The sequence below is a fragment of the Manihot esculenta genome, chromosome 12, assembly GCF_001659605.2.
Source record: "Manihot esculenta cultivar AM560-2 chromosome 12, M.esculenta_v8, whole genome shotgun sequence".
Classification (NCBI taxonomy): Eukaryota; Viridiplantae; Streptophyta; class Magnoliopsida; order Malpighiales; family Euphorbiaceae; genus Manihot; species Manihot esculenta.
Genome location: NC_035172.2, coordinates 32,196,246 through 32,268,105, shown reverse-complemented (window position 1 = coordinate 32,268,105; position 71,860 = coordinate 32,196,246). Strand labels below are relative to the sequence as shown.

Here is a 71,860-nt window from a genome sequence, read left to right as displayed (position 1 = left end):
ATATTCTTCCATTTCTACTCTGGAATAGGTAGTGGGTTAAGCATACCAGCAGGCTTCTGATGTTCCAGCTTCACTCTCTGACATACTTCGCAGGCTGACACAAACTGTGCCACTTCTCTCTTCATAGCTGGCCACCAATACACTCTCTTCAGATCTTGATACATCTTGGTGGCTCCAGGGTGAACACTGTACTTGGCATTATGAGCTTCCCTCATAATGTCTCCCTTTAAACTGATGTCATCTGGTACACATAGTCTATTCCCATAGCGGAGGATCCCCTTGCTGTCGAATCTGAACTCTTCATTCTTGCCTGACTGAACCGTCCTGGCAATCTTTACTAACTCTAGGTCCTCATGTTGTTTTTGGGCCACCTGCTCCAGGAACACAGGTGTCACTCTCATCTGGGCTATCAAAGCACCTGTACCAGACAACTCTAGCTGTAGACCTTCCTTAATGAGCTTGTAAAACTCTTTCACCACCGGTCTCCTCTCAGCCGTGATGTGGGATAAACTGCCTAGTGATTTCCGGCTTAGGGCGTCTGCCACCACATTCACCTTACCCGGATGATACTGAATCTTGCAATCATAATCACTCAGCAGCTCCACCCATCTTCTCTGTCTCAAGTTCAAATCTCTTTGACTCAGGATGTACTGCAGGCTTTTATGATCGGTGAAGATCTCACATTTTACCCCATAAAGGTAATGCCTCCACATCTTGAGTGCAAAGATTACGGCTGCCATTTCCAGGTCTGTGTAGGGTAATTCAACTCATGCTTCTTCAGCTGCCTAGAAGCATAAGCAATCACCCTTTCATTATGCATTAGCACACAACCCAATCCCACTCGGGATGCATCACAGAACACTGTGAAATTCTCCTGACTATTAGGCAAAGATAACATCGGTGCTGACGTTAACCTCGTCTTAAGCTCTTCAAAACTCTCTTCGCACTGATCGGTCCACACAAACTTCTAATTCTTCCTGGTTAATCTGGTCAAAGGAGCTGCAATTTTAGAGAAGTCCTGAACGAACCTCCTGTAGTAACCTGCCAAACCCAAGAAACTCCTGATCTCTGCCACTAAAGTGGGTCTAGGCCAGTTAGCCACAGCTTCTACCTTCTTGGGGTCCACTTCAATCCCATTTTCTGACACAACGTGCCCCAAGAATGATATGCTCCTCAGCCAGAACTCACATTTGGAGAACTTGGCATACAAGCCGTGTTCCCTCAAAGTCTGCAAAACTAACCTCAGATGATGGGCATGCTCCTCTGCATTCCTGGAATACACTAAGATATCATCTATGAAGACAATAACAAAGTGATCCAGGTACTGACTGAAAACTCTGTTCATGATATCCATGAATGCTGCAGGGGCATTGGTTAACCCGAACGGCATCACAAGGAACTCATAATGCCCATATCTGGTCCTGAAAGCTGTCTTCGGTACATCCTCTTCCCTTATCCTCAGCTGATGGTACCCTGATCTCAGATCTATCTTGGAGAAACAACCTACTCCTGCTAGCTGGTCGAATAGATCGTCGATCCTTGGCAACGGGTACTTATTCTTGGTAGTGACCTTGTTCAACTGCCTGTAGTCGATACAAAGTCTGAGGGATCCATCCTTCTTTCTCACAAACAATACTGGAGCACCCCAAGGTGAGATACTCGGTCGGATGAAGCCCTTGTCTACCAGCTCTTGTAACTGCTCCTTAAGCTCCTTCAATTCTGCTGGTGCCATCCTGTAGGGAGGGATAGAGATTGGTCTGGTTCCAGGCATCAATTCTATCTCGAACTCTATCTCCCTAGCAGGTGGTAAACCTGGCAGCTCGTCTGGGAATACATCTAAAAACTCTCTGACCACTGGCACCGAGGCGGGCTCTCTGACATGACTATCCAGCTCTCTCACATGAGCTAGAAAACCCTGACAACCCCTCCTGAGGAGCCTACGAGCCTGTAGGGCTGATATCAAACCTCTAGGTGTACCCCTCTTGTCTCCTCTGAAGACAACCTCTGACCCATCCTGACATTTGAACCTGACTACCTTGTTTGTGCAATCCAAGGTAGCACCATGGGTAGATAGCCAATCCATCCCTAGAATGACGTCAAAATCTATCAAATCTAGAACCACAAGGTCGGCGGACAGGCATCTTCCCTCCATAAAAACTGGACTACACTGGCAGACTGACTCTGCCACTAACGGGTCACACTTAGGTCCACTGACCCATAGGGGACACTCTAACCCAGAGACCATCAATCCCAACCTCTCGACGGCCCTCGGAGCAATGAAAGAATGAGATGTACCAGGGTCCAATAATGCATACACATCGGAACAACCAATGATGAGATTACCTGACACCACGGTGTTGGATGTGTTTGCCTCCTGCTGAGTCATGGTGAAGATCCGTGCCGGAGCTGATGGACCCTCACCCCTGAAACCCGCTGAAGAAGAGGCTACCCCTTTCCCTCTGCCTCTGCCACTAGCCTGAGTCACGGTTGGAGCTACTGGCTGTGCCACACTACCTGAAGCTGTCTGCTGAGACTGTGCCACAAAAGCTGCCCTAGGACACTCCCGTGCCATGTGTCCCTCCTGCCCACATCTGAAGCAGGCTGTCGTCCCAACAAGACATACTTCTTTGTGCGGCTTCCCACACTTCTTGCATACTGCATTATCTGCACCAGAGCTTGAGCCACTCCCTAATCCCAGACCTGACTTGATCTTGCTCCAGAACTTGTTCTTCTTAAACTTGGCTTTACCCCATCTCTTACTGTCTGAATTCAGAGAAGAAGGGTCTAACTTTCCCCCACCTGGGGTCTTGGAACCAGAAGGCTGAGCCACTGACTGCTTGACTTTCCCCTCGATTATTGCACTAGCCTCCATCCTCCGAGCCATATCCACTATGGCATGGAAACTCTCCCTCTCTGCTGACTGAATCAAGGAGGAATACCTGGAATGGAGCTTCATGATATACCTCCTTGACTTTTTCTGATCTGTATCCAGATTCTGCCCAGCAAATGGCAACAGCTCCAAGAATCTGTCTGTATACTCATCCACACTCATCTCATCCGTTTGCCTCAGCTACTCGAACTCAATCATCTTCAATTCTCTTGAACTGTTAGGGAAAGCCCATCCTGCAAACTAATTTGCAAACTCCTCCCATGATAGGCTGTCCAACCTCGGGTTCACATAGTTCTTAAACCACTCTCGGGCCTTCTTGCATTTTAGTGTGAACCCAGCCATCTGAATGGCTCTACTATCATCAGCTCCTATCTCATTTGTAATTGTATTGACCCTCTCAAGGTACACAAACGGGTCATCACCGGTTTCAAACTGGGGAGCACCCAGCTTCATGTAATCGGTCATCTTGACCTTGCCCCCCCCCAGATGAGCTAGGTTTAGGCATTTGGGTTTTTGGGACAGTAGGTGCTGCTGGTGGTGGAGGAGGTGCAGCATCCCCTGGGGTAGGGTTTGTTGTACCTGGATGGTAGGGTGGGGGTGGGTACATAGGGTACTGTGGGTACGATGGGTAGAAAGGTGGGTATGGCATCTGAAAGTGATAAGGGTTAAAACTGGGGTAATCCGATGTACCTCCCACCGAATACATGGGATTATGTGAAAAGGGTGGGTAGTAAGGTGGCTGAACAAACTCCGAGGCCTGAGTGCCTCCTTGGGACTCTCCCATTCCCTCTTCTGACATACTTACTCCGAGACTGCCATCCCTCCTCTGATCCACATTCATCTGATCCCCCACATCCTCTAACATATCCCCTTGCACTGTTCCCCTCACTGATCTGCTTCTACCCAGATCCAAAGACCTTCTAGGGTCTCTTACTGCTCTTTCTCTGCTGGACCTGCTTGACATTGCCCTAAGCAATGCAGGAGGACGGGCATCAATGCCCTCGTCCTGGGGTGGTACTCCAGTCAATCGTGCAGATCGACGGGTTCCTCTCATCCTGTTTTCTGAAAAACAGTACACGTCACATAGAACATTAGCATCAAATGGTTCATGTGCAAACACATGAACCCGCATCACATACATCACATATCATAGCATAACATTAATGCACATGCATATAATCATGGCATTTCACATCATCATTCAAGACAGGACTCTTTATCCTATCCTAGTGGACATGATCATCCTGTTGTGCTTGACCTTCTATGACACCTATGAGCCCGACACACTATAGGTCCGATCATATGAACCTAGGGCTCTGATACCACTCTGTAACGACCCGGAAACTGGACCGCTATCGGCGCTAGGATCCAGATCGACATAAGGTCGCCGGGACCCATAGCAAGCCAAACATACATCCTGAATACCTGTCAAATCCCATACATGATCACACATATACATAAACATGAGAACTTTTTCTTTTCTTTTACCAAGCTCAACCTGTGCATGCATATAAACATAAACATCATAAAACATAGATCATGTATATACATGGGATTATCCAAATATACTATGGTCAAGCACAATTCAAATCCTCAATATCAATATAACATAACATAACTGATCATAACCTTACATCATTTTACAATTTATCATGTCCACATCTAACTATTACAAATCACAAGACTTTACTCTTCTTGACTCCCTGAACTAGCCCGTACCTGCAAACCTGGGGGATATAGGGAAAGGGGTGAGCCACTAGAGCCCAGTGAGCAGAATAATAAAACATTTAAAACTTATGCCATCATGTAATGCATCATATCACAGACAAATCACATCAAGGGTGAACCTGTCACCAAATAGTCCCAGCATCATATCCGTGCCAGGCCATAGAATGGGGTCCTGGTCTTCCTGTCATATCATAACATTACTTACCATTGCCCCAGGGCCTCATCTGGGCACCTGGTCTTCGCGTTCCATACCGTGCCAGGCCGTAGAATGGGGTCCTGGTCTTTCATACCGTGCCAGGCCATAGAATGGGGTTCTGGTCTTTCCTCAGGGACTAATTGGATCATACAGCATTCACCCACATCCATAATAAAGAATGCAGTGCAACATATTCATGGATTCTAATGCAACAACCTATTATATCACATGGCATTCGTGATGCATGATTCATGCTAAAACTTGCATTAATTTAAAATATAAGGTTTATTCTACTCACCTCAGGCTAACTCTGACAATGACCTGAAACAGCTGACTCACTGCTGGGGTCCTCGGTTCCTTGGGTCCGAACCTACACAGGTGGACTCAAATAAGGGACCAAACATACTAGAACATGACTCTAAAAATATCCCCCAAAAACCCCCTAAAACACCTCAAAACAATCAAAGAATTCATGCAAAGGAGGGCTGAACAGGGCACTTTCGGCGGCAGGTTCGGCAGCCGAAAGTCCCTCCAGAGCCGAAAGTCATGCACCTTCGGCGGCACTTTCGGCGGCCGAAGGTTCTCTCCAGAGGCGAAACTCGTGCATGTTCGGCGGCACCTTCGGCGGCCGAAAGTCCCCTCCAGAGACGAAAGTCCACTTTCGGAGGCAGGCTTCGGCAGCCGAAAGCTTGCCTCCACAGGCAGGTTCGGCGACCAAAAATCCCTTCGGCTGCCGAACCTGAGTTTCTCCCAAAGTGGCAGAAACTCGGCTCTTATGCACATTTGCCTCCCAAAATCTTCAATCATGCATACAACTCAACCAAAACATGCATAAACACATACATAAGCTCCTAGAGGCTTCAAACTATCCTAAACCCCAACTACAACACATCAAGAGCAACTCAGCAACCTACATTGTCCATAAACACAACTCAAAACCTAACAAAGCTCAACTAACCTAAGCATGCATTTCTACCCCATGAATCAACTTGAAACTTGTTTAAAACATATACTGAGCTCAAGATCGGCTCTTACCTCTTAAAGATCGAGAGGAAAAACGATCCTAGCTCAGAGATGGGAGAGGTCGAGTTCCTTGAACCTCCAAGCTCCAAAACTTGCTATTTACTTAAAAATCTTCAAAACAAAGGTGAAAACTCATAAAAATCATGGAAGATTTGAAGGAAGAACTCAAGATCGGCATGAGGGTGGCGGAGACTCACCTTGGCCGAAAAAGGGAAGAAAAACTCACCCGTTCGGACATGGGGACCCCTTTATAGGTGGTTGGCCGGCCACTTTCGGGGGCCTAACGTGCCTCCGCATGCATGCCATGTTCGGCGGCCGAACCTGGACTTCTCTCACTTTTGCCTTCGGGGGCCTAAAGCACTCCCGAAGCGCATGCATGTTCGGCGGCCGAACCCGAGTTTTCCTCCAAAGCTAATTTCATGCAAAAACTCATTTTCTTTCTTGTTTAAAAACATAAAATGCATTAAAACATTTTATAAAAACATGGTTTTACCCTTCTAGAAGTCTCTGACTCCCGAGATTCCACCGGACGGTAGGAATTCCGATACCGGAGTCTAGCCGGGTATTACAAACATCTCATATGTCAAGTCTAGTTCAACATGTCTCATCATTAAAACATTTACATCAATATCATGTACATCAGGGATTTACAATAAACACTAGGGCCAAGCACAATACTAATCCTCATTACAATACTTTACATTACATCATTTTACATTTCATTACATTACATGTCCACTAACACTCTATTACATGACATAATCATGGCCATTACCCTTGCTGACTCCCTGAGCTACCTCTGGTCCTGCAAACCTGGGGGTTAGGGGAAGGGGTGAGCTACTAAAGCCCAGTGAGCAGAACAGTAAAACAGTTTATAAAGGTATGCCATCATGAAATGCATCACAATACAAGTAAATCACCTTAAGATGATATTGTTACCAATAGCCCTTTACATATTCAATAAATGCCCGGCCCTCGACGGAGCTCCTCAGGACTTCCTCTTAAACATAACATAACATGTCCAACTGTGCCAGGGGCGATACGGCCACACCTGGTCTTTCCATCTCATATCATATCATATCACATCGAGGGCTAATGGATCATCCAATAACCATCCACATCAACAATGAATAATGCAATGCGTCATATTCGTGGATTCTAATGCAACAACCTATAAACATGGCAATCATGATGCATGAACATGCTTAAAAGTTTATTTGCTTTAAAATAAAAGAGTTGTGTCCTACTCACCTCTGGCTGACGCTTTACTGACTCTATAGCAGCTAGCTCACTGCTGACCTCCTCGGTCTCTCAGGTCCGATCCTACACAGGTGGATTCAAATGAGGGACCAAACATACTCTAACATAACTCTAAACATCTCCCCAAAAATTCCCTAAAATATCACAAAACATTCATAGAAAACATGCAAAGGAAGGCTAGACAGGGCACTTTCGAGGGCAGGGTTCAGTGGCCGAAAGTCCTTCTAGAGCCGAAAGTCACCCACTTTCAGGGGCAGGTTCAGCGGTCGAAACTCCCCTCGAGAGTCGAAAGTCCAAACTTTTGGGGGCGAGTTTAGGCAGCCTAAACTGCCTTCCCTGGCAGGTTCAGCGGCTAAACATGGCTGCGACAACTGAATCTGGGTTCTCCAGAATGGCAGAACCCGATTCCGCCTCATGCATTCAACCACCCAAAACCTCACAACATACACCAACTCACACAAAAGCATGGATAAACATATTTTCAAGCATTTAGGAGCTTAAAACTAGCCTATACCCCAACAAACATCACATTAAGCATACATTTAATATAAAGGGTATATAAACTCTAACATTTTAGATCTACTCTAAACATGCATTAAAACCCTTAACCCCTTCTTAAAACTTACTTAAAACATGAAAGAAGAGGAGGATCTATACTTACCTCTTGAAGATCGAGAGGAGATGTGATCCCAAACTTGGAGATGTGGAGAAATGAACTCCTGAGGTCTCCAAGCTTCTAAAACCTTGATCTTAGCTTAAAATCTTCAAAACACTGTAAAAACTCATAAAAACTCTGGGAGATTTGAAGGAAAACATAAAATCAACCATGGAGGGTCAAGAACTCACCTTAGTCTGAAAAAGGAGAGAGAAAACTCGCCCCTTTTCGGACATGGGGCCTTTTATAGGTGGCTGCCAGACCACCTTCGGAGGCCAAAGGTGCTTCCACAACTCCACCATGTTCGGCGGCCGAACTTGGGGTTCGGCGGCAGCAAAAGGGAACCATCTTCGGCGGTCGAACCTGGCATTTCCCTTCAAAACTTTCTTTTCTTTCAAAACTCAATTTTCTTTCTTGATCAAACCATAAAAACATGTAAAACATTTTAGAAAACTTTTATTTTACCCTTCTAGAAGGCTTCCGACATCCGAGGAAATTCCGGATTCCAATGGAGATTCCACCGGAAGGTAGGAATTTCGATGCCGAGGTCTAGTCGGGTATTACACTTGTAGTATTAGAAGAAGAGGAGGCTCAGAAGAAAAAGAGAGCTTCAGGTAACTTGAACTTCTTAACCTTTGAGTCAGGCCCAATGGAAGAGTTATTCTCTATAGAATTATTATAATCTAGCCTAAAAGGATTATTACATATTTCTTGAAAGAAGCTCCCAAAAAATAGATCATCGGTACTCTAAAAAGACGATGAAGCATATATCGGTACAACTTTATGGTGCGAAGAAGAATTTTGCATTAAATTCCAAGCAGCCGTTTGAAAATGGTTAACCAAAAAAGAAAACTTATCAAAGAAGTGACCAACTCTGATGTGATTTCTTCTGAATTCATCTAAGTACTGTTGGAAAAAAGAGGTGGTTTGATTCATTGTGAAGGGTTGTGGTAAAAAGAGGTTTGTGGTTCAGAGGATGGCATAGGTCTCGATGCATTTGTTGGGTCATTACCTGTGGACAAAGATCTTGAGGACCTTTGTGTATTACTCATGAAGGAAGGAGCCGTTATAGATTGTGGATTTGGTGGTTCACTAACAACGGTGGGATTTTCGGCATCTGTATTGCATGTGGAAGAAAAAAGGAACTCAAATTGTATGAAGTTCATTTTATTTATGTAGGTAAGAGAAGGAGGTAAGCATTGATGTGGTTGAGTGATCAGTCCAAATTTAGACCATTTTATCATGATGTTATTGATGTTAATTTACACTTTTTCTGCCTAATTTTGTGATTTTGATCTTATTTTGTAGAAAATGGTGTAAAGAGTTAATTTGGAGAAAATGCCCTTAAAACTGCCTAAAATGAAACAAAGGAGAGTAAGCATGCCAAGTTACAACTGAAGAGGAGATAAACAAGGAAAGTCATTTGAAATTCAAATTTCAAATCCCCAAAAGCATTCAAAATTCAAGATTCAGCTTATTAAGAAAATTGCTAAATAAAGAAAGTGGCAAATAAGGAAAGTGCAGTCAGCAAAGCAATTTGAAATTCAAATTTTCAAGAATCCGTTTCCTTATTGAAGAAGCCAAATCTCAAGAAGATGCACATTCAAATTTGAAATTCAAATTCAGCTTGTCAAGGAAGCCAAAGAAGACATACTTGCCCCCAAGTCTTGCACATTCAAAATTCAAAATTCAAAAAGAAGGCTCCACCTCACAAAGAAACTAGGGCCACACTCTCTTCCTCTCTTCAAAGTGCCGCACGCCTATATAAGCCTCTCCTTCACCATTCGGTCGCCTCTCTCTTCTCTCCCTTCTCTTTAGATTCGGCCACAAGCCGCACCACTCATCTCCATCGCCGGCCACCTCTTCTCCTTCTTCCTTTCTTTATTTTTTGATTTTGTTTCAGCCATGAGTGGCTGAAACCTTTATTTCTAGTTGAAGATTAGGTGATAATTTGGTTGTTTTATGGATTGGGAGATCTGAACATAAGTTGTTTATCTTTTGTTATTCAATATTCATGCAATCTCATGCTTAATTCCATTGTTGCTTTGTTATTTTAATCAATATGGCCAATTGAATATTGATTGCAAGATAATAATTTGTTAGTTTGGATAATTTTAAGTCCGTAATTGCTTGGATTGTTCAAACATAAGTAACTCTTGGTGTGAAAACTAAGGAAATAGCATGATCTAGCGATATCTCCATGTGTTTGGGTAGCTAGAATTAGATCTCTCTATTTCTTAATGCAATTGATAGTTGTTAGATGTCTGAGGTCCAAGGACGTTCCTTGGTAACTTGTTGATTAGTGATTGGTTAGAGGACGTTCCCTAATTAATTTATGCTTAAGGAGAGACATGGTGGTGAGAAGCGTCTTCCATCTCCATAACTAATTTATTGAATCAAACAAAGGAACCTAAGTATCAATGATTAATCCTGTAACGACCCAGAAACCGGACCGCTACCGGCGCTAGGATCCAGATCGGCTTAAGGCCGCCGAGACCCGTAGCAAGCCTGCTATACACTCTGTGTACCTGATAAATCCCATACATGATCAAACATTTCCATAAAACTTTTGTAACAGCCCGAAAACCGGTACCCTTCTGTAACGGCTCCAAACTGTTCTGCACTAGGATCCAGATCGGCTTAAGGCCGCCTAGACCCGTAGTAAGCCTGACATCTCTTCTATACATCTGGTCTAATCCCCTACATGATCAACGGTTTATAAAACTTTTACCTTTAAATTCCCCAGGGTAACCCCGAGGGACTGTGACTAAAAACTTTTCTTTCATTTTTTCCAAGCTTAACCCATGCATGCTCTTACTTATTAAGCTTGGCCATCAAAACCTCTGTAATACATTTCATACATCATAAAAACATTGCTTCCAAAACTCATGATCATGTACAACTTCTAGGATTAGCCAACCATAGACAAAACATAACTCTATACATTAGGCATAGCACATCTCTAAACCATATTGCATATACTCTTCATAGCTTTACTTTATCTCTTTACATTCATACATCTCATGTCCATACATTCTCATATCCACAACTATACTATACATGCATACAAACATAACATATCCTCACTTACATTAACCTTACATAACCATCTATACCATTACATCTCAAACATAACTCTTCATTACTTTAGTCTCTACCATCTTTAACTTCTCATAGCTCCTTCCTATCATCCATCACTATAACTGGCCCTGCAAAATTGGGAATAGGGGAGAGGGATGAGCTTCTAAAGCCCAGTGAGCGGAAACCATGAAAACAGTTCATAAAAACATATGCTCTCATGCTATGCATCACATCACAACAATACACATCAAGGAAGAAGTTGTCACCTATAGCCCTCCACATATTTGACTCATGTATCACTTAACTTTTCTCCTGAAAACGTTTTGTCAGGGCGATTAGGCCTCCTGACTAATTCCTGAAAACATTTTGTCAGGGCGATTAGGCCGCCTGACTGATTCCTGAAAACATTTTGTCAGGGCGATTAGGCCTCCTAACTGGCTTCTAAAAACGTTTTGTCAGGGCGATTAGGCCTCCTGACTATACTGACTCAATAACAGGGGCGGTTAGGCCTCCCTGTTCATACTCATCATACTTGACTCTTTACTTCTTTTCATATCATGTCATAACATACCATTTTGAGGGCTAAAGGATCACTCAACATTCATCCACATACTCAACAACTTATGCAATGCAACACCTTCGTGAATTCTAATGCAAGCAACCTAGTATCTCATGGCATTCATGATGCGTGTCTCATGCTCATATTATACTCGTTAAACAACATGTTTAAAAAGATGCATAGTGAGTTCCACTCACCTAGAACCTCTGCTTTACTAACTTGGGCCAACTTTGTACTGTAGCTAAACACCTCTTCTCTGCTCAAATCCTACACAAAAGGACTCTTATGAGGTGTTAAACATCTCTAGCATAACTCTAAAACACCTTCCCAAAACCCCTCTAAAGCCTCATAAACATGCATGAAAAATCATGCAAAGGAAGGCAAAACAGAGCACCTTCGGCGGCACTTTCGGCGGCCGAAAGTCTCTTCCAGAGACGAAACTCGCCTACTTTCGGCGGCCGAACCTCTACTTTCGGCGGCCGAAAGTCCTATTATCTCTCCTTCGGGTGCACCTTCGGCAGCCGAATGTGCATGACAGATCCGAAAGTCCAGCTTCCGGAAGCAGCCTTCGGCAGCCGAAGCCACCTCCACAAGGCTTTTCGGCGGCCGAAACTCACTTCGGCGGCCGAACCTGAGTTCTTCCAGAACCCAGTTCATGCACAAACACACTCCCTTAACCCTTCCTCACATACCCAACATGCATAAAACTTCCTCAAGACATGCATAGACCTCTAAACATACCCAAAGAGGCCTAAAACACTCTTAAACTCTAACACCAATAACATATAAACACATAGTGCACAAAGGGTCCCTAAAACCCTCCCATGCACACCCATGCTCATCTAACCCTTTCTTCCCATAAAACTCCTAAAACTATCCATAAAACATGCTTAAAACATCATAAAACGTAGAGATCAACCCTTACCTCGTGAGTTGGTGTGACCTCAACTTCAAAACGTGGAGAAAACACTTCCAAAAGCTTCACACTCCTCAACTAGCTCTTTTTACTCAAAACCTTCAAAATCAAGTTAAAAGCTTACTACAACTTTGAAAGATCTTGGAAAAACTAGGAAATCATGCCAAGGAGGACATGAGCTCACCTTGGGTGGGAAGAGGGAGAAAACTTTCCTCTTCCACCGCCCTAAGTGGCTTTTATAGAGGAGCTGGTCAACCACGTTCGGCGGCCAAACATACAGGCGAACCAGGCAATGTTCGGAAGCCGAACTTTTCTTTCGGAAGCCGAACCTCAAGCACTTTCGGCGGCCGAACATCACCTTCGGCGGTCGAAACTGCATTTTGTCTCCTTCGCCTTTTTCTTCAAAAACCATAAAAACACTTAAAACATGAAAAAAAACCTTTTGCAAACCTTACTGGCCATTCCGACATCCGAAATTCCACCGGACGGTGAGAATTCCGACGCCTGAACAAGCCGGGTATTACAACTTTGACCTTTTCATTTTACTTTAAAACTTTTCTCTATATACCAGGCTTAACCTGAGCATGCTCTGTAACTGATACCTGCTCTAGTACCACTCTATAGCTGTAAATATAAAAACTCCTTACTGGAACCCTCATAAAAGCTCCAGTTGGGTTAACATACTATATGTTAAGCCTGGACCAAGCTTGACCTGTGCATGCACTAACTCTGTGATCTCTGGGATCATAAACCCATATACTAGAGCTCTCATCATATGCTCTAGATGGGCAACATTACATATCAAGCTTGGTTCTCATAAAACATTATAAAACATAAAAAGATCCATGTACAAAGGGATTATTCATACACTAGGGCCAAGCACAATACTATAACTCTGAATACATTACATGTTATAACATATCTGTACATAACATAACTTTACTTTACATCATGTCCACTACACTTCTATTACATAAACATACCTATAGCCATGCTCAAACTCTACTCTTGCTGACTCTGACTTCTCTGAGGCCCTAAAAACATGGGGTTAAGGGAATGGGGTGAGCTATAAAGCCCAGTGAGCAGAACAATAAAAACATTAAAACATATGCCATCATGGAATGCATCACATCACAATAAATCACATCAAGGATGGACTGACTCAAAACTCCCTCTACTCTGTGCCCGGCCCTCGAAGGAGCTCCTTAGGACTTCTGTTACATACATAGCTCTGTGCCCGGCCCTCAGGGGGCTCCTCAGGACTTCTGTTACATGCAAGATAAACTAGAGGGCTAATGAGTCATCCTATTGTCCATCCACATCCACAATAAACAATGCAATGCGTCATCTTCGTAGTTACTAATGCAATACAACCGACTATAGACATGGCATTCGTGATGCATGGAACATGCTAAAAACTTTGCATTTATGTAAAAACACAGTTCAGTTCCACTCACCTCTAGCAACTGTTGGGCTAACTCTGGACTCACTCTGAAGCAGCTAACATTGCTAAACACCTCGATTCCTCAGGTCCGATTCTACACAGGTGGACTCAAATGAGGGATCAAACAACTCTATCATAGCTCTTAACATTCCCCCAAAAACCCCCTAAAACACCTCAACCATGCATGGAAAAACAAGCAAAGCAAGGCTGGACAGGGCACCTTCGGCAGCACCTTCGGCGGCCAAACCCCCTCTCCAGATCCGAAATTCAGGCATCTTCGGCGGCCAAAAGTCTGCTTCAAAGCCGAAACTCAACTTTCGGGGGCAAGGTTAGGTGGCCAAACCATGCATCCACAGGCAGCTTCGGCGGCCGAAACTACCTTCGGCGGCCGAACCTGAGTTCGTCCAGAACTCAGTCTCGCATGCATACAAGCCTCCCAAACCTTCCAAACACCCAAAACATGCATCCAACCTCTCCAAAACATGCATATGCCCTTAACCATGCACAAAGGAGCTTAAAACAAGCTTAAACTCCAACAAACAACATCAAAGCATACATAGGCATAAAGGGTACATAAACCCTATCATGCACAACCATACAACTCATGCAATCCTAACCCTTTTCCCTTCATTAAACTCACTTAAAACACCATAAAAACCAAGGATCTACACTTACCTCTTGAAGATCAAGAGTTGGTGCGACCCAAACTTGAAGATCTAGAGATCCAAGCTCCAAAAGTCTTCAAGCTCCACCTCCTTGCTCCAAGCTCACAACTCTTCAACACAAGGAGAAAACTCATGAAAACCTTGAAGGATTTGAAGAAAAACCATGAAAACAACCCAAGGAGAGCATGAACTCACCTTAGCCCAAGAATGGAGAGAAAACTCCCCCTTTTTCCGGACAAGGGGCCTTTTATAGGCAGCTTGGTCAACCATTTCCGGCGGCCAAACCTGCATGCAAACCTCCACCACGTTCGGCGGCCAAACATGGGCTTTGGAGGCAGCAAAACCATGCAACGTTTGGCGGCCGAACCTGGCAAATGCCTCCTTGGTCTTTTCTTTTTAAAACTCAAATCCTTTGCCTTCAAAACCATAAAACACTTAAAAACCTTTTAGAAAACCTTTTTCTTTTACCCTTCTAGGAACCTCCGACATCCTCGAATTCCAGATTCCAATGGAAATCCCGCCGGAAAGTAAGAATTCTGATGCCGGCGTCTAGCCGGGTATTACAAATCCCAACAACTGAAGTGGATCCAATTCTTCAACTAGAGCTTTTCTCATTATTGAATCTCTTTACTTTTATTATTCGCTTTACTTTATTGCTTTCAATATTAGTTTAACTCATCAATCTCAAAACCCCTTTTATTTACTTTCAGTTTATTTTACTTTCAGTTTACTTTCTATTGGTCTTGATAAGAAAGATAGGTGAGTATCAATTCCTTGTGGATTTGATCCTTTCACCACTTTCTGCAGTTGTGATATTGTTGATAATTGAAAATGTTATTTTTGACCGGTTTCGACAACCGCACAGTCATTGAGGTCGGGAGGATGTGGATGTCTGCATCGTGAAAGAAATGGGTGATAAGGTTTTTAGAACAAAAAAAGAGGAGGTTGGGTTTTTCTAGATTTGTTGATCATGAGAATTCTGAACCAGTAAAGTAGAAGGAGGTTATTTGTGCTCCACTTTGTTAGGCAGATAAACTTTTAGCTAAGGGCTATAATCAACCGGATTCTTATTTTCTCCTTTATCATGACTAATATCCTTATAAGAGCATTGTTTGCCAGTGACCAAATCTCCAACAAGAAAAACATAAATTTAGTAGCTTCTCATACTTGAATCCAACTTAGACTTCCATTTGTCTTTTTGTTGTTAAAACCAGTTAGGAGAGGTTTTTCTAGGTCTATCAATACACGAATCCTAAGAAAAAGGGGAACTTCAATGGCACCATCTATAATGAAATTCACATCCAGAAAATTACCAATAAAATTTTCAATAAGAATGACATTTTGGATTGTGAGCTGATTCGATGGGAGACTATGAGCATGAACCCAGAAAGGCAATTTCTCGAAGGAGAGTTCTTTGTGGGGCAAGTCTAAAGGTCATTCCCTGATGATATCAGTTGATTCTGAATACTCCATGGTCGATTCAAAAGAACGGTAGAAATATCAATCTCATGGTTGAATCTTAAGAGAAAAATATGTTTCGCTTAGCTACAATAGTAAAATCCTTTTTGGTTTCTATGATTTGGATAAAGCATGCTTAATCACATATACATGAAAGGAACTTTGGGATATGATTTTCCCCACAAGAATGAGATATTGAGAGCTTTGATTCATATTATCTTCTGTGGTGAGTTGGAAAATAGAATATGTGCATTAAGGTGTTGAGCCTTGGAGATGAGATTATCCATAATAACGATTGCTTCAGACATGAATAGAAGAAAAGAGGTGAAGGAAGGAAGGATATAGGCAAAGCAGAAGAACCGGCTAAACCAATAAAAATGAGACAGAGCATGAGAAATAGCTAAACTAGAGAAAACGAAAGGCTATATCCAAATAATAGCTAATTGGTCCCTCACCAAAGATTTAAGATTAAAAATGGCTAGAAATGTTGCCCATACAAAGATTAAAACTTTGTCAAAGAAATGAAAATATTTTCTCCAAAGATCTCTTATCTTGTGTAAAATATTTTTTATACTTTTTAAAATTTTTAAATTACATTTTAAAAATAATAAAAAATGTTTTGATAAAAAAGTTAAAAAATCTATTGACTTATAAAATAAATTAGGAATATTTTTTTTAAATTATTAATTATTTATTTCATTCATCTATTCACATAAATTAAATAGTTATGATTTTAAAATTAGAGAATAATTATATTTTAAAATTAGATATAATAACAAAAATATTCAAATTTATTTCAAATTCGATTAAAATTTAACTTAGACTAACCTAACATGTTCCTAAACATATTTTATTGTTGCTTTAAAAGTTTTTAAACTCATTTAATTTTACAAAAGATTAATTTATATTTTAAAATTTTAATAATTAACTCAAATTTATTTATTTGATTAATAGGTTAAAAATATAAAAATAAAAATATAAAATATAAAACATATTTAAATAATTATTTATATAAACAGATTTATCCAATAAAAATTTAACACATAAATGCAAACTTGACTATATTGACTATATACTACTCAAAAAACTTAACTATCTCACTTTGGTCTACATTGTTTTACGTTTTAAATTATATATTACTCTCTTTATTCTATAATTTTTATATTTTTATTTATATAAATTAAAAAATGATGATTATTATAATTAAATGATAAGTTTTTCTACGGCCTTTTTCAATTATACACATATTTAAGTATTATTGAAATAATAAATAATTATTAATAATATATATTTTGAATTAAATGTTATAAGAGAGTTTGAATTATAATTTAAAAAAATAATGAGAAATTATATATATTGAAAACAAGATAAAATAAACAGATTATTATAGCAATTTATACAACTATTATGTAAAAAATTGAAAATAGAGAATATTATGAAATAATTAAAAATAAAAATTATGGAATAAAAAGGAGTATTTATTTTCTAAAATGATTATATAGTACAATTAAATTAAAAAAATGAATAGAAAATATAATAAATGAATATCATTTGATGGCGATAATTAAAAGGAAAATGAAAGGAGATGCTGGGTCCAAAACTAGGACTAATTTCCGGGTAGGGTTGGAAATTTTGCAGCAAACAATTAATTAATGTCATTTTCAGGGACTTCAAGATAAAATGAAATCAATGGAGTGTGCTGTGTCTAAGTGAGACCATTTGCGATTCTTCTGTGATTGATGACTGTGAAATTATTAAAAATTATTACTAATTTAGCTTAAAAAATTACAAAGACTCCTTCATTGCCTTCAAGGATCCAAGATAATTATTCTGCTTTACAATATGATTGGATACTGGATTGACATTCTGTCTTTCTCTATATCGTCAAAAAGCTGGCATTCATATGTTTTTCTGTATGAATTTTAGAAATGCTTTCAGTGCCAAAAAAATTAAAATTAATTAATAATTTTTTTATTTAATTGTGTAATATTTTAATCACACATATAAATAAGATTAATAATTTCAATGATAATTTTTAAAATGTTAAAAATAATATCAAATTATTGTAATCAATGATGGTCGAAATTTTTATATCTGAAATAAAATTAGACTTAAATAAAAATATTGATCTAAATACCATTAAATCTTATTCAAGTGAATTAGTCTCACATTGTATATTTTAATCCGATAACATGAAATAGATCAGATAGGACATACGAATGAGTTCGCATAAAAAAATATTAGTTCAATGACGTGATAAAAGATAGAGGAATAGATTGGATTATCTCGCGGTTCTATTTATATATGCATTGAGGAAATTAAATGGTTGTCTGATGTTAAGAGAAATTTTGATATATTATATATGTGGATTTGAGTGATAGAAATAAATGACACTATAATAGAAAAATGATTATACGTCATCAATATATATAAAAATAAATAAAAAATAATTTTTTTAAAATTTAATCTCACAGTAAATCTTGTTTTTTAAATTTTAGAATATTAAATAATAAACGGATTATATCAGTTCATGTAAAAAGATATAAAAAAATAACAGGAAATTCACACATTTATATCAGTCAATATGTAATTTTTTTCCCATATATATTCCGCAAAACTAGAAATAAAAGATATTAACATGTGACGTAGGGCAAAACGACTCCGTGTAGAAGGAAAAACGAGAGGTAAGTTCCAATTTCTCGATCATCAGCCACGTTTAATTGATTTCTTCCCTTGCTTAAGGAAACTCATATTTGGCATTGCCAGTCATGAGACGTAAACTTGTCTTTCAAAAAGAGAGTCAAACATTTCTCTCTCTAAACCCATAAACGCATCTAACTTTTTCTATTCCTTCGGCTCTTCTCCTCCAAACTCGCTCTTCATTTCCATGAACATCTCTATCCCTCACAACACATTACCTCATCCTATCTTTTCTCCTTCTTAATTTACATCTCCATAATATTCTTTTATTAAACTCTTCACATATATATATAGATTTGTTTCTTTCAGGGGCTCTCAAGAAATCCAATAATGGCGACAACAACAGCAGAGACCCTAGCTTCAAGAAGGCATCAAAATCGCACCGCTAAGCTTGCATGCTTCTCTTTTGCAGCCTATGCTAAAACCCTAATCGACCATCTCAAGTCTCTCAACATCCCTGTTCTTCCTGGTCTCAATGATCATGAATTTGCCTCCATTGAATCCACCTTCCATTTCTCTTTTCCTCCTGATCTTCGCACCATTCTCCAAGAAGGCCTCCCTATTGGCCCCCACTTCCCTAACTGGCGCTCATCTTCTCCTCAGCAACTCAAGATTTTACTAAACCTCCCTTTCTTGAACCTCTCCAAGAATATTTTGCAGAATAACTTCTGGGTTCATTCTTGGGGTGATAAACCGGCTGATGCCAATCGAGCGTTGGATATAGCAAAAGGGTTCTTCGATAAAGCTCCGGTTCTTGTGCCTATATATGGTAACTGTTACATTCCTTCTACGCCGAACACCGCTGGGAATCCGGTGTTTTACGTCGACGATGGCGGTGTACGTGTTTTGAGCTTTGATGTTGCCAGGTTCTTTCAAGAGGTTGAATTCTTGCAAATTGGTCTTCATTTTATCAGGCCGGGGATTTTGCCAAGAAATCAGAGGATACCCATCAATGTGCCGGCTTGGGCGGCGACAGCAGCGCGAAGGATTGATTTTTGGACGGAGGTAGCCGAGAGAGGCAGGAAAATGGTGGTGCGTGATGACACGCACGGGTGGTGGAGCGGTGGGGATTTAGTGTACTGGGAACTAGGTGATTGTTTAGAGGATGTGTTTTGGAAGCTGAGAGATGGAGGGTGGAGAGAAGAGGAGGTGAGGGAGATGATGATGATAGACGGTAGTGATAACAAGGGAGAGAAAGGCAGTGGGGCCAAAGTCGGAAAAGAGGATGTGGTGTGGCAACTGAAGGTGATGTCAACGGTGTTATTGCGTGCGGGATGGAGCAGAGAAGATGTCGTGTACTCGCTTGATCTTCAAGATCATGAGGATAGACTGGATAGTCCTGGTAGCTTTGTTGGCAAATTTTGTATAGACTTTCAACTTCCAAACAGCAGCTGTTCCAGGCAGGATGATGATCATCAAAAGAGCAGTATGAAGCAGTTGATGAACCTTCGATCTCTTGAGGTGTGATTGCATTGCATCACATTATCAGGGTCCCATAAGATTTTTTCAATTCTTTTATTTTTTTATTATTTTCCAAACATGGGGATTCACATCAGATGTCCTCAAACTGTAAATATTTATTATTAACATCTAGAAGGATTTGATGTTATAAAACAATTAGATAGGCTTTGAAATTTGAAGGGGTGGCCAAGGACCGCGTGACCATCGTGGCTTTTACTGTAAGAATTTGTTTTGTTTTGTTTTGTTTTTGTTTTTTTCGGCGAAGACTGTAAGAATTTGGAAATTTCCAGTGGGATATTTGTTAATAATTACTTATACTATTTGAGTCGGCCACATGAGAAATATATCTCAATGATGTGAGATGATATGCATATTGTTTTATCATAATCAGTGATATTAAAACTTTGTGAATGCAATTTACTCTACTTTTTCATGAAAAATTGATATGTAATATTTAATAATTAGAATTACATCAAATGCATAACTTTTATATTATAAGTAATATTTAATAACTAAAATTAATAAATAGAATTTTTAAAATTTTATAAATATTTTAATATATTTTTAATATTAAATATTCAATTAATGAATTTTCAGTTTTTTACTCTGAAATTTGAGTAGGAAGCCCAAGTCGAAAGAGAAACAAAACTACAAGCCTATAAACCGACGACCCCTCCGAGAATAACATCATGAAGCCTGAATGTTTATAATAATTGAATCTATTTATTTTGTTATATGTTGTTTGAAAGATGTAATAAATTTATATATATATATATATTTTTATTAATTCATATAAGTTTATTTTTATAGATTTTTTTTTATTTAATAGAAGTTTTTTCTTTAGAAAAATAAAATGATTAATTCATTAGAAGTTCACACAAAGACAAAAGCCCATAAAATCAATAAAACTAGAGTACAAGCTCAATAGTAGAATAATAATTTTTTTTATCAATGAAAAACCTATTATGTACTCTAAAAAATATTGTGAATTAATTAATTATTATTTAAAGTATATAAAGCAAACTTTTATTTAATAATTTTATCAAATATATTGAAAAGGAAATAAAAGAAAATAATATTTAAAAAAGTTAATATGGTAGTGTAATAATAACAACAATATCATTTATAAAAAAATCACAACTTAAAAAAATGAAATATTTGAATTCAATTAAAATAATTAAAGATGGTAAGTTTTAGTTGAAATTAATAATATTATTTTAGTATTTCCATAATGAATAACCTACTATATTTTTTCATACTTAGGGTATATAATTATAAATAATAATTTAATTTAATTGGTAATTTAAATTAAAAAAAAGGGAAAATTACTTTATAGTCCCTGAGGTTTAACGTAATTAACACTTCTGTCCCTCTATTTTGGCGACCCAACACTTAAGTCCCTCACTTTCTCTTCCGTCCAAATTCGTAGTCCTTCCGTCCATTTAAACCGTTTGGTCAAAGAGTCAAAGGTGAGATATGATAATTTTTTCCAAAAATGCCCTTCTCTCCATGTGAAATCCCATGTGAATCTTCTTTGCCTGAATTTGAACTTGGGTCGCTCGGAAGAAACTTAGAGCAAACAATTCCCCAGAACATGGGTCGACTTTTGGATGAGCAATCATTGAACTCTTGAGTTGGCCATTGAAATTGTATCGTCCAACAGTTTTGAGGTCTCCAGAGGGAAGAACACGAACATGGTAAGGCAGATCATCTTCAGACATGGCGAGAAGACGACCATCAAAGTAAACCAATCCAGCGTTAGCAACACCAGTCCCATGGCTAGAATCAACGATACCAAAAAGCCCACGAGCACAAAAAAGCAACAGCCTAGCTATCCCAGAGTGTCCATGGAGTTCACCGATGGCCTTTGGGAAAACTGAGTGTCCCAATTCTCGCTCTTGAACCAGCCTGTTTGTCTCCGTGAACCGGCAAGCATAGCTGACGGAACCTTTCTCAAACCGAACAGCATGGACCATCCCATCACCATCAAAGAAATGGTGACCAGCTACCGGTTCGTGAAGTGGGTTTGCGCCGTTTCTAACATAAACACCTCGAATAGTATCTGGGATTGTACCAGTAACGGGCAAATTACGTACAACGGGTCGCTCCGACACGGGAGCGAAGTTGCCGGCGATTTGGACTGCTGGGTCAGCAATTTTGGGAAGAGGGAATCGACGTTCATGTGAAACTAAAGCACTTTCCACAGCATCCAAGGCCATAGCTGCAGCTTTTTGCAAAAAATTCCATTGGTTTTGCATTGGGGCTAATGATTTATCAACAGAAGGAACAGTAGTGGCAATTTTCTTTGGAATTGTTGTAGAAATAGAAGGAGAGGGAGGATAAGAAGTGGCTGTGGAGGAGTGTTTAGGAAAATGGATAATGGAAGGAGTCTGAAGAGAGGAAGAGATGTTGGGTTTTCTGCTAGGCCTGTCAAGAGAAACAGAAGAGCTCATGCTTGTAGCTGCAGCTGGCGAAAGTGAAGAAGAAGAAACCATGGCGATAAAACCAGAGGAATGCGCAAATTTGGGGTGCGTGGGAGCGTAGACGGAGAAGGATTAGACAAAGAATTTAGAGAGTGAAAGAGTGATCTGAGGGAAGAGAGAAGAAAGAAGAAAGGAAGAAGAAGAAGAAGGAAGAAGAAGAAGTTGCAGAAAGAAGAAGAAGAAAGAAGAAAGAAGAAAGAAGAAGAGGGTTAATTTTGTCAATTCACGTGTTCCAAACGGCGAATTTGGACGGAAGGACTACGAATTTGGACGGAAGAGAAAGTGAGGGACTTAAGTGTTGGGTCGCCAAAATAGAGGGACAGAAGTGTTAATTACGTTAAACCTCAGGGACTATAAAGTAATTTTCCCTTAAAAAAATTATTTCATGTAAAAATTTAAAATATACACACAGATATATATGAAAGCTAAGCATTAAGAACCACTTTAGAATAATTTGCCATTTATATCAATAACATTACTTTAAAAAGTGACATGTGGCATACTTCTTTTTTCTATTACTATTAAAAATTGTCATTAAGAATGGGAATAAAATTATATTTAATTAATAAATTTATTATTAATAAAATTTAATATTATAAATATAAAATATAAAATATATAAAATGTGAAACTATATAATAGGGAAATTTATTATTTAATCATTGAATATTTGTTATTATTAATAAGTCAGTCTCTATATTTTCATAAATCTATTAAAATATTCTTATATTTTTTCTCTGTCAACGAAATAGTCGTTTTATTTTTTTTTTATTTTAAAAATAAATAAAAAATGAAAGATAAAATTTTTAAAATCCAATTTTATCCTCAAATAAAATCTTTTATTTAGTATATGAGTTTGTCATTATTAACAAATTAGTTCCTATATTTTCAGAGAATAAGAAGAAAGAGGGAGAATAATTTGATTTTTTGCTATATTTTATTTCATTAATAGAGAGAAAAGATAATGACGTTTTAATAAATTTCTAAAAACGGAATGAAAATACTTATAAACTAAATTATAAATCTTTCTATATAATATTCGGATATAAAAACTAGTTACAGATGCATATATGAAAAACTAAATCATATATGTCTAAAAAAATTTTACTTAAAACACATTGTTCTTATCTTACATTTATATAACTTTATGTTTGGACATTAATTTAGATTTGAAATTTGGACTTTAAATATTAAATTTAAAATCCCAAAATTAATATTATTTTGCTAATTAAAAAATTTGAAGTCTTGAATTTAAAATTTGTATATTTTTTTTTTCTAGTTAGGATGAATTTGAATATCAAAGACATAGTTAATATCATTGCTTCAAATCCTTAATGTTCATATTCATCTTGGATTTTGTTGAAGTCCCAATTCATATTTTTCTTAACCTCTCAAACAAGATGCTTAATCCAAATCTTAAATCCCTGTGTTCAAATCTATGAATCCAAACAAAACATGGAAGAAAACTTTTTCTAAATTAAGAAACAAATATATTTGATAAGCTTACTTCTTTGGTTTTTGTTTTACTCAATAAATGGTTAGAAACGTTATAGTAACTTAATATAATGAATCATAACTGTAAAATTTATCTAATTTAAGTTATTATTTTTTTATCGATTTTTGTGCTTCTCCTAAGATATCACTCTTTATTAAGCAATATTAATTTCAAAAATTTTATTGCTTAATTTAGAAAAGCATAATAGAAAAGTTTTTTTTCTAAAGCGCCGATCTAAACTTTCAAAACGCCAATAAATTTTGCACCTTATGCGCAGTTGAAACTGCGCTTGTTGTCTTCTCCCCTGATGGCAAGTCTTTTCCCTTTGACCATCCCTACTACAAAGCTATTAGGAAGAAGCTTGCTAATCCAAGGGATCCTGATAATGAGTTTGCTCAGCATTTGGCTAAGCATGAGGCTACTCTTTATGAGCTGGAGAAGCAATATGCATATTCACTTCGAGAATTGGATACTGCACAGAAGCGAATAGAAAAACTTCTTAAGCGGATGAGAGAGGGCTAGGCAAGACAACAATCAATCCATTGTGGGAGGGACCAATTGAGGAACTCAATTTTGGACGAGCCGATGCAATTGAAAACCCTTTTGGAACAAGTTAAGGGAAAACTAGCCCAGTACAATCTAGACTCCTAATGCATTTGCATCCTCCTTGAAGAGTTCTATTACTCATGGTATTAACCATTGATATTAAGTACTATTTATTGGGAAGCTTACAATTTAGGCTCCTAATGCATTTGCATCCTGCTCGAGGAGTTCTATTATAGTAACTTAATATAATGAATCATGACGATAAATTTTATCTAATTCAAGTCATTATTTTTTTATCAATTTTTGTACTTATCATAAGAAATTACTTTTCATTAAGCAATATTTTTTAAAAAAATTTTATTGCTTAATTTAGAAAAGCACAATCGAAAAATTTACTTTTTAAAGCTCGATCCAGACTTTCAAAAAGGCCAATGAATTTTTCACCTTATGCCCAGTTGAAACAAGCTTTCCTTTTTAAATCATTAATTTTCCCCCCTTTTCTCACTTTTGGTTTTATATTTATGGTACGTAAAAAAGAAAAATAAAATAAAAATAAAAAAGGATCACTTTGAATTTTTTTTTTTTTTTAATTTTTCAATGCCGAAAACATATAGGGCCAAAATTAGGGGTGAAGCCCATAGGGTGATATGGATTAGCGATTAGCAGCGATAGTTTAATTTGCGATTCGGCTCTGCTCAACACTCAACTCAGGAGATCCAAGGAGGGCAAAAGAGCTCTGAAAATGGCGTCGGCGATCACGCGATCTGGTCTTCTTCGAAATACTCTTCGCGGGGGTTCTCGGGCCTCTGCTCCTACCAAGAGACGCTTCTCTTCCTCTGCTCATAATGATGATGCATGTATTTTTCTCTCTTTTTTTTAGATATATTAAATTTGATTTTGGTCTGTTAGAACTTCGAAAACTGATGTCAATTTAAGCGTTTGATGATATTAAATTATTTTCTGTTTAAGATAGATTCGCCGTTGAGTTGCGGGCTCTTTAGGGTTTCAGATGGGTATTTTATTTTATTTCTTTTTAATTCTTAGGGATTTCTTTATATTTTAAAGTTTTACCATTTTTGATCGTTGGCTATGTTGATAGTCTGTTTGGCTCTTGGGAAATTTTACAATTGTTGATAGTCGGCTATGTTGATTTTCTGCTTGGCTAGGGGAAAATATTGGGTATTCTGTGGAGTCGGAAATTGGAATCTCATATGTAGACATCAACTTTCAGAGTTTGTTTTGGCATTTCGATTTAATTCTTTTGTGATACGTACAGGAGTTGTTCCCTCTTCTAATTGTTATGTTTTTGGGTTATTTTCATTAGTAGTGTACATGTTTGAATACAGCGGTTGGAGATTATGAGAATGGGATAGCTTCTCTCATTGTGTACCTACAATCGGGAAGAAAAGGCATACTTAGTCTGCTGGTGATAAAAAATGGGTGAAAAGTTGTTTAAAAAGTAGGTATTCAAGAAAGGATGGTGTGGGTAAATTCAATTTTAGTCTATGTTAGAAGCATAGCAGTAAACGAGGTCAAATTTATTTTCAATTTGTTTGTTGTTGATTGATTTGGAGTTATAACAGAAGTTACTGATTAGAAGCCCTTGTCTGATTAATGCCTGGTCAATTTTTTTGGGAAGTTTACTTTTTTTTTTTTTTTTTTGTGAAGATCATTTGTGAAGATCATTTACACAGCATAGGAAGCTGGAAGCTGATGGTTTTAATTAAGATTCTCATACTTAATTTGATTTAAGATACTAGTAATTGTTGTTATTAGTCTTTTATTTAAAGGGATTTTTGTCATTATTTCAGATCATGATATGGGATGTTAATTACTCTCATAAGTTTTTCTTTTTAACACAAATAGACTAGCCAATTCTGTAGGACATTTAATAATCTTTTTATTACTCCTCTATGAGGATTTGTTGTTGATGATATCTGATTATGGTAAAGCTGTTAGTGTATTCCTGATTTCTTATACTTTCTAAATCTGTCTTCATGTGTTAGTCACAAGGTTTTAGTAACTACTAACTAGAGTTTGGTTACTAGGTCTATGTTTTCTAAAAATTTCTTTACTCAAGATTTGCTTTGTGCTGTCATGAACCATTGAATTTGGATACAACATTGGTTTTAATTGAAGCTTGTCTTAAAAGTAAGATTACCTTTTTAGCTCTCGAGTTTCATATTATATGTGCTGTCACAAGTCAATAGTACATGATTGTTATTGTTTTGTATGCTCTGAAAATGCTATTCCTTTTGGTTTCTCTTTCATTTTGGGTTCACCTGCTAGATATTGTAGTCACTACCTCTAGAAGTAATATCATACAATGAGGAATCCAAGGATGAGATGAGACCTGCAAAAACTCTAGTGACATTGTGTGAACATGAATACTGAGGAGAAATGATGGAGAATAAAAAGATATATATATATACTAAACTCAAACTAGTATAGGACTAATGTTTAGTTGGATTGAGTTGAAATTGCTACCCTAAGCAGATTAAGGAGATTGGTATGATGTTATTGGATTAAATGTGAAATTATTAATTTAGAAAGATATTTATTTATTAAAAATATGTAAAAGTTATAAGGGAGTGAAGTTTCACTGAGATGCTCATGTGCTAATAAGACAATAGACATGGTTTACATAGCCATATACTAGAATGCCTTTCATCTATGAGAAGTTGTGAGGCTTGAGGGTTACAAATTCATGTGGGTGTGTTGCTGAGGCTCTATGTCATTGCCAATTGGTCTAATCAGGAATCGAGGCACTTCTTCATATGGAATCCACCTTTTTATGCAAGCGTATAGTGTGGATGTTAATATATATAATTGATATGTTCCTACTTTTATTTACGTGTGTACATATTTATATATGTATATGTTGTTTGTTCTTATCATACATTTACATAACTTTTTGTTTGGACATGAATTTAGATTTGAAATTTGGACTTTAAATATTAAATCTAAAATGCAACAAATCAATATTATTTTGCTAATGAAAAAAAAATTAAGTCTTGAAATAAATTTTTTTTTTCTCTTGTTAGGATGAATTTGAATATCGAATGACATAGTTAATATCATTACTTCAAATCCTTAGTCTTCATATTCATCTTGGATTTTGTTGAAGGTCAAATTCGTATTTTTCTTAACCTCTCAAACAAGGTGCTTAATCGAAATCTAAAACTCTCTTCGAATCTATGAATCCAAACAAAACATAGAAGGAAACTTTTTATAGATTAAGGAACAAATATACTTAAGAAGCTTACTATCAGCAAAATAGAGTTATAGTTGCTTTTTTTTTTTAATAAAAAACTACCTTTGCGGTATGATATTGATGACAGCTAGTACTTTGTTTTTTGTTTTACTCGACAAATGCTTAGATACATTGTAGTAACTTAATATAATGAATCAGAACTGTAAATTTTATCTAATTCAAGTCATTATTTTCTTACCAATTTTTGTGCTTATTGTAAGATATCACTCTTTATTGAGGAATTTTTAAAAATTTGGTTGCTTAGTTTAGAAAAGCAGAATTTACATATGCTGCAGTTGACCTACTGTCGTGGATGTGATTTGCGTTCTATGATGAATAGAGCCAAATCTTGGATGGAGTATGATGCTTATATCTTGGTGTTCGAACATGTTAAGTGTTATGGATAATGGATAAACCAAATCCATAATAAACAGATTTTATTTATCTAATAGTTTGTTTTTAGATTTCTCGTTATCTTATCTTATCCTATTTTCTTTTATCTTATCCTAGATCTGATGATTACTTGCATTAGACTTTTACTTTGATTAGGAGTATTAGAACCACCACTACAGAAAATGTGTATTTTATTCAATAAACAAGCATATTTATTCTAAGAATTGTGAAATTGAGACTCTTTCCTTTTTGAGTCCTAAGGTGTTAAAGCTCCCTCTAATGAGCTCATTTCCTATCAATCATCCCATGACACAATTCGCAACTTGCGACCATGACAACTTTGTATCAGAAATGGTCATCATGGGGGATTCAACAAATCTGGAATCAACAAATCTGGAAGAGAAGTTGAACTCTTTTATGCAACAATTTGATGGACGTTTGAACGACTTAGCTCAGCATATTTCTAAATTAGTTCGAACCTTCAATAGGGGTTGAACCAAAATCAAGATTAGATCGAGCTGCAACCAATCAAATTTTGGCCAACAAGCGAATGAGAAGATGGAGGTACCTATGGTACCTCGAAATGGCAAACTCGACTTTTCATCGTATGATGGCACAAATGGTACATTATCATCCTACATTCCGAGATCTACAAGACTAGGAGTAGTAGATCATGTTTCAAGAGAACTTGATTTAGTTTCAAGTGAAGTTGCCTTTGATCCAGACACCTGGATTTGGAAAGTATTAGTTAGTTGGCAATATTGTCTTGAATATGAAACTATTGGGGAGTCTGTTAATTATTTTCATGCTCCATATCTTATCTTTGAGCTTGAGGACAAGCTCCTTTTCTGAGATTAGAGTGATGTTATGGACAATGGATAAACCAAATCTATAACAAACAGATTTTATTTATCTAGTAGTTTCTTTTTAGATTTCTCATTATCTTATCTTATCGTATTTTCTATTATCTTATTCTAGATCTAATGATTACTTGTATTAGATTTTTACTTTGAGTAGGAATATTAGAACCACCACTATAAAAGGGGTTTATTTTATTCAATAAAATCAGCATATTTATTCTAAAAATTGTGAGATTGAGACTCTCCTTTTTTATTCTTGAGGTGTTAAGAGCTCCCTCTAACGAAATCCATTTCTATCAATCATCCCATGACACAATCCGCCACCTGAGACCATAACATTAAGGATGGGAAATTCTTGGTTAGGCCCAGTCAACAATGAATCCATGACACAAAATGCATGATAGGACCTACACATTTTGCAACTAGGTTCCACATGCTTGTATCATGGACCCATGATGATGGACTAGGTTTAAATGAGAAAAATTTGTCAAGTTATATAAGGTGGTCCTCAAATTATTTAGCCAGCATTTGATTTTTTTTTCTTCCTCTATAGTCAAGTTTGGTGTCTAATTTGCTTATTTTGGAACTCTCATTTCTATTTATATTATTAAACTTCGAGTATAAGCTAAGGATGCCAGCTCAGGATAATATATTTATGATTTTTGTATATACACTCAACAAGTGATAGGATTTTAGTAATTTCACGCGTAATGAAATATATGGAAGGTTTTGGTTGTGACCAATCCGAGAATAGCGTTTGTATAGATTTGAGAGCTAGTGAGGTCCTAAAAGCCCTATAAATCGTCATGGTTGCTCAAGTTTTCTTATCCAAGAATAACTAGTCTTTCCCTTTAGTTGTTTTATAGTAAGAGTCGTGAGCATGGGTCGTAAGAAGTCTCAGGGAGGGAATCGGAAAGCTTCCTTTTCCAAGTGCCGACCTGGGACCTTCAAGAAGGCCAATGAACTTTGCAGCTTATGCGCATTTGAAACTGCGCTTGTTGTCTTATCCCCTGATGGCAAGTCCTTCCCCTTTGACCATCCATGCTATGAAGCTATTAGGAAGAAGCTTGCTAACCCAGGGGATCCAAATCGTGAGTTTGCTCAGCACTTGGCTGAGCATGAGGCTACTATTTGTGAGCTGCAGAAGCAGTATGCAGTCTCACTTCAAGAACTAGACGCTGCACAAAAGCGAGGAGAAAAACTAAAGAGGATGAGGGAGGCGCTAGGCAAGACCGCGATCAATCCATTGTGGGAGAGGCCAATTGATGAACTTAGCTTGGAAGAGCTGACGACGCTGAAAACCCTCATGGAACAAGTCAAGGGAAAACTAGTCCAGCGACTTGGGAAGCTTACAATCCAGGCTCCTAATGCATTTGCATCCTCCTCAAGGAGTTCTGCTGAAGCCATTGATCCTAACATTACTATCCCAAATGGAGTTGGTGCCTTTAGTCATGGCATTAGCCATGGATATTAAGTACTTTTTATCTATCAAGAGTGGTGGTTGGGGGAGTTTTACCTAGCTATTTTGCTGATAGCATTTATTGCTTATTTCAGCAATTCTAGTTATTCTCTCTTTTCACCGCGCATATGAGAATGTAGTAGATTGAACATTTAATTTTAAATGTTCATTCTGAATAAATGCTTTATTCTAATAAAGAAAAGCTAGACCGTCTTGCTTTCAATGTGTTCTAATGCTATAATGGATGGCTTGTTTAAATGAATTAGCATTTGTGAGATGAAATGTTGTAAACAAGGCAAAAAACTAATCATCTTTGATAATAGGAGAAATGGGTAGTAACGTATTTTGATTCAAAGGCATATCAATTAAATTTAAATATTTTGGGCTAATGCATCAAATCATTAATTTTTTCCCCTTTTCTCACTTTTGGGTAATATATTTTATGGTACTTTGAATTTTTTTTAAAAGTTTTTTAATGCCCAAAACGCATAGGGCCAAAATTAGGGGTGAAGGCCATAGGGCGGTATGAATTAGTGATTAGCGGTGATAGTTTCATTTGCCATTAAATAAGGCAAAAGAGCTCTGAAAATGGCATCGGCAATGCTGCGATCTGGTCATCTTCGAAATACTCTTCGCAGCGGTTCTTGGGCCTCTGCTCCTCCCAAGAGACGCTTCTCTTCCACTGCTCATAAATGATGCTTGTATTTTTCTCTCTTTTTTTAGATATATTAATTTTGATTCTTGGCCTGTTAGAACTTAGAAAACTGATCTCAATTTAAGCATATGATGATATTGAATTCTTTTCTGTTTAAGATAGATTCGCCGTTGAGTTGCGGGCTCTTTAGGGTTTTAGATGGGTATTTTATTTCATTTCTCTTTAATTCTTGGGGATTTCTTTATATTTTAAAGCTTTACAAGTACTGATCGTTGGCTATGTTGATATTCTGTTTGGCTAGGGGGAAATACTGGGCATTTTGAGGAGTCGGAAATTGGAATTTTATATGTAGAAATCAACTTTCAGCCTTTGTTTTGAGATTTTGATTTAATTCTTTTTTGATACGAATGGGAGTTGTTCCCCCTTCCCTCTCTTGTAGTGTTATTATATGATTGATTTTGTGATTTTTCTTTCTGTCTAGATGAGGCTGCTGAGGCATCAAAGTGGGAGAAGATAACATATTTGGGCATTGCTACATGCACTATCTTAGCTTTCTATAATCTATCAAAGGGCCATCCCCACTATGAGGAGCCTCCTGTAATTTTTCTTTGCAATCCCTCCGAAACTGTTGGTTTTAGTGTATTATTAATCTAGAGGTTCCTTTTCATCTTTTTGCATATACAACCCATTAATTGCATGACTGGGTGGATTGCAATGCATAGCTTCTAGTTGTTTCCTGTAAATTCTGTCACATGTCGATGTGAATGATTTGCCTTAGGAATCTGACTCGTCTGCGTAATATTGTCTATTTTCATGCAGCCATACCCATATTTGCACATTCGCAACAAGGAGTTCCCATGGGGTATGTATCAATGAACTGTTAATTTTTTGATTTCGTTCTCTCTCCTTCCTCCGTGCCAACCCACCCCAACCCCCCACCCTGCCAAAAAAGAAATAAAGAATGCTTTCGGAAAATTCTTATTTTGTTTCTGGCTTTTTATCATTTGATAAGGCTTGTTATTATTCTTAAGTTTAGCAAATCTGCCATCTTGTTGTTAGTTGTGCACACTCTGCAGTCTGCACCTATTCTGTCACTATTTGCTACTTGAATAACATGGTGCTGCTATTTTCATAATTTTGCATTTTATATGATATTTTCACCAACTAATTTATATATTAAGTGAAGAGCAGCATTCTCAGGCTCCGTAGTATGTTGGAAAACCTCTTTAATCAAATGATACGAATAATGATGATCTTTTACTGTTATATTAGGATTGCCATTAAAGATGTTTATTGCTCTGAGTGTTAAATCTGGGCAGGCTATGTTTATGTGATATGCTTTTCCCCCGCGTTGTGCAGGACCATATGGTCTTTTTGAGAAGAAGCCCCATTAAGCGACAAGGTTCAACTGCAAGGAGACCTCTGAAGTACCCTGTTTTTAGCACGTTCTTCTCTTGTTGCCAGTAATTGGATAACTTGGGATGTTTATCGAATTGATGTTTAATTCGGTGACTTTGCAAACGGCTAGTTCTTTAGTTTGTGTTCTATTTTCTTCTACCTGTGCGCTGGTTGCTGCTGAATAAATGAGGAAAGATTTCAGATTTCTCGTTGTGTCACTGATGATATAATTGATTTGTGATTGATGATACATCTATCCAAGTGAGGAATGAATTTATAGATGCTAATAATATTTTGAACAAAGTTTGAAGTAAATGCTAATAATATTTTGAGCAAAGTTTGACAGAGATTAACTAGAAAACTTGTAAACATAGTATATGAAGAATGTAGGCATTTGCAATGAATTAACATGAGCTGTTCTTCAACGATCATTGGTTTTGTGTGCGAGTGAAGGTCTAGATTCCTAGAGGCCGAAATGGAAGTTTTGTATTTGTTTTTGCATTTTTTAAAGGCATTCATTAAGAATTTGTGTAGAAGTCATTAAATAATGCGGCAGAAGATTGATATTCTGGAAGAAAAATCAAACCGAGAGTGTAAAAATAGTCTCCTAAAAAAAATTGTTCCGAGTTTAATGCTGTCAAATTTCTTGTGTACAGTAATTTCAACAATATTTTGGCAATGTAAACTAAATTTCTAGGTTTCTTTCGCTTTGTTTTAAAATAAAATTTAGAGCTTCTATTACGATTATCTTAACAATGTCTTTTGTGTATAATCCTCTAAATTAATATACGTCATGATTGGACATTAAGAAATTTAAATTAATGCTACGAAAAAAAATGGAAAGGAACTTTCCTGTGATTTTCCAGTTTAGTAAAATATTTTAATGTTATCAATTTTAGCAATCATTCTTAAATTGGTAAAAAGGAATTTATCATTTTACAAAATCAAATTAAATTGTTATCATATGTATGCTTTCTAAAACTTTGTCTTCACTGAGTTCACTTTCCTAATTTCTTTAAGTTACATTTTTAAATTTTAAATATTTGAATTAATTAATTGAAATTAAATAAAAACACACATGGGTGTTTCTGAATAGTTTTTTTGGGTAATTTTATATATTAGCTAATTAACTTGACAACTTATGAAAATAATTTTATATATATTATATTATTCTAAAAATAACTAATATAATAATTATAAATTAGCTTATATAATGATACAAAATCTACAATTATGATATTATATAACAAGGATAATAAAATGATTAAATTTAATATATTATTAAAAATTAATTTATTTAATAAAATAAAATGTATTAATTTTATAAAATTAGAATAAAACAAAATTATATGTTTTTTTTATACCTTACAATCCCTTTTTTAGATAGATTATAAAAAAATTATTGAAAAATAATTTAAAAACATTGAAGCTATTTTGACAATTTTTTAAATTATAAATTTAATTCATAAAATAATATCTAGATTTACATTCCATTTATGTAAAAATATTGTTAATTAATTTATGGGTAGACAATAAAAATTTAGGAAGTGAATGATGTTGGTATTGTATAACCAAAACTTTCCATTTAAAGTATTTTCCAAAAAATTAAAAAAAATTCCATTTAAAGTAAGTTTATCAGCATACATATTGTTGAAACTACCTGCCTAAAATATAACTGAAATTATCATTTTTTATTTGTATCATGTGATTTAAATTTGACTGAATTATATGGTAATTTTTTATTAAAATGTATTTGTAATTATTTAATAATTCAAAGGACTTTTTTATATTATCTAAGGGAAAATTAATTATTACTTAAAAAAATAAATGACTTTATATATAAAAAAAAATAAAATAATGTTAATTAATTTATAATAAAATAATTATAATTTATAGATAGATAATAAAATTTAATTGTACAACTAAAAGTTTCCATTTAAAGTATTTCTCAAAAAATAAAAAATTCCATATAAAGTAGGTTTATCAGCATACATATTGTATTTATTTAATAATTCAAATATAAATCAAAGGATTTTTTTATATTATCTAAGTGAAAATTAATTATTAAAAAAATAATAAGTGAAAATATATAAATAAAAGAAATGAGGATTATATTAAATATAAAATTATTATATTGAATCACTAATTAAAAATAACAAGGACGCACGTGCAATTCTTGTACTTATATGAGTAAATTAAATATGCATATAAAAGAATTTAGAAAGGTTTTTTTAGTAATTTTGAGTCTTTCTTTATTTTTATAAATACTAGAAACAGATTATACAGTTGGTTCACGATTTACGATTTAGTGGTAAGGAGCTGTATTTGATTTAAATTAAAAATTTTAATTTAATTAAATTAATTTAAAATTTTAGTTTAATTTTTTATTTATTTTAATTTAATTTAATTTTTAATTTTAAAAATTTTAATTATTTCAATTTGGTTCGATTTTAATAAAAAAAATTAAAAAAATTAAATCAAATCGATTAGTGATAATAATATATTATATTAAAATTAAAATATTTTAATTAAATTTTAAACTACTAAAATTAAAATGTAAAAAATAAAAAAAATTATTAAAAATTAAAACCGATCAAACTTAATTGAATCGAATCGAATTAAATCGGTTCAATTTGATTCAGTTTCTCATCAAAATCGATTCAATTTAATTTTTATAAATACTAAAATTTTAATTTTTAATTTATTCAGTTCGATTTGATTTTGAATCGAACTGATCGAATGCTCACTGTTACTGGCAGGTTTAATCTAGTCAATAAAATCAGAAAATATAAATAGTTAAAATTAATAATAATAATAATATTTTTATTATAATTATCCTTTTGTATATTTTATAAATAATTATTAAAATATATTTATTTAAATTTTGAGATTTAAAATATTTTTTTAAAAATAATTTAAAATTTCAGATAATAATATTCAAAGAAAATAGTTAAACGTCTGTTTTAGTTGGATTATGAAAAATTTATTAAAAGAAATTTAAAAAATTGAAGCTGTTTTGAAAATTTTTAAATAATAAATTTAATTCATAAAATAATATTTAGACTTACATTCCATTTATAGTAAAAATAATTATAATTTATAGGTAGACTTTAAAATTTAGTAAGTGAATGATGTTGGTATTTAAAATATATTTCCATTTAAGGTATTTCTCAAAAAAATAAAAAAAAAGTCCATTTAAAGTAGTTTTATCAGCATGCATATTATTGAAACTACCTGCCTAAAAAATAACTGAAATTATCATTTTTAATTTCTAATTATTTTATAATTCAATTATAATTCACAACATTTTTTTATATTATTTGAGTGAAACCGGTAATTAAATAAAATTATAATATTAACTAATAATATTTATACTATTATTATTATTTTATATATTTTACAGCGTAAGATTTAACAAAAACTGTACTCGCTTAATCTGTAAAAAATATCCGATAGAAAGTATATCTGAATAAATTTAAGACGTCTCAATTCTAATCTCTTAATTCCATTTAAAAAAAAATTTAATGGTAATTTATTTTTATAAGTTTTTAAATAATAAATTTAATTCATAAAATAATATTTAGATTTACATTCCATTTATGTAAAATAATGTTAATTAATTTATAATAAAAATATAATTATAATTTATTGGTAGAAAATAAAATTTAAGAAGTAAATGAATTGTATAACCAACAATTTCCATTTAAAGTATTTATCAGAAATTAAAAAAAAAAGTCCATTTAAAGTAGGTTTATCAGTTGAAACTACTTGCCTAAAATATAACTGAAATTATTATTTTTTTATTTGTATTATGTGATGTAAAATTTGACTGAATTATATGGTAACTAAAATTGATTAAAATGTATTTTTAATTATTTAATAATTCAATTATAATCCAGAGGATTTTTTTATATTATCTAAGTGAAAATCACTATTTCTGTATTATAATTTTTATTTATTTTATTTTTTTTTATATTAAAAAAATATTTTTTTATTAATTTTTCAATTATATCTATTTTAAATATATTAAACTTTATTAAATATTAAAAGATATTTGAAGAGATTTTAAAAATAAAATAAAATAAAATAAGTTATAATAGTAAATTTATATATTATTATATTTAAAAAAATAATAATAATTTTGAATAATAAAAAAATATGAATAAAAATTATGAAACGGAGGAATAATTATTATTAAGAAAATAATAAACATGCATATATATAAATAAAAGAAATAAGAATTATATTAAATATAAAATTATTATATTAAATCACTAATTAAATAGGTATACATAAAAGAATTTAGAAAGGTTTTTTTAGTAATTTTGGATGTATTTATTTTTATGATCTTATGAACAGATTACAAAATTTTTGATTTTTTTTTATATTATAACTTAATTGCATTTCCAAGGCCCATATGATAAAAACAAATAAGAGAGCTTTTATAAGAGTTTGCCAAAGGCCCAAATAAAAAGAAAGCAAACCAAAAACCACTAAATCAAATAGCACAAACCAAGCCCAAAACAATCCAACCACCATTCTAAAGCTCCGATCCATACCAAACCAACCTACTGCTGAAATTGCTGAGAGAAGAATGCCAACGACATGCAAACAAGCAATCTAGTGTAAACACATATAGAAAGGCTAAACAGAAAAGGCCCAAAGTAAACAAACCAAAACTGTATGACACAAACACAAAAAAAAAGATGTAGTAGTACTCTCACAACAGTGGTAATCACAGTATAGCGGTATGGTCCTGAACATATAAAAGTTCTTTCCGGAAGGAAGAAATCCTCTATACTTAGGTTTAGGGTCGGTTTAAATTGAAAAAATCGACCGAATTGAATTAATTTGAAAATTTAATTTGGTTTTTTATTTATTTTGATTCGATTCAGTTTTTAATTTCAGAAATTTCAGTTATTTCGGTTTGATTTGGTTTTAATAAAAAAAATCGAAAAAATCAAACCGAACCGATTAGTCATAATAATATATTTTTTTAAATAATATGGAGAAATTAAATCATATTAAAATTAAAATATTTTAATTAAATTTTAAAATACTAAAAATAAAGTGTAAAAATAAAAAATTTATTAAAAATCAAAACCGATCAAACTGAATTGAATCAAACCGAATCAGACCGGTTCAGTTCAATTCGATTTTTAACAAAAATCAGTTTGAGTCAATTTTCATAAATACTAAAATTTTGATTTTCAATTTATTTAATTCGGTTTGATTTTAAACAAAACCGACCGAATATTGACCCTGCTTAGGTTCAAGAAGAAAACCTCTCAACAAATCATTAGAAACCTATAAACAATAAAGAAAAACACCATCGATCATTAAAAAATTACCACAATTATCATCGATGACGAGGAAAAATCAAAAAATAATAATAAAAAAATAAAAAAACACAAAATATATATATTTTTTGCGAAAAAAAGCAAATCAAACTACAAAGAAAGTCGAACAAACTTGACAATCTCAACAAAAATATGGTAAATAATACAAAACCAACAAACCCACTCCATTGGTCTCTCGCATTCCTTCTCGATTTCAATTGTATTGCAAGTCTAATAGTTGCTTTGTATAAAAAAATTAATAATTAGTATTACTAGTTACACTTCGAATTCATAAATCGTGCTATAATTTTTATAAATTAATAAAGTTAGATGAAATTAATTTTATTATTTTATAAAAATTTAAAATATAGTCAGTAACATTTAGAGTAAAATCAGCATAAGAGTGTATATTTTTTACTTTTTAATAAATTATTATTAATTTGTATTTCAGTATTAAGATAAATTACACTTTAATTTCTAATGTTTAGTATAATTAATAAATTAATTTTTTTATTTTTAAAATCAAATACTTTTATTTCTATATTCTATCCAATAAGCCATCCTTCCTTCTACCAATTTTTTTAAAAAGTTACATTCATATAAAATAAAAATATTTATTTTATCCCATATAATTATGAGACCTTAAAATTGAATATAAATTTACAATTCAAAATATTCACATTCAACAAACTTTTAATACTTCTGCCCTATGATTATCATTTATTTAATACACTTCAATCTCAAGTTCACATACTAATAATTACAATAAAAAATAAAAACCATACAAAGTTCAGGATTTTGTTTCAAATTATAGACAAGAACCCACTCTAGATTTATGCGAAGTATTAACGTTGAAAGAGATTAAGGTTTCTCAAAAAGTTTAAAAAAACTAAATGATAGCTAACGACTGGTTTTGTATTTCAGGACCAAATAAATAACAATTAAAGAACAGAAGTATTAAAAATTCAGTTGTATTAAAGCATCCTTTTTCGTATTGACTAAAGCTGAGATGTCAAATCAGTAAAGCTTTGATCATTGGTTGTTACTCTTTTCAAGTTCTTCCTAATGCAGCATTACATGCTCCCAAAGTTAATATCCGATACTATTGGGAAATACAAGAACAGAAAAAAAACAAAAAAGTTAGGCTGTCAAATTCATGCTTAGGTAGGAGTTTCAATGGACTCTTCAAAGTCCATTTCAGGTTTTGGGAGCCTTTCAGCTTTCACAAATGCTTGCAAGCCAAAAATGAAGATTATGGTAAAAGACAAGTTGCCATTTCACTCTCAAGGTTGAAAGGATAGTGACTGATAGCTATGTAAATTCTTCTTCCATGTCTTGCAACTACTAGAAGCAAATCCATCTGGCATACATTGCAAATTCAAAATATAACTCAAAAATAGAAAGAGGAGTAGAAGGAAATATGTGGAATCTCTGATTACTTTATGTCGAAACCATAATGTTCTAACTTACAACCTGTCTTAAACAACAGAAAAACAGTAATATTCCTTGGAGACTATTATTGCAACAAAGCATAATAATAAACATAAAACCTTGAAATTCTGCTGACTATGTCAGGGACAAGGAAACAAAATCTTAGTAACGTGCAATTTGTTTTAGGTACACTATATCCTAGCATGAAGTAGAAACTTCACGCGGCTGCTGTATCTCCTCTAGTAATTCCCTGGCTTCCTGTATCTGGCAAGGTTCCCAAATCTGTCCGAGCTTCTTTTTCTTCTTGTGAAACTGAAGAATTTGAAGAATCGACTGAATCATTTTGAGGTGAAGTATTTGAGTCATTCTGGCTGACATCAGTTTTGCTATCTGTGTTTGAGGGTGCATCTTTCTCTTCTTGGGATGTTGAAGATTCAGAGGAAACAACTTGTCCTTGGCTTGCTTCTGTTTTGCCTTTCGTACTGGTATCATCATTTGTGTTCCTTTCGACAGCATTGTTGTTCTCATCCTGACCATTATTGCCACTGTTAGAATCAATCTGTTCTTTTTGGCTTGCCTCTTTATTGTCATTCGTGTTGTTGTGAACAGAATTCTCATCCTGCTTTTGCCTAGAATCTCCATTATTGTTTGTGTTTGAGGACAAGCGATTCTCATCCTGGTTTTGGCCAGAATCTCCATTATTGTTTGTGTTTGAGGACAAGTGATTCTCATCCTGGTTTTGGCCAGAATCTCCATTACTGTTTGTGTTTGAGGACTCATCCTGGTTTTGGCCAGAATCTCCATTACTGTTTGTGTTTGAGGACTCATCCTGGTTTTGGCCAGAATCTTCATTATTGTTTCTGTTTGAGGACAAATCATCCTTACGGGACTCTGAAGAATTAACTTGTTCCTTTTGACCAGCATCCACATTGTTATTTGTATTTGATGTTGTGTCTTTGTCTTGCCCTGGATCAGCATTTTCATTTGTGTTTGAGGATAAAACAGTTTCTTGATTTCCTTCTCCAGAAATACTATCAGACTTTTCACCCTGAACTTCATTATAATTTTGGCTTGCTGATGAAGGTCTATTGGAGTCAACAGTTTGGCCATCGGACGAAACAGACTCAGAATTGCTAGAAGCTGTTGATTCTTGATTAGTTGAATCTACATTCTCAGTTGTAGTGGAAGGTTCTGCATTCGAATCTGATTGCTGGCCACTGGCATCTGGGTCCAATTTCTCAGTTTGCACATGTACAACATCATTTTCAGTCCCATCCTCTCCCTTTGATGTCGTGTTATCTGTTGCTTCATTTTGATTTTGTGGAGTTGGATCATGACTTTCTGAAGCAACTGGAATGGAGTTAGAATCCACCGGCTGCTGATTGTTTGATTCTGTTGCTATTGTGGACGTATCATGGGAAACCTCAGCTGAACCTTGCTTACTATTTTCGTTGCCACTATCTTCATTGGCCGTATTTGTGGCATTGTTATTTTCTGCTGGTTCAGTATTTGGAACCTCATTTTGACTGGAATCAACTACCTTGCTGATCTTTGTTTTACTGTCAAAGTCAGACTCATTCTTCTCTTTGCTCTCCACATGTTCTGCCTCACTAGTTTTCTCTGGATCACCTTGCTCTTCTCCAGATGTTACATTTTGAGTGTCGTGGACAACTGCACTGGAAGCATCATCTCCCTTGTAATGCTCTTCTCTGGTCTCCGTACTATGTTCAGAATTTCCATCTGGAACCTGATCTTCTACTGAACCTGAATTTTCAATGTTCTCTTCCTTATCTTCTGCCTCTTTAGTTTCTGCCCCTTTGCTTTCTTCCACAACCTGTTTAATTTCCGTTCCTTGACTCTCCTCTGCATTTTCCTTAGCTTCACTTGTGTTTTCATGGCTTGCTTCATTTGCCATGTCATGATTTTCTGTCTCTTTGCTCTCTTCATTCTCCTTATTCTCATCAGGATTCTCCTTGTCTTCATTTTCTACCTCTTTGCTTTCTCCATTATCAGTCTCTTTGCTCTCCTCATTATTAGTTTCTTTGCTCTCTCCATTATCAGTCTCCTTGCTCTCTCCATTATCAGTCTCTTTGCTCTCTCCATTATCAGTCTCTTTGCTCTCTCCATTATCAGTCTCTTTGTTCTCTACATTTTCCTTATCTTCAACATCATTCACTTTGTTTTCTTCACCCCCATTATCTTCACTAACATTGTCCTTGATCTCTTCCTTCTCTGTCTGGTGATCATCATTGCTATCCTCCCGCTCTCTTTCTTCACCAACATTCTCCTTGTTTTCTTCACCCGATTTTTCTCCATCTGCGGAATCCTCCCTCCGATCAGATCCCTCTTCAGTTTGATCATGAAAATGATCCTGGATATCACCATCTTCACCCCCAGTTCCCATGTTATTGCGAGGCTTAGATTCTTCCTCATTCTTCTTTTCTTCGTCTTCTTCCTCCTTGTGTCTCTTATCTCTAATGATAGTTTCCTGAAATTCAGGAAGATCTTTTCTTCCTAGTTTTATAAGCTCATTCCCAGTGTTCACACTGTCCTCAAATGCTGCTGCTTTCTTGTCATGAGAATGCCTGACTTGGTAAAGCAGCCAGATTCCAACACCAACCAAAAGACAAATTTGTAAAGCATGCTTTACCTTAAAACCTTTGGATCTCTGGCTCCTACGTGGTGATGACCTAAACATGATTTAGCCCCTTGCAAATGCTTCTCTCCTCCAACAACCGGCCCACAAGTTTATATCAATTAGTGGCGTATGCTAAAGCAGTAACAACTTCATTAAGAGCCAGTATATGCAAATTTAACAGAAGATTATTTCAATATCCTTGTCAAATAGATCACCACAGACACCTAACAAAGCAAAATTACTAATTATATAGAGGTAATGGCCTGCACATATATTGAGCATTAACAAACCAAAAAGAAAATCTAATCTGAAGAGGAAGATTAAAGATTAACAAAAGAAAGAAAGAACAGAACAGAGTTGCTGGAAACAAAAATTTCTTGCAAGTTGCATCTAACAAAAGATAGAACAGGTCCAAAAACAGAGTCAAATCAATAATCAAAAGCAAGAGAAGATCTAAACCATTTCATTCCAGATTGGAAAGCATAAAGAAGAAATATTGTTGCATTATAATCATACCAGTTTTTGATACCCACTTATTCAAATTTGACAAAACAAATTATAGTCATAAACGAAAAATAAGTTGCAAAAGCAGGGAGCAGTTTTGGAGACCAAATTCAGATCTAGCACATAATATAAGAGATCTAGCCAATCCCATTTTCAAGAAAATTAGAAATGTCAAGAAACAAATCAGAAACTTACCCAGAAAACAGAGGCCCTAGTTTCTGCAATAATGGAAAACAAAAGAAAGGATCCCTTTATTTGGAGAAAAATGCAGCCAAAAATAAACAAAGATTTGGGACTGGAACTGTATATTTTGGACTAGAAATGCTACAACGTTGATCTTTTTAGGTGGGAATCCTTTATACTCAGATTGGATCTGGTTAGGAAACTAAAAATGGAAAAAAAAAAAAAACAGAGTACTTCAAAGCCACAAATGCCTTTTCTTTATAGAACCACTCGGAAAGAAACACACACTCAAAGGAGTAATAATGCTAATAAAAATAATATATACTCATTTCTACCTGTCATCATTTAAAGCGCGTGATAGTTACGCCCCCGCACTAAAACGACACCGTTGCAATGCTCATTGTTCTTTACGACGTCATGATTTCTCAAAGTTCATTTCATGATAATTATTATCATCATCTTTAAGTTACCCACGGCGACACAAAGAATTAACCTGTAGGGCTAGAAACTTGCCACGTGTCATACAGTGTGATCTCTCCCCATAAATACTCTATTAGAATTAAAGATATCATTCGAAAATTACCTAGCAGCCCAGCCATGGCTTCGAAGCTTCTAGCTTCCGCAATCCGCCGATCCTTAGCAAGGACCACCAACACCTGCGGTCCCCGCGGCATCTCCACCGCTGCGGCAGCCGCCGTTGCTCCGTCTACGGAGCCGTTTGAGAATCAAGGAGTTGTCACAGTAAAGGGCGTGAAAATATCTGCTCGGCCTCTTTACCTAGATATGCAGGCAACCTCTCCAGTGGACCCTAGAGTACTTGATGCTATGCTTCCTTATTATCTCGCTCGTTTTGGCAACCCTCACTCTCGTACTCACCTCTACGGCTGGGAGTCCGATTCCGCCGTCGAGACTGCCCGCTCTCAGGTTGCCGATTTAATCGGCGCGTCTCCTAAAGAAATAGTCTTCACGTCAGGGGCCACGGAGTCGAATAATATTTCGATTAAAGGAGTCATGAAATTCTACAAAGAAAAGAAACGTCATGTTGTTACTACTCAAACTGAGCATAAGTGTGTGCTGGACTCTTGTCGCCATCTCCAACAGGAGGGTTTCGAGGTTACTTACCTTCCTGTGGGAAACGATGGGATTGTCGATTTGGAGAACTTACGATCAGCCATCAGGCCTGATACCGGGCTTGTGTCGGTTATGGCGGTGAACAACGAGATTGGTGTGATTCAGCCGATGGAGGAAATTGGCAAAATCTGCAAGGAATTCAATGTACCGTTTCACACTGATGCCGCACAAGCGCTGGGGAAGATCCCAATTAATGTGGAGAACTGGAATGTTAGCTTGATGTCATTAAGTGGACACAAAATATATGGTCCGAAAGGCGTTGGGGCTTTGTATATGCGCAGGCGACCAAGAATCCGAGTGGAGCCCCAAATGAACGGAGGTGGACAAGAGAGAGGGATAAGAAGTGGGACGGTGCCCACTCCTTTGGTTGTGGGAATGGGTGCTGCTTGTGAATTGGCGAAGAAGGAGATGGAGTACGATGATAAGAGAATTAAAGCTTTGCAGGAGAGGTTGTTGGATGGAATTAAAGCTAAACTCGATGGAGTGGTGGTGAATGGGAGCGTGGAAAGGCGATATGCAGGGAATTTAAATCTTTCCTTTGCGTATGTAGAAGGGGAGAGCTTATTGATGGGGTTGAAGGATGTGGCAGTGTCAAGTGGGAGTGCCTGCACTAGCGCGAGTTTGGAACCTTCATATGTATTAAGGGCATTGGGGGTGGATGAGGACATGGCACATACCTCAATCAGGTTTGGAATCGGGAGGTTTACTGCAGAGGCAGAGATCGATAGGGCCATTGAACTTACAGTACAGCAGGTCGAGAAGTTGAGGGAAATGAGCCCACTGTATGAGATGGTGAAGGAAGGAATTGATATTAAGCAGATTCAGTGGGCACAACACTGACAGGTAACTATTGGATAAACCTCTACTGAGAACATTTTTGGGATATGGATTGCATGCTGAATGAGTACACCCCCATTGAGCTTGGAGCTGCCAACGGTTGTCATACAGGTTCTTACTTTCTTCTGTACTAGTATATGCCCTCCCGAAATTTCCTAGTTTAACTAGGGTAGCATTTTGACATTATATGTCTTCTTAAACTATATGAAGGTTCTTCTAGGTATAAGCATATCATAATTTGACAACAGGAATAATAAGGTTTGCTTCTGCTGCAGATGTAAAAGTTATCTTCTGTTGTATCTGTAAGTTGTTGATTTCTTTTCTGGTGTTTCCAATTAAGTGATTTCGATGCTTATTGTGATATTTTACTCATGAATGAATAGCTGTAAAATAGTAACATTAGTGACAGTTATGACACATGAGAGACAGCTTGCCAAATGTTTGGTAAATTCATACATTAACAAAGTGTCCACGTTTAATACTAGTTATGTGAGGCCTTTAGGAATAGTTTAAGTCTATGGATACCTGTGGTTGTGGTGCTTATTAGTCACATTTATTAGTGGATAAAATGCCAACCGTTAGGCTTCTTTTATTTTGGGGTTAATTTCATCTACGACTACTGGACTGATCATTAGTCCTATAGAATTCAATAAATTTTAATTTTTTTCTCCTGAAAATCACTAAGTTTTTACTAGTGTAACAGTAAACCGTCGGTAAAACCTATCCCCAATCAATTTCAATCCAAAAATTTGTCATGGCAGTTGTTTTAACGTTTTAAATTATGCTGAGTGCTTAGAAGGGTCAGAAAGTAACCAGTGAGTTTTATTTTAGTGAAATTGGAGGCATATTCAGGAATGTGAGATCTTGAGATTGACTCCCAGTTGAAGCCAATTGTGCCAAAAGCAAAAGAATGGAAAGCAAAAGAATGGAAAGTAAGAAGAATATCACCTATTTTGCCTGTATGCTATGTTTGGATGGGATGAAAATAAGGAAAATTTAGGAGAACAAAAAATATATTTTTCTCCTATTTTATTTGGATTGGAGGAGAGAGAAGGAAGGGATTGGAGAGGAAATGAGTAGGAACAAATGAAATTACTTTTTATTCCTGTTATTCTGTATTTTAGTTACAAATAAAAAGGGTAAAGTAAACATTAACTCTCTTATTTTCCTCCCCAATATCCAAACGAAGGAAAGAAACTAACTTTCTCATTACTTTAATTTCCTTTCTTATTTTTCACACTTTATTTTCTTTCCTTCTAAAAAAGTATCCATACAAGGCTTTATTTTGATGTCTTTTACCCTTAGAATAAGGAGAAAATGACAGAGAATGGAGAAAAATAATTAACATGATCGTTACTTCATGCTTCCAATTTTAATGTAGCTGGATTTTGATTTTAATGGGTTTATTGTTGCCAAAATCAAGGTTTAGGGAATTTAAGTAATGAATTGAATCTTAGTGAAGTTATGGTATTAGACCGAGTGAGATTTACTGTAGACTGGGGGATGCAATTCTGCCTCGGTTGTGATGTCTATGTGATGCGGAACTCCAGATTAACAATGGTAGTGTGATATTTGTGTCCCATTGCGCACGTGCTTTGGGACCTTGTCCTTGATGCCTAAGGAAGTTTACATGTGAAGCTTAAAATCTTTTATTCAACTGTTCACACTTCACAGTGTCTAATGTGCATTTTGAGCGGCCCCAAACTATTATCTTCTTGTTTATTTATACTTCTCAGTCCCACCCTTTCATGAAGCCTAATTGTTAATCTAAACTTCTACCCATTCTAGATTTCTAATAAACCCAAATTCTGGCCTAAGCAATAAGCCCTGCGAGCTGTTCTGTGCCACTTATTCTCACCTTTCTTTCCTATGGTGTTAGATTGCGTTATTAGCAAACTTCTTTTAGTACTTATGCTCATTATTGGTGTATGCGTTGGTGGAAAGAAGCTGCACAAACCACAAAGCCTTGTAAAGAGGTGTTGAGACAGTTATGTTATTCTTTTGATAGCCCAGTGAACAGACAGAAAATGCATCCGCACTTGTGTCCAACTGTTATAGCTGCAGGTTGGCATTGATCAACAATTGCAGTAGAGAACCAAGGATCTGTCCTGGACTTCCTTGGTAGGATTTAGACACGTTCCTTTGATCTTTCTTATTTTCACCTTTCTTTCCTATGGTGTTAGATTGCGTTATTAGCAAACTTCTTTTAGTACTTATGCTCATTATTGGTGTATGCGTTGGTGGAAAGAAGCTGCACAAACCACAAAGCCTTGTAAAGAGGTGTTGAGACAGTTATGTTATTCTTTTGATAGCCCAGTGAACAGACAGAAAATGCATCCGCACTTGTGTCCAACTGTTATAGCTGCAGGTTGGCATTGATCAACAATTGCAGTAGAGAACCAAGGATCTGTCCTGGACTTCCTTGGTAGGATTTAGACACGTTCCTTTGATCTTTCTTATGTAGCTGCTCCTCTTATTTTGTTCATCTACACGAGTGAGTTGACGCACAGCACGAGTTATGGTACTTTTTAGTCACATGAAAAGAAGGAAGCGGTGAAGGTTTCCACCTCGTATAGAGTTAATATAAAAAGCTATATTCATGATATCTTTGTTTGAGTTCTTATGCATGCCAAATATTTTTTGTTCCTATAGTGTGTGAGAATATATCCCTCCATCTCTTGTTTTTCACCCTTCTCTTGTTTTTCACCCTTGAGAATTACTGGAATTAAGATTTTTGAAGTACCTTTGTTTTGTAAATAATAATGTCCTACTTAGGATTTAGGGCAATCATTTGCTAACCAGACCCAGTTATCATATATATGGGCATGTCTGCAGGGGCCGGCTTTCGCTACTTGAAGTCTTGAAGTGTCGTACAATGTCCAAGTATTATTATCAAACTCTGGTATTTTAGGACAAATGAAGTTGGTGAATATCATAGTTTATTGTTTCATCTCTCTCCCCATCACAATTTCTTTAGGGATTGACTGGGTATTTATTAGTCCTAGCTATATTCTGCTACTTTACTGCCTCTTAATGCCTTTAAGATCACTTCGTTATGGATACTATACTACTACTACCTCCTTTGTTAAGGTGCTATCAACAGCAATATGACAAGTAATCCACAGATTCCGACTTTCTGTTAAATCATGGCTTCTCTATCACAGCTGACACCGGTTGTGGTCTTTGGCAGAAAATATGTCGGACCATAAACTATATTTTCACCTTTCTGTTAAATCTCGGCAACACAAAAGCTTTCAAATTTGCCCGCTTCATGAACTATCTTTCCTTTCGCCAGAAAGAAAACCAAGAGAAAAGCAGATCTGGAGGGCTTCAACCTGAAACCATAACAAAAAGAAACGCGTACAGAAAAAAACAACATGCAGCCATAGAAAAACTCTCGCTAAAAAGCACTGTTGCAAGCAACCAAAATCAAAAATCATATATATATATATCTATCCCGATTGTAAGAGAGTAACTCACAATCGAACAAAGGAAGGAGGCTTCCTCTACTCAAGTAAAAAATCATATATATATATATATCTATCCCGATTGTAAGAGAGTAACTCACAATCGGGCAGAGTAAGGAGGCTTCCTCTATTTGAGTCAAAACTAATTGCAGGAAGCAACTAAAATAAAAAATCATATATATATCTATCCCGATTGTGAGTTATATCGAGCCAAAACGAAATTTTTTTTCAAAAAAATGAAAAGAGAGGTTTTTCTCTTTTTAAAATAAGTGAGAGCCGATTTGAGGGATTACCTTTTGTTCACGATAATTTAGCATAATTTGAAATTTCCTGGAATGGTTTCAAATTGTTTTTTATGCTAATGTGAAAGAATGACTCGTGAATCTTGGAATCCTGAATGTGGAAGGCCTGTAGAGTGCTTATTTACAAGGAGAGACATGTCAAAGACGCATAGCCACTATATGATAAGAAAGGAATAGAAAGCCACACATAGACAATGAAATCTCTGTGAACTGTGCAAAGCCACATTATGGACTTCGTCATGTCAATTTATTTCATATTTATTAATGTATTATTATTTGGTTCACATGTTCATAAATTTATTTTAGGTATTATTTTTTTATATAGGAAACCTTAATTTTTCATTTTTATTTTTAAGGGCAGTTTAGGAAGTGAGTATTAATTGTATTTCTAAGAAATTATGTTCAATATAAATTATGCAATTTAGATATGCAATTCAGTTGAGGCCATTAATTCCTTATACGTACGAAAGCGTCAGGTCTCTCTTCACACCACGCAACCAATTAATTCTCCCGGCGCAGATGCGGATAGGATTGCAAAATTATTGGGACGTTACTGGATTGAGTTTCTCCCCACTGAATTCGGACTCACATGGGACTCGGTCTGCCTCGTGTTTTTGAGTCGAGACTGAGGAGCCGGATTGTTCGGCCTAAAGGACTGCGCCGGCTCTGGTTTTAGGGTTCAGGTCTGGTCCAAAATGAGTGAAGTCTAGTGGTCATCAAACCTAAAGTGGTGAAAGTTTTCAATTATATGGACATGATCAATTTAATTTGGTTTTAACATAATTTCACGGTTTTCTATATCCAAATTTACTAATTTTCCATGTTCATGATTCATGGTAGTTATGTTTAGTTTTGATTATGATTCTCGTATAGTTTTAAGTTAAAGTTAAACCACAATTGAAATTATGATCGAACTGAAATCGGGACCAAGCAATGGATCCTGCAAATATCTCCTGTATATACTCAAAAGGTTGATTTTTATTTCTATAAAAACAGAGAGGGGATTTTTAGAACACACAAGTTATTATGGTCGAAATTATCGTGAATTTAACTGAGACTATGAAAAATTGCTCTTGAGTTTGATTCTGTAACAGTTTGTTTTCGGTTCTCATACGCTATTGCTTTTTGATTTGGTTCTTTTGGATGGGTCAATATCAGTATCCTTATTTTCTGAATTGATGGGAAAGATCGATTACAAGGAATAGATCTCCTGAATTGCATATCTGAAATCAAGTTGCTTTTCATTTCTTCCCGGCTTAGAAAGCTTTTTGAGGTTCCAAGCAAATCAACTGATTCAAGTAGTTTCTAGCTGGGCTCCTGTTGTTCCACATCAAGCCTAGTTATTTGGAGAATCTGATAATCTTCTTAACAAAAGGCAACTGGACCCACGAAAATGCCCCATCAGATGGTCACTACACATGCATCTGAAGCTGGGAATCGTGTGCTGATAGCATAATTTCTTCATAATTTAAAAGAGAGACAGAGAGAAAGGAACACTTTATTTATTTTTTCCAACTGGGTTTTGTTGGAATGCAGCACAAGAAACAGTGTGAAAAGGCAATGGGAATCAGAATCCGCTGTCACTGGGCAGAGCTTTTCTTTTTCAGCCTGTGCACGTCTTTGATCTTTGCACCAACATTCTCTTTTAGGCTTGAGAAAGATTTTTCTACAGCCACACGTGACTGTTCTACCTGGTTTTACCACTGGACAATTAAAAACTTTAATCTCCCTTGATTCAGGTTGTTAAAAAGATGAGCTTTTTTTAAGATACCCATCAGTTTGTTTTCAAGTTTAGAGCAGAAAGGAATGCTGGCCTCTGAATGAGCTTTCAATTATTGGTGAGAGATTCTGATCTTATCTCTGTTTTCATTCTTCAGCTTAAGATATGAAACATCCCAACAATTGCATAAACATTCTATATATGATTGATAATGGCGATTTTATCTTTTGGCATCTACCAATGATTTCAAAATATCTCCAGAAAATAATTTATATTTACGGTAAAAAATATTTTTTTATTATTTAATTTTAATTTAAAAAATAAAATTTATTAATAAATTTATAAATTGAGATTTTGATAAGAATCTCATACCAAAATGAGAAAGGCATTTTTCTTTAAATAAATTAGTTTTTTTTATTATGAATTTTTTTTTTCATAAATTAAAATTTTTAAGTGTTTTAAATGTTAAAAATTACGAAAAATATTTTTTAAATAATATTTACTTGTTAAACAAGGTTAAATTTCATTAAAATTATAAAATAAATAAATTTCATTAGATTTTCAAAATAACAACTTTGTAAAACAATTAAAATCAATTAATTTTTTCTAATTTTATATTTGCAATTAAGCATTGAATTTAATTCTTATGAGTTAAAAAATTATTAAAATAAAAAATATACATATTATATTTTATTTATTTCATAATTTTTTTTATCTTTTTATTTTTAATTATTTTAAAATATTGTTCACTTTATTAACATAAATATTAATTATTATAATTTTATTTATTTTATTTTTCATACAATTTTTCAATATTAATTTATTTTTGTAAATGAAAATTTTAATTATTTTAATATTTAATAAAATTTATTGCTTTTTATTTTATTTTTAAAATGAGTATAATTAAAAAGTTAATATAAAAAAATTATAGGAGTAATTAATATAAAAGTAAAAAATATATTTATTTTTAAATAAATGATTATTTAGTTTTTATGAACGAAGAAATTTTTGATTTTAAAAAAAACAGTAAAGAAGTATTTTGACGTTTTAAAAAAATTATTATTTAACTTTTTTATTAATTATTTTACTATTTAATTTTTATAATTTTAAAAATTTATTATTTAATTACTCAAATTTTAAATTTTTTATAATATTTAACTGTTAATATTAAAAAATTAATTAATAGATTTTATAAATATTAAAAATATTTTAATATATTTTTTAAAATTAAAAAATTAATTAAAATTTTTTTCATATTATAAAAAATTAAGTAATAATTATCCTTATTTTTATCTGTGACGTCCCTTGTTAGAGTATCCAAGCAGGCTTATCCAACTCTGCTGGGAAGTTACTGCACCTCTTAAACATGCTTCACCATAAGTTACCCAAAACAGAAGACCTTGTGTTTGATTCTGGGCCTTACCCAGATTACCGTATTGTGGTTTCCTATGAAGACTACTCATCTACTAGGATTATATTTTAAAAGTAAATTACTATATTTTATAAAATTAAATTCCCTCATCTTTCTTACAAATATAAACATTGAAAGCCAAAATAAAATTACTGACTTTTTAACAGAATAATTTAGAAAATTTTTTATAACACAATTAAAAGTGATTTTTAACTGAAAATTAAGAATTGAGAGAATAGAATCTGAAATCTATTTACTCAGATATAATGTAAAATTAATTTATCATTTTTTAAATTACGAATTGATTTGGGTTTTTTCTAATCACTATGAGAAGTCTTGTCTACAAAGAAAGGTTGCATGAATTTTGTGGTAATAACACAAAAGAGGAAAAACCCATGTAACATCTCCTCACTTTTTGATGGTTACAATTCCTTAATTGACAAATTCAACTCCTAATCACACTCATCCTTTTCTCTCGTCTATCACTTCTATTTCCTGTTTCTCCATCAAAGGAGGATTCTGTGGGCCCTTTCTTGAGTGTTTACAGTTTATTAACTCAAAATGGAAGGATTGTTTCTCTAGACATATCCACACAGTACCAGCAGGTTCCTGAATTAACCAACTGACAGGCCCTGTAAGAACCTCAAAGCTTGCATGTTTATTATAATCAAGGGTATTGATCCACTGTAGACAGGCTTACAGCACCTTTTGAATCAGCATCTTCTGCTGATCTAAATCTTTGATGGAGTTAAATCTACAGTTCTGTTTGAATCAATCATCACCATTTGTGGGAAGTTTGAGAAACTGATAATTTTGTTATTTCAAGAATTCTGAGAACTAAACTCAAAACCTGGGAATTTGACAAGAGTAGGAACATCCTTGTCAATGAAGGGCTTACTGTCTGATCTTAAATTTTGGATAAAATTAGTAATTACTTGCTTTTCCATCTAAGATTTCTGGGTATGTGGTAGAAGGAACAAGATTCTGCCAATTTTCCAGTATTGCACAAGAGAAATGGAAGAAACAGAAGAAAAATCTTCATTCAATATCAATAATGTACATTCTTCAAAGGAAAAAAAAATGTCAACTTTAGCAGATAATCAAGGGTTGAAGATTAAATTTCCACACTTGCACTTCCAACTCATTGGCTTGTAATTGGACAAGTCATCCCCTCTTGCATAAGCAACGTTGGAGACTTTTGGGTAGTTTCCATTGCCATGATTTACTTGGGGATTTGTAGGCACCTGAATAGCTTCACAATGTCCACAAGAACTGCATCTTCGCTCGCATCTTGGAGGCCTTGAACCAATCTGAGATCTCATAATCATCTTCTCTTCATTTTCTGTCTAACCAAAGCAACACAATCCCTTATCAATTTTTCAAAAGAGATAACATTTAAGCTTTAATTTTCTCAGATAAAAAGGAAGAAAACCCAGTGCTCACCTGTGAAACTGTAGCAGATTTTGGATTAGCTCTGCCTGCAACACGGAAAGGCAAGTAAATTAGTTTAACTTCAAAAACTGCACAAATTGTCCTTTCAAAATAAAAATTTATCACCAACCCATTTACCTTCTGCCTTGAATCTCCCATGGGTTGAGCTTGAAATCAAGAGGAAGAGTAAGGAAATGGTAACATAACCAAGTCTTTGACACAAAAACAGATTGTGGCTGCAGCCCATTCTCAAAATAGTAAAATGGGAGCAAAATTCTTGTAGAGAAGAAGAAAAGGTGGAGAAAACATGGGAAGTCAAATTATATATAAGAAGATGATGAAGATATAGTGTGCCGTAATAGAAGAAGAAAAATCAGAAATTGAATGACACATTATTGCAAGAGGCTTTGTGTCTAACTCTCTCTGATTCTTGAGGTGATGGAACGGGGGAGGACAAAGAAAGATTAAAGAAAACGAAAGCCCAACAAGGCAAGAAGCTCAACCTTGGTTGTTGAGCCCCAAAACCCAAGTTAAAAAAAGAAGAAACATCAAGATCAAAGACAATAAAGACCAAAAACAGTGGAAAAAACACCACAAAATTCCATAACAGATATGAGAGAAAGGGACATTTGAACACAGCTGTGAATATTTTGGATTGTTGCTTTCATTCACTCATAAAAGCATGATGAAAAATATTTGAAATTTGGAATTGGGATTTCTTGCAAGAGGTGGAATTAGGGCATAGCAGCAAAGCCAGCTTATCACGGCAAATGGGTTGCTACAATGGAAGCAGAAGTGTGAGAAAGAAAGAAGAGGAGAGAGTGTCTGGTGGTTTTGAAGTCGTCCTCGTATCTCTCTTCAATCATGTCACTGTAATCACATGTGATACGCCCCTATCACTCTCATAATGGACCTTGGAATTTTACTAATATTTTTCTTTGTCGTTATTGAAAATCCTCAAACACCACAAATACGGGTACTTGTGCTTTTTCCTCTGCACATATATATATATATATCAACTCTGCATCTGCCCTCTGCTTCTCCTTCTTCTCCATGTTTATTTACCCTCCTCAAACTCCTTTCCTCTTTTCTTTTCTTTTTTTTTTCTTTGAAAAAAGTTTCCAACTACACTACTTTTTCATTTCTATATAAAAATTATTTATTTTTAAAATGTAAATTATTTATTTCATCTATTATAAAAATTTAAAAATCAATTGATTTATTAAAAAGCGTGTTTTCACTAAAAAGGTTAGATGTTTAAAAATTAAAGTCCAATTAACCTAAATAATCTAAATATTTTAATAAATTCATGTTTACATTTTAAATTTTAAATTTATCATTATTTTTTCTATCAATTCAAATTAATTTTGACTAAAATATAGAATTGCCACCTTGTTATTCTACTTGGCACTTTTATTATTTTTAATTTATATTTTTTACTTATTAGTTCAAATAATTTAAATGTTTAGTTTTTCAATTTTTTTAGTTCGTTGGAAATAAAATAATTTAAAAAATTCACATTTATATTCTAATTTTTAATATTAAATAGTTGCAAACCCAAAAAATCAATAATTGCATTCTTAATTAAGACATCGATAGATAAAAAAAAATTAAATTAATCAATGGTCTTTTTTACGGTAATAAAAGAATAGAACCTAAATTAATAAAAATAAAAATAAAAATAATAAATAAAAGAGATGTTAGTTCAGAGAATTAAACGGTTAGAAAGAGATATATAATTATTTTCTTTTCCAAACTAATCTCATATACTTATTACTTTTTTTTATTATTGTTCTATTTATTTATATTCTATCATTTCTGTTGTAACTAAAGCCATGAAGAAAGCTGCTGACTAATTTGATTTTAGTGGTTGATTATTTATGTGTTTTGATCTTCAAAATTTGAATATTAAAATATAAATATAAATTTATGAAAAGGTTTAATTTCTTTTGTTCGATAGATAAAAAGATTGGAATATAAATATGAAGTTATAAAAAAATTTTAATTATTTTATCTAAAAAATACAAAATATAATTAATTAAAAATAATAAAAAAGTCACATGGGATGATATGTGACATTTTTAGATCATGATAAAAATTGATTTATTCTTATGGATAAAATAAGATTTGGTTTAATTATTTAAAATTTAAAATTTAAAATATAAACGCGAATTGAGTATAATATTTAGATTATTTAAGTTAATAGGTCAAAATTAAAATGGCATCTTTGCATATTTATATTTTAGACTAAGTATTTTCTGATATTTAGGTATTTAAAAAATTTAATTAATAAAAGATATTTTTTTATAAAAAGTATTAAACTATTTTAAAAAAATAACTTATTTTTTTATAAAAAAACTCATATTTCATATATTGAGGATCTTATTAAGATTTTCATATATAAATATATTAATATATTTTATTTTTAAAATTAAAATTAAATACTAGAAAATATATTATTTTGATAAAAAATATTTTTTGCAAGTCGTTTTCGGTAAACAAACATAGTCTAATATTTTTCTTTCTTCTTCTCTAAACAACAGAGTTATGGAGTTGGCTGCAAAACTAAGAGAAGCAGCATTATACTGAAGACGCACAAAGCAGAAAACTGTCGCCTGTAATCCTTGGTTAAAGAAACATCCAGGAAGGTCTTGAATAGCCAGCAGAAAAGAGTTCCCTTTGACACCTGATATGACTGTTTTTGGAGTATTCTTGCCAAAATTCTTGCTTTTGCTTATAATAAAGCTGCCTCCCTGCAGGCTAGCCCTTCGTGAGCCGGTGATTCTGCTAATCCAGCATATATATAGTCTGTAACTCCACCCCAATGATAATCCGTTTGAGTTTCTTGGTATAGCAGCAATTGCTCCCATTTTGCCAAGGTAAAGCAGGATTAACATTTTCAATCACAAACCACCCATCAATTAAAATAAATAATATTCATGGCAGCTTCGTCGTCCTCATCAGCTCAGCTTTGTCATGTCCCATCTCAAATCCATCATCAGCTAGCCACCTGAGGTCGTCTATAATTTATAAATTAGTATCATCACCAAGTGATTTAGCGCTCAAGGGCTTATATTCAATTTCTTTTCTCTTTCTTACTTTCTTTTTCTTTTCCTTGGAAGCAACACCATTTCTGGCCCAGATAACACACAGATATCCGTAAAGAAGCAAAGAAAAATGAATAATATGCTATAAACTTGTTATAAGCCAAAATATCATTTTGGTCGAGTTGGCGGCCAGCAGCCTAAGTAGTTGCAGGATCTGCAGAATCTGGGGATTATAAGTTCAGGAAAAAAAAGTGGATAATATAGAAAACATTAACATATTAACAGAAATCAAACAGAGAAATATGGTGGAAGAAGGGTAGGGGTGGTTTGCATTATAACAGATGTCAAAACTGTAGATGCATTGTGCTATACTAATTATACCTGGAGGGGATTAGAGGGTCAAAAGTACGTCAGACTTTCAGAATGATGCAGCCAAAAATGAAACCCCAAGAATTTTCATAGACCTTTAGATGAAGACAATAGAAGACTACTTGGACATGGAAACTGCACTTATTTCTAAGTTAATTTGATTTTTCCAAGTTTTCAAAATGTTATGTAAAATATAAAGTCGTGAAACAAGAAGTGATCAATTAGTATAATTTTCTTTAGTTAGCCTCCAGAAAAATCGATGAAATCTCTTGTAAACTTAGCATTTTATATGCACTGGCTTAATGAAAAGCCCATGTTTGGTCAATCCACTTGAGTGTTGGTGTCTCTTCTGTCTTCTAAAGCAATGACTGGTGACAATAAATTAAGAGCATTGATGAAGAATCACAATTTCAACAGACTTGACTGACATGAAGACAACCAATATTGCAACGTCCTAAATCCTCAAAGAATCAATGGTAAAATCTTGCACTGATCTCATTTATTCACACGAACATCGTTCATCTTAAATCCACAATCTTAGCACCTCACAACTTTTTAACTGCTGTTTCTCCAATCACAGCATATATACTTGCATACAAGTAAGAAATAATTTCAGATAACTACTTGAATACCAAACCTTTGCTCATATTTGGAATCAGTTAGGATAATATAAAATGAACTTATCAAGCTAAGGCAATCTATTTTTGTCTTTAAGCTATATGTTTTGATGCCAACTTCTTCTGAATGAGGCAGGAGGGTGTGCGGCTGCGCTCATAGATCTATTGAGAGTCTATAATATTTTATTCAGACTTGATGTTCTTAGATCCAGTGAAGGGTAGGCTCAAGGTGTATTTTGATAAGTTTAGTTTGATTTGTTTCTCCCTTGCTTCCTTTATCCCTTTTTTCTTTTGTCTTCTAGTAATATGTAACCACTGTCCTGCGTTTGTACCCTCCTGCTATAGTCACGCTAGCTGTATGTATGGACATATTGTATCCTTTTCCATCATCAGGCGGCCATTTAATTCCAACCGGTGCTATGTGGACACGATCTCGGACGTTATGAAATTTGTTGTCTTACAGGGCCAGAGGGATAAATAGGGTTAGGCCTCCCGTGTATAGGTTTGAGTCTAGTTTGGCTCGTCAAAGCGAGTTCCGGCCTTACACGTGAGACAAGTCTAACTATTGGGTCTTAATAGAGTTAAGGCTTGGCCTTTCCAGTATAGGCTCGACTTGAGTCGCGGTGTCCAGGGCCCAGTTATCATAAAGTGCTCATTTATTATTTCATAATTAATGAGTGGCTAAATCTCGAAGTCTCAATTATTACTGCGCGACTTTAGGAGAGTTCTTGTAAAAACTTTCCATTTACCCATTTCAAACTTACGCTTTCGATTTTACTTGCTTCTCTGCCTTTTGTGATACTTCTGCTATCTTGCCATTTCTCTCTCTTGTAATTCCTGCCTTTTTTATCTCAGGTATGTCCTACTCTTCTCATGGATTCTGCTAGAATTTCTGATGTAGTGGGTCTGGTATCATCTATCACCCCTTTTTTTTTCTCATTATTTTTTCGATGACTATTCTAACACCATCATCTATAGGATTAGGGCACCCATACCTAATAAGAGGATTGTTCTCCCCTATCCACCGCCCACGAGTCTGATAGACGCCCAACAAGAGTGCAACCTAGTCTTTTTTGTTAAACAGCGCAATTTCGGGCTGACCTTCCCTATTACCCCTTTTTTCATTGAGGTCTTTCATCACTTTAAGGTGACTCGTTGGATGTTATCCCCTAATTCCATCTTGTTCATGTGCTGTTTCGAGTCTATTTGCCTGTATTGGGATTTTGTCTTTATTGAGCTATTCTGCACCTTTTTTCGACTCGTTAGGTCTACCCATGAGTTCTATTATTTTAGTCCCGAAGCTGGATTGTCTATATTTGTTGGATATAAGGACTCAATAAAAGGCTGGGTTGAGGATTTCGTCGTTGTTGAGCTAAAAGAGAGCTCGGTGATCAAATGGTATGTCGACCTCACCTGGGAGGAGGTCCCCTAGGGCTGTAATGACTTTTCTAGGTTAAGCCTAGTGGACCAAGTTTGCCTTCTCCGATTGACCTCTATAAAAAAGAAGTATGACATCGAGAAATGCATGTTTATGTCCAAACTACGGGACTGCCGAGAAGCTAGTATTCTTTTCTGGTTTTCTTTCTTTTTATGTTTTTCTTTTTGTTGTTCCAAGCTCTAACTGAATTGTTATTTTCTTTCTAGCTTCTACGATATCAACGGACACCATCAAGCTCCCCAAGAATTTCATCTTGTCCCGGGAGAGCATGAAGGTGACTCTGGCCGCTTTTAAGGCTAATAAGATTGTAGCCGATGTGTCTCGGGAGGTCTTCCAGGCCTCGAACCCCGCTTATGTAGCTCGTTGCTCTACCCCTATCCTTGCGCCTTCTCTGGTTTTGGTGCCCGCGGTGGAGGGCTCTTGCTCCACTGCCTCAAGAACGTTGGTCTATTGTAAAGCACTGGCTTCTACCAAGACCCGTCATGCTCCCAAGGAAACTCCTAAAGAGCCCATCACGCTCAGCGAGTCAGCTAGGAGTAGCTTGGAATAGGGCACCAGGACTGCTCCCCTGGATGTCCCACCTATATAGGCCATGGGAGTTGTCATGATCGGAGGCGAGGCTGCCAAATGAGCTCGAACTTTCGAACCTACGATCGAGGCAGGGCTACTAAGTGCGCTCGGACCTTAGGACCTATCGAGGCAATCCCTTCTCTCCCTATCGATAAAGGCAAAAAGGCAGTGGAGCACCTGTCATCTGCCCTAGACAACGAGTTATTGAATGTTGCCAAGATGACTGTTGAGTCCATGCCGGCCTCTGCAGCCAGGATGCTATGCAAGAGAATATTTGGAGGGGGGGATCCTGGATGCTTCTGATCCCTGCTTCTTGGCCCTTGTCAACCATCTGGCGTGCTCCATCAAGCAATAGGCGGTCTTTAGCTCGTGCTCCCTGGTGCACCTTAGGAATAGTTTGAGGGAGATGTTTCTCAGGGTAAGCTATCTGGCCTCTTGAGAGTATTTTTAATCTTTTAGCTTTCTTAACCTCGCTTTTGTTTTTTTGTGGCAGGCATTTGGCATGTTCATGGAAATCGATGCCTAAAATCGATCCTTCCAGAGTTCGATGGAACAACGTATCGCTGAGGAACATTGAGACGAGAATATAATTGCCACTGGTGAGGCCCGTAAGCACATTATCGAGTTCCAAGGGCAAATCGAGGACCTCACCAAGTAGTTGGGGGAGATGAGGGAGGAGGTCACTAGGGCTTTCCAACGAGCTTTTGCAGTGGAGTCTCAGTGAGATGAAGCCGTTGCATAACTGTCTGCCTTGGAGGAGATCCGCCATCAATGCGATGAGGCTGGGGCCCAGGCCGACGAGACTTTGTCTCGTGCCACTGTCCTCCAGCAAGAGTTCAATAAATATATTGAAGAGCTGAAGGGCATGACTTCGCCAACGGAGGAGTCCCAACTTTAGTAACAATAACTCTGCTAAGAGGTTTCTGCCCTAGAGGAGAGGTGCACTTCATTGTTGAAGGATGCCGAGCTATAGAGGACAAGGTCCGACAAGCCTGTGCGGAGCAGTTGCAGGAGTACCGGGACTCTTCATTGTTGAAGGAGAAAATCCAGCAGGCCTGTGAAGCGTGACTAGAGGAGTATAAGTCCTCAATAGAGCTAAAGGAGAGGGTATACAAAGAGGCCTTTTACATGTTCGCTTTAGGCTTCAAACAGGGCCTTAAAGCAGCTCGGGATGCTCCCTCCGCTCTATTGGTTGACCTACGAGCCCCTAAACTCAACTCTGATGGTGAGACGGTCCGCTACGGAGAGGATGATAACCCCTTGCCTAAGAACCCTCCTCCTTTGCACTCTGGATTGCAGAGGGAAGATTCTATAAATAATAACCCTGTAAACGACCTAGCTAGTTCTGTTGCCCCTTCCTCTGTTGCTTCTGTAACCCACTCTAATGTCTAGTTGAATTAATAAAATTTTAAGTTTTTCTGTTATTCTTCATTTGTTTATTTTTCTTTTCTCTGTCTATTTAAATTTTATTTATATTCCTATACTTAGATTATTTTTATATGTATTGTCAACGAGTTGTGCCGAGCTAGTTACTCATCTGACATTTTGCTTGTAAAGTATCTAACTTATTATGTTTTGTACTTTGTTTATTGAATGTCTTAATGTCTCACTCCTTCTGTTCCCTTGGAGCCTTTAGTTGGTTGGACTTTTGTTTGTTATTATCTCTAGTTTTTCCCCCAAATTGTACTTTTTACTTGTATTTTGGCATTCGTGAATTTATTTTAGAGTTAGTAATAGGCCTTAATTTGACTTTTATTGTAATACCCGGCTAGACTCCGGTATCGGAATTCCTACCGTCCGGTGGAATCTCGGATGTCGGAGACCTCTAGAAGGGTAAAATCATGTTTTCATGAAATGTTTTAATGTTTTTGATGATTTTAAGTAAAGAGGAAATGAGTTTTTGAATAAAAACACCCTTGGAGGAAAACTCAGGTTCGGCCGCCGAAACTCAAAGTTCGGCCGCCGAAACTCAAAGTTCGGCCGCCGAACATGCATGTATTTCGGGTGAGCCTTAGGCCCCCGAAGGCATAGGTGAGGGAAGTCCAGGTTCGGCCGCCGAACATGGCATGCATGCGGAGGCACGTTCGGCCCCCGAACGTGGCCTGGCCAGCCACTATAAAAGGGTCCCTTAGCCGAAAACGGGCGAGTTTTTCTCCCCATTGTTGGCCAAGGTGAGCTCTCCGCCGTTCCTCACCAATCTTTGAACTTTTCCTTCAAATCTTTCACGATTTTCACAAGTTTTCATCTTGTTTTTAAGATTTTCAAGTTTTGAGCAAGTTTTGGAGCTTTGAGGTTCAAGAACTCAAATCTCTCCCATCTCCGAGTTTAGGTCGTCTCTCTCTCGATCTTCAAGAGGTAAGAGCCGATCTTAAGCTCATTTCATGTTTTAAGTAAGTTTTATGTAAGATCTTTGGGGTAGAATGCATGTTTAGCTTAAGGTTAGGTTTATGAGCTTATGTTGTGTTTTTTAGCAATGTGTTGTTGTTGTGTGTTGTAGTTGGGGTTTTAGGTAGTTTGAAGCCCCTAGGAGCCAATGTATGCATATTTGCATGATTTGAATGAGTTATATGCATGTTGGAATGGGAAGGAGAAGTTTTTGCGCAAAGGGAACCAAGTTTCTGCCCTTTGGCAGAAACCAGGTTCGGCAGCCGAAGGACTTTCGGCCGCCGAACATGGCTGGGGAGGCAGGCCTTTCGGCTGCCGAAGTTGCCCTCGAAAAGAGACTTTCGTCTCTGTCTGGGACTTTCGGTTGCCGAAGGTGCCGCCGAACCTGCCTGGGTTTCGGCTCTGGAGGGACTTTCGGCCGCCGAAGGTGCCGCCGAACCCGCCCTGTTCAGCCTTCCTTTGCATTTTTTTGCATGATTGTTTAAGGTGTTTTAGGGGGTTTTTGGGGGATGTTTTTAGAGTTATGTTCTAGTTGTTTGGTCCCTCATTTGAGTCCACCTGTGTAGGTTCGGACCCGAGGAACCGAGCACCCCAGCAGTGAGTCAGCTGCTTCAGTCATTGTCAGAGCTAGCCAAGAGGTGAGTAGAATAAACCTTTACGATTTAAAGCAAATAAATTATAAAAGTTTTGAGCATGTTCATGCATCATGAATGCCATGTGATGAAATAGGTTGTTGCATTAGAATCCACGAATATGTTGCATTGCATTTATGATGTTGATGTGGATTGGTTATTGGATGACCCTTTAGTCCTCATATGATATGATGATGTTACGGCATGATATAGTATGGAAGTCCAGGTTGTACCCATTCTACGTCCCTGGCACATTGGTATGTTATGATATGTTATGTTAAGAGAAAGACCGGTTGTACCCATTCTACGTCCCGACACTTTGGAATGTAGAGGACTATTGGTGACAATACCATCCGAGATGTGATTTGTTGTGATGTGTTGCATTACATGATGACATGGGATTTTAAATGTGGTTTTCTATTATTCTGCTCACTGGGCTCTAGTAGCTCACCCCTTTCCCTAATCCCCCAGGATTGCAGGTACGGGCTAGACAGAGAAGTCAAGAAGAGTAAAGTCATATGTTTGTAATAGATAGAAAGTGGACATGATAAATTTGTAAGATGATGTAAAATTGAATAGTTATGTTATGTATAATGATATTGAGGTTTAGAAGTGTGCTTGACCATAGTTTATTGTAATCCCTTGTTGATACATGATCTTAATGTCTATTGATGATTATGTTTAACCAACTCAACTTATGATGTATCGCCCATTGGGGCATTGTTAAGATCCCACAGAGGGGTCGATGTATATAGTTATGTTTATGTTCAGTGCATGCACAGGTTGAGTTGGTGTATGAGAGAATGAATGAAAGAAAAGTTTTAATTTTTATGTATGATTGTTGATCATGTATGGGATTAAACAGGATGACAGGTTGCATGTCAGGCTTGCTACGGGTCCCGGCGGCCTTAAGCCGATCTGGATCCTAGCGCCGGTAGCGGTCCGGTTTTCGGGTCGTTACAGAATGGTATCAGAGCCCTAGGTTCATATGATCAGACTTAGAGTGTCGGGCTCATAGATGTTATAGAAGGTCAAGCACAATAGGAAGGTCATGTCCACTAGGATAGGATGTGGAGTCCTGTCTTGCATGATGATGTGAAATGCCATGATTATATGCATGTGCATTAATGATATGATATGTATGTGATGAGGGTTCATGTGTGTCCACATGAACCATATGATGCTAATGTTTGCTTGTTATGTGCTGCCTTTCAGAAAACAGGATGAGGGGAACTCATCGATCAGCAAGATTGACTGGAGTACCACCTGAGGATGAGGGCACGAGCGCCCGTCCTCCTACATTGCCTAGGGCAATGTCTAGTAGGTCTAACAGAGAAAGAGCAGTAAGAGACCCTAGAAGGTCTCTGGATCTGGGTAGGAGCAGATCAGGAGGGAAACAGTTCAGGGAGGAATGTCAGAAGACATGGGGGATGATATGGATATAGAGCAGAGGAGGGATGGCAGTTTGGGAGTTAGCATGTCAGAAGAGGGAATGGGAGAGTCCCAAGGAGGCACTCAGGCCTCGGGATTTGTTCAGCCACCCCACTACCCACACTTCTCACAAAATCCCGGGTATTCGATGGGAGGTACATCGAATTACCTTAGCTTCACCCCTTATCCCACACAGATGCCATACCCACCCTACTACCCACCATATCCACAATACCCAATGTATCCACCCCCACCTTACTATCCAAATCCAGCAAACCCTACATCAGAAAATGTTACACCACCTCCACCACCTACAGAACCAGCAGCCCCAGCTACCTGACCTTCTAGAACTAGCTCAGCCAGTGGGAGTAAGGTCAAGATGACCGACTACATGAAATTGGGTGCTCCTCAGTATGAAAAAGGGGATGACCCATTTGTGTATCTTGAAAGGGTTAAGGTGATCACAGATGAGATTGGGGCTGATGACAGTAGAGCCATTCAGATGGCTGGGTTCACTCTTAAGTGCAAGAAGGCACGAGAGTAGTTCAAGAATTATGTGAACCCCAGAGTAGACAGCATGTCTTGGGAGGAGTTTGCAAACGAGTTTGCAGGATGGGCTTTCCCAGATAGTTCAAGGGAGCTGAAGATGATAGAGTTTGAGCAGTTGAGGCAGACCGATGATATGAGTGTAGAGGAGTTCACAGACAGATTCTTAGAGCTGTTGCCATTTGCAGGGCAAAACCTTGACACGGACCAGAAAAGGTCAAGGAGGTATATCATGAAACTCCACTCCAGATATTCCTCCTTGATCCAGTCAGCAGATAGGGAGAGCTTCCATGCCATAGTGGATATGGCCCGGAAAATGGAGGCCAGTGCCATCGTTCAGGGGACAGTTAAGCAGTCAGTGGCACAGCCTTCTGGTTCCAAGACCCCAGGCTCTTCTTCTCTGAGTGCAGCAGCTTCAGGTAGCAAAAAGTGGAGTAACACCACTAGGAAGCCTAAGAAGAACAAGTTTTGGAACAAGGTCAAGTCCAGTCTGGGACTAGGGAGTGGCTCGAGCTCTGGTGCGGATAATGCAGTTTGTGCAAAGTGTGGTAGGCCACACAGGGGAGTTTGCCGGGCTGGGACAGCAGCCTGTTTCAGATGCGGGCAAGAGGGACACATGGCTCGGGAGTGTCCTAGGGCAGCTTTTGGAGCACAGTCTCAGCAGACGGCTTCAGGTAGTGTAGCGCAGCCAGCAGCTCCAGCCACGACTCAGGCCAGTGGCAGAGGCAGAAGGAGAGGGGCAGCCTCTTCTTCAACGGGTTTCAGAGGTGAAGGTCCATCAGCTCCAGCACGGATCTTCACAATGACTCAGCAGGAGGCAGATGCATCTAACACCGTGGTGGTAGGTAATTTAGTCATTGGTTGTTCAGATGTGTATGCCTTGATGGACCCTGGTGCATCTCATTCTTTTATTGCTCCGAGAGCCATCCAGAGGTTGGGGTTGATGATCTCTGAGTTAGAGTGTCCTCTCTGGGTCAGTGGACCCAAGTGTGATCCATCAGTGGCAGAGTCAGTCTGCCAGTGCAGTCCAGTCTTTGTTGAGGGAAGATGCCTTTCCGCCGACCTTGTGGTTCTAGACTTGACAGATTTTGACGTCATTCTAGGGATGGACTGGTTATCTACCCATGGTGCTACCTTGGACTGCAGGGACAAGGTAGTCAGGTTCAGAGGTCAGGATGGATCAGAGGTTGTCTTCAGGGGAGACAGGAGGGGTACACTCTGTCTGATATCAGCTCTTCAGGCTCGTAGGTTGCTTAGGAAGGGATGTCAGGGGTATTTGGCTCATGTGAGAGAGCTTAGCAGTCAGGTTAGAGAGCCCGCCTCGGTGCCAGTGGTTAGAGAGTTTCTAGACGTCTTCCCAGACGAGCTGTCAGGTTTACCACCTGCTAGGGAGATAGAGTTCGAGATAGAACTGATGCCTGGAACCCGACCGATCTCTATCCCTCCCTACAGGATGGCTCTAGCTGAGTTGAAAGAATTGAAAGAACAGTTGCAAGAGCTGGTAGAAAAGGGCTTCATCCGACCGAGCACCTCACCTTGGGGTGCACCAGTTTTGTTTGTGAGAAAGAAGGGTGGATCCCTTAGGCTTTGTATCGACTACAGGCAGTTGAACAAAGTCACTACCAAGAATAAGTACCCGTTGCCTAGGATCGACGATCTATTTGACCAGCTAGCCGGAGCAGGTTGTTTCTCCTAAATAGATCTGAGATCGGGGTACCATCAGCTAAGGATAAGGGAAGAAGATGTGCCAAAGACAACCTTCAGGACCAGATATGGGCATTTTGAGTTCCTTGTAATGCCGTTCGGGTTAACCAACGCCCCTGCAGCATTCATGGATCTCATGAACATAGTGTTTAGTCAATACCTGGATCACTTTGTTATTGTCTTTATAGATGATATCTTGGTGTATTCCAGGAATGCAGAGGAGCATGCCCATCATCTGCGGTTGGTTTTGCAGACCTTGAGGGAACAGGGCTTGTATGCCAAGTTCTCTAAGTGTAAGTTCTGGTTGAAGAGCATTTCATTCTTGGGGCATGTGGTGTCAGAAAATGGGATAGAAGTGGACCCCAAGAAGACAGAAACTGTGGCTAACTGGCCTAGACCCACTTCAGTGACAGAAATTAGGAGTTTCTTGGGTTTGGCAGGTTACTACAGGAGGTTCGTCCAGGACTTCTCAAAAGTTGCAGCTCCTCTGACCAGGTTGACCAGGAAGAATCAGAAGTTTGTGTGGACCGACCAGTGCGAAGAGAGTTTTGAAGAGCTTAAGAAGAGGTTGACTTCAGCACCAGTTTTAGCTCTGCCATCTAGTGATGAGGACTTTACAGTCTTTTGTGATACGTCCCGTGTGGGACTGGGTTGTGTACTAATGCAGAATGAGAGGGTGATTGCTTATGCTTCTAGGCAGCTGAAGAAGCATGAGTTGAATTACCCCACACATGACCTTGAGATGGCAGCAGTAATCTTTGCACTCAAGATGTGGAGGCACTACCTCTATGGGGTAAAATGTGAGATCTTCATAGATCATAAAAGCCTGCAGTACATCCTGAGTCAAAGAGATTTGAACTTGAGACAGAGAAGGTGGGTAGAGCTGCTGAGTGACTATGATTGCAAGATTCAGTACCATCCGGGTAAGGCGAATGTCGTGGAAGACGCCCTAAGCCGAAAGTCACTAGGCAGTCTATCCCACATTACGGTAGAGAGGAGACCAGTGGTGAAGGAGTTTTACAAGCTCATTGATGAAGGTCTACAGTTGGAGTTGTCTGGTACAGGTGCTTTAGTGGCCCAGATGAGAGTGACACCTGTGTTTCTGGAGCAGGTGGCTCAGAAACAGCATGAGGACCCAGAGTTAGTGAAGATTGCCAGGACTGTTCAGTCAGGCAAGGACAGTGAGTTCAGATTTGACTGTAACAGCCCGGCCTTCCTCCGAGACCGGCACTGCTACCACCCACAGCCCGTGACCTCCTTCGGGCCCCGCCACTGTGAGCAGCTCTTAACATCCCCTCACCCTCACGGGATCCGGGCAGGATTTGTCCCTCGGGAGAGCACCTACGGCCCATCTTACCCCAAGTGGATTTGGCCCAAATTTCCCTTTGGAAATTAGGTCGCCTCCCCCACTGCTCGAACCCTTGACCTCCCACTTTAAGGGAATAGTCTGGCGAGAGTGAGTACCAATTGTTCCACTACAATTGGTACTCACTCTCGCCAGACTATTCCCTTAAAGTGGGAGGTCAAGGGTTCGAGCAGTGGGGGAGGCGACCTAATTTCCAAAGGGAAATTTGGGCCAAATCCACTTGGGGTAAGATGGGTCGTAGGTGCTCTTCCGAGGGACAAATCCTGCCCGGATCCCGTGAGGGTGAGGGGATGTTAAGAGCTGCTCACAGTGGCGGGGCCCGAAGGAGGTCACGGGCTGTGGGTGGTAGCAGTGCCGGTCTCGGAGGAAGGCCGGGCTGTTACATAAAAAGGCGAACAATTGGTACTCACTCTCACCAGACTATTCCCTTAAAGTGGGAGGTCAAGGGTTCGAGCAGTGGGGGAGGCGACCTAATTTCCTAAGGGAAATTTGGGCCAAATCCACTTGGGGAAGGATGCGTTTGACGAGAACCCAAAGGGACAAATCCTGCCTGGAACCCGTGAGGGTGAAGGGATGTTAAGAGCTGTTCACGGGCCGGGGCGAGCCCTGGGCGTGAACGGTAACAGTGCCGTGCGAAAAGGGCCGGGCTGTTACATTGACAGTAAGGGGATCCTCCGCTATGGGAGCAGACTTTGTGTACCAGATGACATAGGGCTAAAAGGAGACATTATGAGGGAGGCTCATAATGCAAGGTACAACGTTCGCCCCGGAGCCACCAAGATGTATCAAGATTTGAAGAAAGTTTATTGGTGGCCAGCGATGAAGAAAGAAGTGGCACAGTTTGTGTCAGCCTGCGAAGTGTGTCAGAGGGTGAAGCTGGAATATCAGAAGCCGGCTGGAATGCTTAACCCGCTACCTATTCCAGAGTGGAAATGGGAGAATATAGCTATGGACTTCGTAGTGGGGTTACCGGCGACGTCCAACAGATTGGACTCCATATGGGTGATTGTGGACAGACTCACCAAATCTGCTCACTTCATCCCTGTTAGGAGTGGCTACTCTGTGGACAAGTTGGCGCAGGTGTATGTAGAAGAGATCGTCAGGCTGCATGGGGTTCCTGTTTCAATAGTGTCGGATAGAGGGCCCCAGTTCACCTCCAGGTTTTGGCGGAGTCTGCAGAATGCCATGGGTACTAGGTTAGATTTCAGTACTGCCTTCCACCCCCAGACGGACGGACAGTCCGAAAGGACCATCCAGACTATCGAGGATATGCTTAGAATGTGTGTGCTGGACTTTGGCGGTTCTTGGAGGCAGCATCTACCTTTGGTGGAGTTTGCCTATAATAACAGCCATCATGCTAGCATCGGGATGGCTCCATATGAAGCTTTATACGAAAGGAAGTGCAGGTCACCTGTTTGCTGGGAGGAAGTTGGAGAGAAGGCCTTGGCAGGGCCTGAGCTAGTAGAGATTACCAGCAGGGTGGTACCCATAATCAGAGAGAGAATCAAGACTGCTGCAAGCAGACAGAAGAGTTATGCAGACGTCCGTAGAAGACAGGTAGAGTTTCAGGAGGGGGATCTGGTATTGCTCAAGGTGTCTCCAATGAAAGGAGTGGTTCGCTTTGGGAAGAAGGGTAAACTAGCCCCACGATACATCGGACCCTTTGAAGTCTTGCAGAAGATTGGGAATGTGTCATACAAGCTAGATTTGCCTGCTTCAATGGAAAGAATCCATCCGGTTTTCCATGTTTCAATGTTGAGGAAATTTGTGTCAGATCCGGGCAAGGTTCTTAGTGAGCCTGATGTGGAGATCCAAGAGGATCTCACCTATGTTGAGCAGCCAGTACGGATCATAGACACCCAGATCAGAAAGCTGAGAAACAAGGAAATCCCGATGGTGAAAGTCCTGTGGAACCACCACAATATGGAAGAGTGCACTTGGGAGACACGGGAGTCGATGCTCCGGCAATATCCTTATCTTTTCTAAGGTTAGTTATTTGTGAGTTTTATGTGCTTTGTATGTATGATATGTGTATGCCATGCTATGTGCTAGTTGAGGAACATTCGGGGATGAATGTTCTTAATGGGGGGAGAATGTAATACCTGGCTAGACTCCGGTATCGGAATTCTTACCGTCCGGTGGAATCTCGGATGTCGGAGACCTCTAGAAGGGTAAAATCATGTTTTCATGAAATGTTTTAATGTTTTTGATGATTTTAAGTAAAGAGGAAATGAGTTTTTGAATAAAAACACCCTTGGAGGAAAACTCAGGTTCGGCCGCCGAAACTCAAAGTTTGGCCGCCGAACATGCATGCATTTTGGGTGAGCCTTAGGCCCCCGAAGGCATAGGTGAGGGAAGTCCAGGTTCAGCCGCCGAACATGGCATGCATGCGGAGGCACGTTCGGCCCCCGAACGTGGCATGGCCAGCCACTATAAAAGGGTCCCTTAGCCGAAAACGGGCGAGTTTTTCTCCCCATTGTCGGCCAAGGTGAGCTCTCCGCCGTTCCTCACCAATCTTTGAACTTTTCCTTCAAATCTTTCACGATTTTCACAAGTTTTCATCTTGTTTTGAAGATTTTCAAGTTTTGAGCAAGTTTTGGAGCTTTGAGGTTCAAGAACTCAAATCTCTCGCATCTCCGAGTTTAGGTCGTCTCTCTCTCGATCTTCAAGAGGTAAGAGCCGATCTTAAGCTCATTTCATGTTTTAAGTAAGTTTTATGTAAGTTCTTTGGGGTAGAATGCATGTTTAGCTTAAGGTTAGGTTTATGAGCTTATGTTGTGTTTTTAAGTAATGTGTTGTTGTTGTGTGTTGTAGTTGGGGTTTTAGGTAGTTTGAAGCCCCTAGGAGCCAATGTATGCATATTTGCATGATTTGAATGAGTTATATGCATGTTGGAATGGGAAGGAGAAGTTTTTGCGCAAAGGGAACCAAGTTTCTGCCTTTTGGCAGAAACCAGGTTCGGCAGCCGAAGGACTTTCGGCCGCCGAACATGGCTGGGGAGGCAGGCCTTTCGGCTGCCGAAGTTGCCCCCGAAAAGAGACTTTCGTCTCTGTCTGGGACTTTCGGCCGCCGAAGGTGCCGCCGAACCCGCCCTGTTCAGCCTTCCTTTGCATGTTTTTGCATGATTGTTTAAGGTGTTTTACGGGGTTTTTGGGGGATATTTTTAGAGTTATGTTCTAGTTGTTTGGTCCCTCATTTGAGTCCACCTGTGTAGGTTCGGACCCGAGGAACCGAGGACCCCAGCAGTGAGTCAGCTGCTTCAGTCATTGTCAAAGCTAGCCAAGAGGTGAGTAGAATAAACCTTTACGATTTAAAGCAAATAAATTATAAAAGTTTTGAGCATGTTCATGCATCATGAATGCCATGTGATGAAATAGGTTGTTGCATTAGAATCCACGAATAGGTTGCATTGCATTTATGATGTTGATGTGGATTGGTTATTGGATGACCCTTTAGTCCTCATATGATATGATGATGTTACGACATGATATAGTATGGAAGTCCAGGTTGTACCCATTCTACGTCCCTGGCAATATGTAAGAGAAAGTCCAGGTTGTACCCATTCTACGTCCCTGGCACATTGGTATGTTATGATATGTTATGTTAAGAGAAAGACCGGTTGTACCCATTCTACGTCCCGGCACTTTGGAATGTAGAGGACTATTGGTGACAATACCATCCGAGATGTGATTTGTTGTGATGTGTTGCATTACATGATGACATGGGATTTTAAATGTGGTTTTCTATTATTCTGCTCACTGGGCTCTAGTAGCTCACCCCTTTCCCTAATCCCCCAGGATTGCAGGTACGGGCTAGACAGAGAAGTCAAGAAGAGTAAAGTCATATGTTTGTAATAGATAGAAAGTGGACATGATAAATTTGTAAGATGATGTAAAATTGAATAGTTATGTTATGTATAATGATATTGAGGTTTAGAAGTGTGCTTGACCATAGTTTATTGTAATCTCTTGTTGATACATGATCTTAATGTCTATTGATGATTATGTTTAACCAACTCAACTTATGATGTATCGCCCATTGGGGCATTGTTGAGATCCCACAGAGGGGTTGATGTATATAGTTATGTTTATGTTCAGTGCATGCACAGGTTGAGTTGGTGTATGAGAGAATGAATGAAAGAAAAGTTTTAATTTTTATGTATGATTGTTGATCATGTATGGGATTAAACAGGATGACAGGTTGCATGTCAGGCTTGCTACGGGTCCCGGCGGCCTTAAGCCGATCTGGATCCTAGCGCCGGTAGCGGTCCGATTTTCGGGTCGTTACATTTATTTTGCTTTGGCTTTACTTCCCTTTGAGCCTGAAGGGTGCTTGAGGTTGTCGCTATGCCTTAGTCTTATTTTTCTGCGGATCGAGCTCTTTCTTGAGACTAACATCCAACCTTAGACTTGTTTTCTTGTGAGCCAAGCTCTTTTGTAAGGTCAGAACTAGGCTTTTAGCCTTGTTTGCCTGCGAGTCGAGCTCTTCTTTGAGATTGAAACCAGGCTTCAAATTTATTCCCTTATGGATCGAGCTCTTTTGTGAGGTTAGAACCATGCTTTTAGCTTTGTTTGCCTGTGTGGCGAGCTCTTTTGTGAGGTCGAAATTAGATGTAATGTCTCGAAAACCGGACCGCTACCGGCACTAGAATTCAGATCGATTTAAGATCGCTGAAACCTGTAGCAAGCCTATTATGCATCCTGTGTACTTGATAAAATCCCATATATGATCATACATTTTCATACAAAAATTTAAACTTTTCATATACCAAGCTTAACCTGTGC

The 71,860-nt window shown here is 37.1% G+C and overlaps 6 protein-coding genes across 8 annotated transcripts; 3 read left to right on the top strand and 3 right to left on the bottom strand.

Annotated features, from left to right (window-relative positions):
• Positions 1-18,905: 18,905 nt before the first annotated feature.
• LOC122721307 lies at positions 18,906-20,042 on the top strand. Its single transcript, XM_043948502.1, has one exon. The coding sequence runs from the start codon at positions 18,906-18,908 to the stop codon at positions 20,040-20,042; it is 1,137 nt and encodes a 378-aa protein (XP_043804437.1).
• A 1,407-nt stretch (positions 20,043-21,449) lies between these two features.
• On the bottom strand, positions 21,450-22,724 carry LOC122721347 (9-cis-epoxycarotenoid dioxygenase NCED3, chloroplastic-like). Its single transcript, XM_043948690.1, has one exon. It carries the CDS (start codon positions 22,529-22,531, stop codon positions 21,500-21,502), a length of 1,032 nt encoding a protein of 343 aa, XP_043804625.1. The 5' UTR covers positions 22,532-22,724; the 3' UTR covers positions 21,450-21,499.
• A 2,460-nt stretch (positions 22,725-25,184) lies between these two features.
• LOC110628163 (cytochrome c oxidase subunit 6a, mitochondrial) lies at positions 25,185-32,782 on the top strand. Its single transcript, XM_021774684.2, has 4 exons — positions 25,185-25,416; positions 31,661-31,776; positions 31,999-32,041; positions 32,539-32,782. The coding sequence occupies exons 1-4, from the start codon at positions 25,302-25,304 to the stop codon at positions 32,571-32,573; spliced, it is 309 nt and encodes a 102-aa protein (XP_021630376.1). The 5' UTR covers positions 25,185-25,301; the 3' UTR covers positions 32,574-32,782.
• Positions 32,783-39,325: 6,543 nt separating this feature from the next.
• Positions 39,326-42,947, bottom strand: LOC110628292 (uncharacterized protein DDB_G0290685). Of its 3 annotated transcripts, none has more exons than XM_021774893.2 (2): positions 42,685-42,947; positions 39,326-42,209 (listed from the first exon to the last, which is right to left on the bottom strand). In XM_021774893.2, exon 2 carries the CDS (start codon positions 42,043-42,045, stop codon positions 39,565-39,567), a length of 2,481 nt encoding a protein of 826 aa, XP_021630585.1. In that variant the 5' UTR covers positions 42,046-42,209; positions 42,685-42,947; the 3' UTR covers positions 39,326-39,564. The 3 variants fall into 3 exon arrangements, with proteins under 3 accessions (XP_021630585.1, XP_021630586.1, XP_021630587.1); XM_021774894.2 differs by having other exon boundaries at positions 39,326-42,132; XM_021774895.2 differs by having other exon boundaries at positions 39,326-42,117.
• Positions 42,948-43,227: 280 nt separating this feature from the next.
• LOC110628294 (cysteine desulfurase, mitochondrial) lies at positions 43,228-44,993 on the top strand. The gene has a single exon (XM_021774898.2). The coding sequence runs from the start codon at positions 43,270-43,272 to the stop codon at positions 44,641-44,643; it is 1,374 nt and encodes a 457-aa protein (XP_021630590.1). The 5' UTR covers positions 43,228-43,269; the 3' UTR covers positions 44,644-44,993.
• Positions 44,994-52,555: 7,562 nt separating this feature from the next.
• LOC110628676 (EPIDERMAL PATTERNING FACTOR-like protein 2) lies at positions 52,556-53,857 on the bottom strand. Its single transcript, XM_021775466.2, has 3 exons — positions 53,110-53,857; positions 52,984-53,018; positions 52,556-52,886 (listed from the first exon to the last, which is right to left on the bottom strand). The coding sequence occupies exons 1-3, from the start codon at positions 53,216-53,218 to the stop codon at positions 52,641-52,643; spliced, it is 390 nt and encodes a 129-aa protein (XP_021631158.1). The 5' UTR covers positions 53,219-53,857; the 3' UTR covers positions 52,556-52,640.
• Positions 53,858-71,860: the final 18,003 nt, after the last annotated feature.

What these genes read in the sequence shown, in the direction of transcription:
- LOC110628163 (XM_021774684.2), top strand. Translation starts at nt 25,302, where the DNA reads ATGGCGTCGGCGATCACGCGATCTGGTCTTCTTCGAAATACTCTTCGC. An exon ending in TGCTCATAATGATGATGCAT is followed by an intron (nt 25,417 to 31,660) that starts GTATTTTTCTCT and finishes CTTTCTGTCTAG; the next exon opens with ATGAGGCTGCTGAGGCATCA. An exon ending in CCCACTATGAGGAGCCTCCT is followed by an intron (nt 31,777 to 31,998) that starts GTAATTTTTCTT and finishes ATTTTCATGCAG; the next exon opens with CCATACCCATATTTGCACAT.
- LOC110628292 (XM_021774893.2), bottom strand. Translation starts at nt 42,045, where the DNA reads ATGTTTAGGTCATCACCACGTAGGAGCCAGAGATCCAAAGGTTTTAAG.
- LOC122721347 (XM_043948690.1), bottom strand. Translation starts at nt 22,531, where the DNA reads ATGGTTTCTTCTTCTTCACTTTCGCCAGCTGCAGCTACAAGCATGAGC.
- LOC110628676 (XM_021775466.2), bottom strand. Translation starts at nt 53,218, where the DNA reads ATGGGCTGCAGCCACAATCTGTTTTTGTGTCAAAGACTTGGTTATGTT. An exon ending in TGGGAGATTCAAGGCAGAAG is followed by an intron (nt 53,019 to 53,109) that starts GTAAATGGGTTG and finishes TCCGTGTTGCAG; the next exon opens with GCAGAGCTAATCCAAAATCT. An exon ending in AATCTGCTACAGTTTCACAG is followed by an intron (nt 52,887 to 52,983) that starts GTGAGCACTGGG and finishes TGCTTTGGTTAG; the next exon opens with ACAGAAAATGAAGAGAAGAT.
- LOC110628294 (XM_021774898.2), top strand. Translation starts at nt 43,270, where the DNA reads ATGGCTTCGAAGCTTCTAGCTTCCGCAATCCGCCGATCCTTAGCAAGG.
- LOC122721307 (XM_043948502.1), top strand. Translation starts at nt 18,906, where the DNA reads ATGGCGACAACAACAGCAGAGACCCTAGCTTCAAGAAGGCATCAAAAT.